Raw genomic sequence first — 71,569 nt, forward strand, 5'->3', positions numbered from 1 at the left:
CACATGGAGCTCTTCCAGGTGGCATACACGGCCTTTCACTACACATTCATAACCACCTGCACACTAAACATGATGGATTTCCAAGCAGCAAGAGGTGGAAACGACAGCATCACCTCCTTTGCTTAGATGCGTGCTGCCCTGAGACAGCGATGTAGCCTATGTCTTCCAAGAGTCACCAACCAACACTCAGGAACAAATGACTTGTGAAAGGAGGAAAATACTGGACAGAACGCTCTCCCCCCTTTATTGATTGCCACAGCTTTAAGCTGGCAGGCAGGGATTCATTTTCTCTGTAATAAAAAGCAGGAGCGTACCTTTGCCACCCGTTTCACAACCAGAAGCGCATGCAGTCCTGGAGTGTCTCAGCTGGTTTGGTAGTTTGATAGATGTTCACTCTAAAACTGAAAGCTATCAACAGCTGACGTTTAAAACCAACCAACAACCAAATACACACACACACACAGACAGAAACAACATCAACACACCTTTAAAAATAACACTCCTCTTCAGGTTTTTTTTCCCTAGACCCCTGTGCTTACACCTGGATTTCCACAGGAAACTGCTATTCCTGGTGTAAAATTACTCCACTGAACCATCCTGTTCCTTATCTTCCAGCAAGGATGTGCTTGTATCTCCATTTGTCTCTTCATTTGTATCGCCATTGTCCTCTGATTGCCCGGATTTCTGATGAGCAAAGGTGTAAGTGTCCTGGTCCATGCCTGTCAGAGGTGGAGGGTCCTCGGTGTTAGAAGAGCGTTTAATGTCTTTTCTGAAGGAGAATGGAGGTGGAGAGGGTGGCAAGCTACCAACGGGTCCATCAAAAGGCCGGTACACATCAACTTCTGGACTGACTGAGCCATTGGATTCCTTCAGCAAGTGCCCATAGACCATAGCATCATCAATAACTGCATAGACATGAGATTCGTTGTTTTTCCTCCCTTTTGTGAATAAGCCTTGTTTCCCAGGCATCTGGGTATTCACGTTAGGATTGTAGACTCCCACCATGGGGTCCTGGCTTTTCTTCTTCCTGTTAACAGAGTTGAAAGTGTTAACAGGTCACCAGCAACACATGGCTGGTGAGTTTGAACTCAGTGAATAACAACAGCTTCTGTTTACTCATCCCAGCCACCCAAGTCTACGTGGATTGAAGGCTTTACTTGCAATCGTAGGAAGAATAACTCTTGAGCCTAGATGTGCTTTTTTAACAGAGGAGAAAATAACTTTACTGTTAATAATAACTATTATTGCATTTAATAACTTATGCTCTTTGGTTACCTAACTGCTGCTTTGCTGACCCTGACAGTTGTAAGATGAACTCCCAAGCACGGGGGTCCTAGCTGTGCCATGTAAAGAGTCTCCCAGTGTCCTTAGTCAGGATCTAGAGGCCATCAGATCCTCACAAAACAAGACTGAGCATTACTGAAGATGAGTAAGACAGTGAGTCCTCTAAGAAAGTTGAATTAACTTTACTTGGTTTCACGTTCTGAACTGTCTGAAAGGCTGAAGATTCTGAAGCCTGTATTTGTGAAGTCTTTTCTGTGTGGCAGAGACGTGTCCTTATAACTGGTCTTGCCATCATACTGCCCAAATTCATTCCAGCTCCATAGCTTCAGCACCCCATCACGCTGCCAGCACTAAGCATACATGTATCAGAAACCCCAAGCTATCGATGACTTCAGGCTCTGCTTCTGTGAGTAATGATATGCATGTTTGCTTTGCACAGCCTAGCTCTCTCCCCAAGGGCTCATCTCACACAAAAACGTTCCCACTTGATGTGCAGACTCCAGGAGAAGCTGCTGGAGGTTGTGTAGATAAAAGATAGCTCCTGGTTTATTACAGCTTGTTTGAAGCCTTGTCTAAAGTCACATGTACAGCAGCCACATTCATGACAACCTCATCTCACAGGAACTGCTTATGAAGGCTAACCAATGCCTTACAGTACAGCCAGAAGCCTGTGCTAAGGCCAAGAGAGGCAATGCACTGGGAGTTGAAGTGATGCGACTCCGGGATTGCTGCTCTACTCCAAGTCAGTCATTTTAGAGCAAAGCAGCATTCCTGGAGTTGCACTGCTTCCATTGCCGTTGTCCACATCATGCTTCAGACCCTTGTTCAAGGGATCTGTGCATGGGGAACACATGGCCACCAGCAACACCAGAATGCCTTCTTGAACACGCCAAGGTATGAACTTACTTCTTCTTAACGCAGCACACAGTCAGTCCAATAGCAGTGAGAACTCCAGCCCCGGCCACCACCGCGAGTATCACTCCTAAGTCTGCAAACAGACAAGGTACAAGGACACTGAGAAAGAGAGGGAAAACATCCAGCTTTCTCCTAAAAGCTGTCTGGGTTGGAAGCTCCTCAGGGGTTCAACTGGAAGCAGAGCAGGAATCCCCCAAGCCATTTCCAAGAGGTGGGAGGCTAAGCAATGACAAAACGGCTGCAAGCAGCAGAGCACAAGTAAAAACCCCAACCAACCCATCCCAGTACAGCTTGTGTGTTGCTGAACTTACCTTCATGCCTCTGGCTGAATAAGGCAAGAGAAGACAGTGCAGAGAGACAGAGATTCAACAGAGGAAAGAGTGACATTTCACCAAGCTCCCCTCAATGCCATCCCTTCCTCTGCAATACACAAGCTGTGTTGACCTGGGGTTTTCCAGGAGTCACCAAATTGAGCAGGAAAGTCCATGTGTGAGCAAAGAAAAAAGCTGTGTGTTTTACAAGTAGTATACACTAATAAGGAGGGAAAATAATATACATTCATTTCATCCTGTTTCAGTTCTAGCCTGTGTAGCCAATACTTCTACAGACAGCGGTCTCCCATAGGCAAAGAGAAAGTACAAATGTGAAGTGAATTGATACAAGCAAAGCCTACCCTAAAAATGCACCTAACCCCTTCTTTTTTATAAAGCTATTGATGCTTCAGGGACATGAAAGACATCAAGAACGCAGATTTTGCTGATAGCAGTCAGGATACTCTCCACTGTATGGTCAGATCTGTCCCAGCGCTGGTTTCTTCCTCATGTGAACGCTGAGATTAACTGAACTGCTATCATGAAGTAAAGACCACTTGCATGAGTAAGTCTGCATAAGCAGATCTCAAGTTATTAGCCAGGTCTGTGATGCTGGGTGAGAAGAATAACACTTGATCTTACAAGTTTTGGCTGTGATCTCTCATTAAAAACGCTAAATTAAAGAAAATCAAACCTAGTTTTACTCCCCCAAGCCCTGCAATACCTAAAAACTCCTAAAAACCAAGCTGAAAACCACCCCAAATCCCACAGAAAGAATCATAGAATCACAGAATGGTTTGGGTTGGAAAGGACCTTAAGACCATCAAGTTCCAACCCCCTGCCATGGGCAGGGACACCTCACACTAAACCATGGCACCCAAGGCTCTGTCCAGCCTGGCCTTGAACACTGCCAGGGATGGAGCATTCACAACCTCCTTGGGCAACCCATTCCAGTGCCTCACCACCCTAACAGGAAAGAATTTCCTCCTTATACCCAATCTAAACTTCCGCTGTTTCAGTTTTAACCCATTACCCTTTGTCCTATCACTACAGTCCCTAACAAAGAGTCCCTAAAGAAACATAAAACTCTTCCTTCCTCCCCAGCTTCTACAAGTACCCAGCTGTAACTCAGGTTTCCAAAGGACAGCGATGTCCAAAGGCAGGGCTCTACTGAACCCCACACCCATGGAGGACCAGCACCCTTTCCCTAAGGGAAAGCCAGGAAACAAGCAGGAAGCAAACCACCACAGCCCCCCGAGGACTCACCTATCTGCTTGTCAGCAGAAGTCACCTGGAACTGCAGGGTCAGCTGCGTCCTCTCCACAGGCTTACAGTTGGAGACGTTGACCCAGAAGTTGTGATGCATATTTCGGGGCTGGGGCAGCAGCTCGTCCTCCCGGCGCACGGTCTCCTCTGCCCCTGGTGTCTCTTCCTTTATGTTGACATAGGCACGGCCCGTCTCACACACAATACCCATGCGGTCCTTGGAGAACCCCAGGCGGGCAACTTGCTTGCTGGGCACAAGGATGTACCAGGATATGGAGACGTAAGGAGGGAGACCGTAAGGCCAGTTGGGAGTCTGCAAGTAAACTTTGGCTTTTGGATCTGGATTCACAGTGAAAGTGCACTCATCTGTAGTAAAGGAAAAGGATAAAGGAATGAAAACTTAGTTCTGGTGTCCTCAACATGAGGGACATGGAGCTGTTGGAGCAAATCAGGGGCTGGAGCACCTCCTGTATGGAGACAGGCTGAGAACACTCAGGCTGTTTGGCCTGGAGAAGAGAAGCTGCGTGGAGATCTCAGAGCAGCTTCCAGTGTCTGAAGGGGGCTACAAGGATGCTGGAGAGGGACTCTTCATCAGGGACTGTAGTGACAGGACAAGGGGTGATGGGTTCAAACTGAAACAGGGGAAGTTCAGGTTAGATCTAAGGCAGAAGCTCTTCCCTGTGAGAACTGGTAAATGCCCCATCCCCGGCAGTGTTCAAGGCCAGGTTGGACAGAGCCTTAGGCAACCTGGTTTAGCGTGAGGTGTCCCTGCCCATGGCAGAGGGTTGGAACTGGATGATCTTAAGGTCCTTTCCAACCCAAACCATTCTGGGATTCTATGCAGTTAATTGCACCTCAGTACCAGCAATACAACTCTCTTATTGTCCCCTCCCACATGAGTCATTAACACAATTAGCACAGCCATATCTGCAGAATTTCCTACAACCAACCATCCATCTGTAGTACAAAGTTCCTTCCTTCTTCCAGGAATAAACCACCTCACTGATTCAGATAAAGACTGATCCCAGCAATGGCTCCAGGACTGGACTCTATTTATCCATATGTGCTCTAGTAAGTGTATCGAGACATCCAACACTGTGCAACCAAGTAGTACAAAACACTACCTTACCTTTAATATGAGGCACGAAAGACATTTTCAGATCCTGATGGTTAGACTCGTTGAGGAATCCTTTACCAAACGTTTTTAAAGACACGGTGATATTATTCCTCATCTGAATCTTTTCAATGGATCCACCAGGACAGAATACACCAACATTGAGCTCGGTCTCCGGGGTGGCACTGACAATGCTGTAACTGTAGCTCGTGTTGCACCTCTGCTCTGGGACGTGTTGCTGAAGTTTCAAGGATGGAGATGTGATTTCTATGTTGATCAGATCGGGAGCCAAGAGCTTCCAGATGAACTTGTGCAGTCGAATGGGCAGCTGGGTGATAGCGTTGGGCACTGAAAGGGAATAGATCTTCCTCTGACACCACCGGAGATCGACACAGCCTGCAATCACAAAAACAAGCCCCAGGGGTTGTATGTTTCTTGCAGAGGAAATACCTAGGAAAAGCAAGTTTCCCTGTGTACACACACACAGAAAGCACTGTCAGTTTTGTGTTAGAAATACATATAAGCATCTACCTGAGGAAACATTACCCAAACACATATCATTGGTACTAAAAAGCTTTCCTTCAAAGTGTGCAGGACACCAAAGAAATCAACAGACACAGACATACTCAAAGTCCCTCACTCAAGATGCTACTTTTGCTGACTGGGACACTGCTGCAGTCAAACCAAAGCCCAGATATCCATTGGAAAACTCTTTCCCTAATGGTAGTTGAAAGCATTCAGGAAATCCTACATAAAGTGGACATGCAAGTGGCATGAGATGCATTCCTGATGGCTGCTCGGACCTGCATTTTCATGGGCAGATTTATGGCTCTCCTGCTCTGTTTTCATATTTTACAGTTTCCTAAGAAGACTCTTAGGTGCCTTCTGTCCTTTTCCATCTAGGAATGGCCACGCAGTTCCTATTTTTAAGGTTAGAATGATGTAGTGAACAAAAAATCGCCTCCAGATTCACTATATCCATCTCCCAGCTGGCCAATGCCTGGTTGCCAGCCACACTCTATTTAAAACCCAAGTGGTAGAGGTTTGGACAACCCCTAGGGAAAAGCATGCAAAAATACTTCTATAGGAAACCATATTAAGCCCCTTCCATCGTACTTATGCCTTTTTCAGCTGTGATCCTCAGCCGGGACAAGTCCTTGCACAGAAAGGAGATCTTGTAGATGGCACCAGACACTAAAGTCAATGCACGGTCACAGTTGCGGGGGTCCTTACAGATGAGGCATATGGGTTCAGACATGAGCGGAGTGCGGATGGGCCACCCTTCAAAGTGAATCGTCACAGTCGTGTTCCACTCCTTGCTCAGGTCGACCAAATGGGTGACATCTGCATAGGAACACATCCCAGAACTATTACTGGCAAGAAGCGTGGTGCCGAGCAGGATGCCCTCCAGCTCTTCTCCCCCCGTTAGACACGCGGCTGTTTCTGTATCAGCTAAGAAAACATTCTTCACTTCTTTCCATCAGTGTCATGCGAGCTCAGGCAGCATCCTATCACACTTCAAATTTAAAGGTTTGAGCTTTTCCACACACAAACCCCATTTTCCTACGACTTTCCAGCTACAACACAGGTAACACATACGCTATCCCCTTTTGAACCATAAAATGGTTTGGGTTGGAAGGGACCTTAAAGCTCATCCAGTTCCAACCCCCTGCCATGGGCAGGGACACCTCACACCAAACCAGGTTGCTCCAAGCCCCTGTGTCCAACCTGGCCTTGAACACTGCCAGGGATGGGGCCCTGTGCCAGTGCCTCAGCACCCTCACAGGGAAGAGCTTCTGCCTTAGATCTAACCTAAATCTACCCTCTTTTGAAGAGGTTAGGCAAGAGGTCAGACTGAGTCCTCCAAGTCACTGGCACCCACAAGCACAGAGCCTAGGACTTCAAACACAACGTTTCTGATTCTTCAATACATTTCATAGCATCTAAACACAGACATGGTTAGAACAAGAAGTTATTTCGACTGGAGAGAGCTGTATCTTTCCCCCTATTTAATGCCAAGCACCACAGACAGCTGTGTAATACTCAGATGTTTGGGAAGCTTTGAGAATATGCAGATACCAATGCATTTTTAATAAGAGCCATGTTTAACTTGCACATTGCAGATGGCTTATTTTAATCAAAGTTTCAATACCATCCTGAGGGCTGAATGTGAATCTTTGATGGAACTTATATGACTACCAAATCACAGATGAAATCCTACAAAATCCCTAGAGAAACCACTGTTGTCTCTTAAATACAAGGGCTCTATTACTTGTATTTCCAATTTGTCACTTCAATAAATGACAACCTGGTTTTTATTTTTTAGGTTATTATAATCTTCTCTGCTGGTCGTAAATGTATTAAAATTCATCTTTTGCTTCCCAAAAGTAGAAGGGAGATAAAGCTGATGAACTGAATACAATGTTTTCACTCTGCCTAGTTTCCAAGCTGCAGCACACAATAAATGTGAGTGAATATGATTTGGTTAACACCAATTTTAGGAGTATCTGCTGTTCATGGATGCAGCTTGATGTGGCAGAGACAGAACTGAGGGTTACAGTGGTGAGATGCTACAGACCCTTTCTGGATCTGTGACTTCAACATACAAGCCATTTAAACCTTATTCCCTTTATAATTCCCTAGAAAGCCTCGGAGTTGCTCCTGCTGCAGTGAGGCCAGAGTGTGGGCTTTCCTCTGCCTGCTCCTCTGCAGTGAGTGTACCTTCACTACTAACCTCCACCATGAGCTGAGGTCAGAGCTAAGAAGCCAGATGATAAATCACTAACTCCATAGCCTACTGCCACTAACTCCAGTACCTAGCCAGGCCTTTTATTTCAGGTATTAGTAAGTTCTCTGGTATTACAAGTACATTGTGTTGAGCCAGTCTGAATTTGGAGCAAGAAAACAGGAAAAAAGTAAAATTCTTCATGGAAGAACAAGCAGCAAAAACCTAAAGAACAGCCATATATGTAGGAGATGTTATTAGTGGGGTATCTTACAACTTCCATGTTCAGTGTGATTTCTTCACAGTGGATAACGTTCAGGCTTCTCTGGGAAAGGGAAGGGGAGGAAAAAGGGAAGGAAAGAGGGATGGAAAGGGATGGAAAGGGATGGAAAGGGATGGAAAGGGATGGAAAGGGATGGAAAGGGATGGAAAGGGATGGAAAGGGATGGAAAGGGATGGAAAGGGATGGAAAGGAAACACATACTGATGCCATTAGCAGCATGGAGACAATCTCACATTTCTCTTTTCATGCTATGGATCTTGCTACCTACCATAACAGCAGGTTTCCCCTTGCTAAGTATGACTGCTTATATCCAGAGCAGAAACCTGGGCTCATACTGTAAGTATGGTCTTTAAAATGTTGAATCTTACATCTAAAAATAAGTGTTGAAGCTTGAATTTGGTTTCTCTACTGGAGAACAGGCAGCACGTGTGAGTCTGGGTAACTCTTGTCAAGCAGTTATGGTCCTTGCCCAAATAGCCAGATCAGGCCCTTAGAGGGAACACAATCACAAGGAAAAGCTAGCCAGTGCTTAGCTCTGTCTCTACAACATGCAAGACCTGATACCCCAGGTGTTATAGGCATTCTTCAGTTACATCTTGCATGTGCTGGAAAAGGAATCTCCTTTGCAAGCTACAGTGTAAAATCTAAAGTGGAGCTTTGTACTCCATTGCAAATCTGAGCATCACTGTTTGCCTTGCTGTAACCGCAGCTGGTGGTACCCAGGGTGGTAAAACACCTCAGTATCGCTTGGCAACCCACTTCCTGGAACTCAAGGACAGCCCAAAATTCAAGGAGAATTACCCCAAAACCCAAATATTTCTCTTTCTTGTGGTGCTCAGCCCAGCTGTCTGCAGGCAAAAGCAATGGAAGAGGCAGGCCAGGTACTTACTCTCATCGACCTGTGGGTGCTGAACGACGACTTGGAAGAGCAAGCGGAGGATGCCTGGGTTCTGGGCATCCTGATCACAGCCCTGCAGGGACAGGTTGAAGCTGCCAGCGATATTGGCAGGCTGGCTGTCGCTCAGCTTGAACACCTCTGGGTTGCTGGGGGAGCCAGGGATGTAATACTCCACCCTCTCCTCTTTCCTTTCGCAGTTGGAGAGGCTGTAGTTGTGGAAAAACACGCTTGCTCTCATGTTAGAAGGAACCACGAACTGCCACGTCATGAGCTCATCTTCTGGAAAGCCCAGCGGGTAGTTTGGGGACATCAGGGTGATTGAAGACTCCTCCTTCAAAATGGATTCAATAATGCATAACCCTGAAACGGGGTAGGGGAAACCATACAAAACAAGTTCCAGTTAATGAAAACACACTGGCATATCTAGCAGCCCAGCAGCAGAGTATTTTGACAGTGAGATCATCCACTTGAGCTGCAGGTTAGGTTATTACAAAACCTTCAGACTAAAACATACACTGCAGTCAATGCTTCTGTCTTTAATTACAGGAAAGGGAAGGGATATAGTAATGCTCTGTTTTCAGTTTAGTGGGTTCACCTTTCCAGCACATGGACAGACAAGCCTGTATTCTTTGGAAAGATCCCAGTTCCTACTTCTGCTCCTGCCTTTGCAAGATCAAACATGAACCTGACAACCTCCTCACTGGCTTTTGGGAAACAAAAGGTGTGAGCTTTCATATCAGCACAGAGCTCACTGGCCAAAAACCTCTCAGATCTAACAAGAGCACGCCAGTGAAGAGCCTCAAATACGCATGATAAAACATGAATGTGAACCATGGAGGCTGCGTAAGACACTTTATGTTTGGATGACTCTTGGCAGTGTGAAGCTGGGTACACAGAGATTATGGTCCTGCTCTAAGACCATGCGATGATGTGCAACTGTGAGCAATGCCAGGAGTTACAAAAACTCATGTTCTAGAAGCTCGAACCTGGACCAGGTTCCTTCTATAACTGATGGCAAGAACTGCATAACTCAAGCATAGAGCAAGAACACCTCCCAGAGAGGGTTTGTCATGAGATCACAAAGTAACCCAGTGATCGATTGCTATATAATATTCTAGGTATCTTAAGAAGATTATTACACAATGTTTTCTGTTCTGTGCAGGTTGAAACAGATAGCTGTGTTTAAGCAGCTTCATGTGCCTTCCAGGCACTGCTTCCCCTTTTCCTACCTTCCTCTCCTGAAGAAAGGCATTGGTTTGAAGCTCAAGAAGTTATGTAGCTTCATTTAAATATAATCAAACCCAACTACACACTGCAACCAACAGATAACTCTGTTAGCTCATTCTAATTACGCTATCTAGTCTCACCTAGCTGCAAACACAAAACCAACAGAGCAGGTACAATTAAGTTTTAGGAAGTTTAAAGAGATCAGAAATGAGTAACATGTGCCAAAAGCAGTGATGTGACAGTTTTTATACCTATCAACTGATCAAGCTAAGATATTTTGACCCCAGAAGAGCACCAGCTACTGAACTAAAACCCATACAATGACAGCTTTTAGAAACAGATGAAGTGGAAGGGAGCTATAGATAACAGGACCAAAATGTTACCTGAGAAGAAAGGCTTAAAGAACAGCGAGGAACCATTCCTCTCTACTCACGTTTTATGGAAGCCCTGTTAGCTATGTTGAAGCCCGAGGTGTTGAGAGGTGAGTTCCATGGGAGGTGCAGAGCCATGATAACTCCTCCCAGCAGCTTGACGCGAGACACCGAGCCGTTCCTGCAGAAGGTGCCGATGTTGACCGTGGCTTGATCGATACAGCTGTTGATGTTGTAGCTGAGGGAATCCGGGCACCTCTCTCCTGGCTCAATCTGCTTCAGCCACGGGGTAAATTTCAGTTCAAGTCCAGCCTTTGTGCTCGCCTTCACGTCCCAGATGAAAGTCCTGTTAAGGCGAGGTAGCCCCGGTGGGTAAAGATGAACATCTCCAAAGGGACAGGGGCCTGACACACAGTCTAAATGCAGAGAGAGAACAGCCATGATACACTCTGGAGAGCATCCAAGTAAACAGGAGTTTTAGTTTCCCTTTCATTGCTATTTTTCTAAGTTTAGGTTGCTCTTCTCTTTGACATGCACTGAAAGACATTCCTCTACTCTGTGATCCTATGGTCACATGCTGTCTCTAAACAGGACTCCTAGAGTAGACAGGATAAACCTGCTTTACTCAGGCTGACTAATAGAAGGGATTCATTGTCTCCAGTATTACTGCCTTGTTTGCTGAAGAACTTAGAAGGTATTTCATGAACAGGGCAGAGCGCTGAATGGGCAAAAGGGAGAAACACAATGTCAGGAGAGCTGGAAACCATCGATCCAGAGAAACTATTTTATCCCATCGCTCCCTGAAAATTCCTGGCAAATCATTCATCTTTAAATCTTCCACTGCTTGCCATGAGCCATATCTTCATTTCTTTGCTGCCCTGATGAACAACCTGGGCCTCAGATTTTGCAGAGGTGATGAACGACAATGGCCACTGCAGGATTCTGGGGAGAACTCAGAAACCTTGCCTCTGAAAAATCCAGATTACTGGTATTTCAAGCTGGACACTAAAAATAAGCACACTTAAACCTACGTCTAGGCTCTAACTTAAAAGAAGAAATATCACAAGTGCATCTTTCAAATATATCATGAAATACTGTGAAGATTATTATTTGCATCAATCACACAAATAAAACTCCAAAACATGAAGAGAACCATCCCTGAACACCTCCCCAGAAGTAACAAAGATGCTACCAAAGACTGAATGCCCAATGAAGTTTGGGACCTCACTGAGAAGCAGCACGTGTTCATGCTATTAAAACGCACATTAACACACATACACCAGGGATAACATTCAGTGCAAAGGAAGCTTTAGTTACACCACTTTCAGCTTTTTGGTTTCTTGACTTCAATAACATTCATTAGATACAAGGAAACACGTGCATGTCTTCAATGCTTCTGCTGCCCTTATAGGCACAACCAAGCTGTTCAACAAATAACGTGGGTAACACATCGTCAGCAGTGCTCAGAGGCTTTTGACAAGAAGAAAAAGATTCTTTGATGGGTTTACAAACTGTGGGAAAAGGGAAGGCAGCAGGAACTGATGCAAGGATCATGGAACAGTTCCCGAAACAGCCAAGTAAACATTAACACTGCCAGCTGTAAGGGTGTTTATCAGCGTTCAGAGATTTCTTCTTTCCAAGCTTATAGGGGATACCTTAATACAGTAACAGGAAACCAAGGTATATGTGGTTTTACTGGAGGAACATTATCATTGGGGGGGTGGGGGTGGGGGGTGTGTGTGGAATGAAAACCCTGTATCTTACCAATTTTCTTCTCAATTTCCATGATGAAATACTTCTCTGGAGTACTACAAGTGAAGGTAAAAGTCGTGTTGTTCCCAGGCTTTATCTTGAGCTCAGACCTGGTGCCGTTTTTAACACGAATCCGACAGCTTGGTGGAACACTGGGTCTCAGTTTAATCGTAACTGTGACACTGTCCACCGTGCGAAGGGAGATTGTAAAGGAAGCTAGGAAGGGAAACCAAACAGAGGTGTTATGTTATAGCACATATGGGTATCACCAGCCTCTCCACACATCCCCACAGATGCCACAAGGAATACCTGCATCCATGTTCTCAGAAGTCTTTGGTGTTGGACTGACACAAAACGCCTCACCTCTTCCAGCCCAGCACACTTCATGGGCCCAGAGAAGTATACATGGAATTTGTGTAGGACCAGTTCTGCTCCACGTTACCTTCACCAGGGTTATTTGTTTCACGTTTATTAAGTAGTTCAGCTATTCCTCTCAAATTGCCCTTGTCTTGATTTTGGTTTTCCGTCTATTATGCCCATCACACAGCCTGCTTCATTTCAGAAGGCACCCATGAAGTCGTGACTCAGTAAAGGAAGTTTATCAGCAGCCAAACAACAACACAGCTTCAATTGCACATGACGGTACGGGTGAATCTCTGGATATACCTCAACAATTACAGTAGACCAGATGAGGTATTCCAGCAATACCAAAAGCACATCCCAACAGACATTTATACCTGTGGTCACAGCCCTTTCCCACCTTTTATAGTTCATTCCCTGAAGGTACAATATGCAATGCCCCTAGGAAGGTATCGTATGGACCATGTGTGCTTGGATACCTCCTCTCCATCCCTGACATGACCATTGCCTTTTTGGCATTAAATCCTCAGCAATCCTCACAGATTTCAGCCCAGCCCCAAGCACTACCAAATGCATGAGAAGCTCTCACAGGAAATACTGGAGCCACAGAATGAACTGTGTGTTGAATATCCTTTTATGGGTAGTGATTTATCAACAAATGGACCAATCCTGTCTGGCTTCTGAAAATACACATGTGATATAAGGCACCAAGGAGCACTGACTGCACATTCAGGATGACTAGAAAAGTTATCAGCATCAGTTTGATGCTTAGCAAAGATTAAGCCCAGCCTTGGCTGAAGCACGAGCACACCACAGACCCTCAACCATCCCACCATCCTTCCCAGTGTGCCAATGGGAACACTGCAGCTTCAGGTTTGCAAACACCATGCATCAAAAACCTCCCTGGTAGGGGGAGTACAAAAGAAGAGAGTGCTCAAAGAGTTACTCCATCATGCTTTGAGTTGAGTTTTGCTGGTCTTGAGCCTTATTCCAGCCTTTCTGGCTTTTCTATACAATCTTGGAGTTGAGAGACGTAGCAAGTCCTTGAAACTGCCTTAACTATTTGCCTCCAGGATCAACAGCTTTAAATGAAACCCCTCACTATGAGGCTTGTGAAATTTCTACACATACTTGCTAACAACAAGTTTACTACCCCTATAACACCATTAGGGAGAACCTGATCACCAAGCAACTTGCCTCCACCTTCTAAGTGACAGACAGTCCTCTGACCACAGAGCCTGACACTGAATTCTCTTGCCTCTTCCAATGCTGGCACTATTCAGCATCTGTGTTTCTGCCTTAGGAATGTTTGAGCAGAGGTTTCCAGTATGGGGTTCCCTGAGGGAAAATAAACAACAGAAAAAGACAACCATACAGGCTAGGAACTGCCTTGTGCAATGGCCTTCTGAGCACACAGGGGATAACTGCAGGGGCAACATCTGCAGGGTGGGGAAAAGAAGAGAGGAAAGCAAAGGCAACAACCAGGGCTGCTGCTTCTCCTCCTCCTCCTCCTCCTCCTTTGGGAGGAAGTGTTCTGAACAGCAAGTGAAACAACTGCTCCCAGCCTAGCCCAGAGTTTGGTTTTCCACACTGCTGGGCATTTTGGGGGTTCTTTGGGGCTTTTTATTTATCCTACTTAGTGCACAAAACACCCTTTGATCACAATGGTCCTAATTTTTCTGATGCTTGTGTCACCCAGACATGAAATGCTCTGAAGCCTAATACCAATATTTAATAACTAGACACAAAAGAGACTTCTTTCTTGCATAAAGTAATTGTTACAGGCGTCTAGAGTTTGTAAGTCCCACTGAAAAGTCTGCTCCTTGCTTTCTGGTCAAGCAGTTATCACTGTCCCTTGCCCCATCCCTGCGATAGCACAACCATAGGGCCACACTGGCAGGACAGAGCAACACAAGTAACAGCCACCATTTCTGAACCCAATCCCAGACTGGTTTGGGTTGGAAGGGACCTTAAAGCTCACCCAGTTCCAACCTCCTACCATGGGCAGGGACACCTCACACCAGACCAGGTTGCTCCAAGCCCCTGTGTCCAACCCGGCCCTGAACACTGCCAGGGATGGGGCAGCCAAAACTGCTCGCGTATGGCCCCAAGACCATTTTTAGTCACCAGGATTAAGTTTAAGCATAACCTTAAGCACATGACTAGCTTTAGACCAAAACAAATACACACCCTGAGCTGAAGCAGAGATTTTCCATGGTTTGAATGGCATATTGAAATAAGCAAAGCCTCCCTACAGGGGTCAAAACAAGGCATCATCTTCCCCAGCCCCTGAAAGACCTGACTTCTGTTGCCTGGGTTTTTTGCTGCCCCCTCGTCCTCTCAACTTCATAAGCAGGTAGTCATTTGCTTGATCTCCCTGCAAGAATATCAAATCCTTGTCAGCTCAGTATTAATGATGACTACTGACCTCATGCCTCAGCCTTCCAAAACGGGACCTGCCCTCTCTTCATCAGGGACTTTAGTGACAGGACAAGGGGTGATGGGTTCAAACTGAAACAGGGGAAGTTCAGGTTGAATCTAAGGCAGAAGTTCTTCCCTGTGAGGGTGCTGAGGCGCTGGCACAGGGTGCCCAGAGAAGCTGTGGCTGCCCTATCCCTGGCAGTGTTCAAGGCCAGGTTGGATGGGCCTTGGAGCAACCTGGTCTGGTGTGAGGTGTCCCTGCCCATGGCAGGGGTTGGAGCTGGATGATCTTAAGGTCGTTTCCAACCCAAACCAATCTGGGATTCTAAAATCACAGAATTACTTTAATGATCAATGTACCAACATCCCAGTAGGCAATAAAGATGCACACACAAACCAAATTCAGTTCAGCAAAGCCGTCTGTTAGAAGACCTCACCAGGACAGACACCAAGCTAAATCACTGCATAAAGAAACAGCTTGCTAAGATGAAACTCATAGACAGTAATTCTGGCCAAGAAATAAAGAGCACAGTGCTGTAATGTCAACAGCAGGCAGCTGCTAGGGATGTGCTAAGCTACATTTGACTACCAAATCCCATAGTCATGGGAAAAATAGAAAAGAAGAATGCAGAAAGTATATCCAGTGATCCCAAAGTCACTAAAACTAAATGGCTAAATAGGCTAAACCCCACAACCTATAGACACAGAGTGAACTTTAAAAGCACCTCTATTGCAGAGCTTTCATAAGCATGAGCGAGTTTTTGTGACTCACACTAATGTGCTTTTGTCTGTGATTCCCACAGCATGCCTTTTTATTAGGATTACCAGTAACTGCACATGTTTCTTGTATAGGAGGAATTTCCATGCCTCATCCATGCTGCACAGGGATGACACACAGGATATCCAAACCAACAAGAGGAAGAATTGCCAACCCAGATCTAGGCTCCGTCTACACAATGGAATTGCTGGACTAGAAGATGTCAGAGGTGAAGCCCCAAGCCCTGAGCTGGTTCACAGGCTAACGCAGGCATCTCATCTCACCCTATTTCTCTTCCTCTAAGCAATTAGAGCTTTGCAGCCTCTCATGGCTGTTTCAACTCCCCTCATCTCGGGCTGCATCTTCTCTGCCGCAATTGGATTTCACTACCGCTCATTCTCATTTCAGACTGCCTTCACGACAGCTGTCTCACCACAGCATGCCTTTATCACTAGAGTAACACTCCTCTCTCTGCAAACACATGTTGGCTAGCCTTTTCTCAACTGTATGATGCTTTTCTCTATAACTTACATCAATTTTATGGCTCAGAGCTCTCCAACTTGACTTACAAACCAACCACATAGCATAAACCAAGTGGGATTACCCCAGAGAGTTTAGCCTAAACTTATCTACTGTGGTTGCACCTGACACTAATCTCCTAATATTTTTCAGTATGTATATATAAATGTCAAAAAGACATTTTCTCCTGTACAGGGGTGCAATGTAGAAGAGTAGTAGAGCCAGCGGCACTCACACAGCGTGTGCATACATACATCCAAGGGAAGGACTTGGCAGGACAGCAATTTTCATGCCTATGTACAGTGCCTAAACAGAGCAGGAGTTTGAATGGAGTCCAACTAGTTTTAGCTAGAGGGCTGTATTTTATTGCAGCAGTTTATCCATAAGGATCTATGGATTGTTTCATGTGACGCCACTGGACAGCCCGAGGAATCAAAGCCCACAAGAGCCACCAACAGGACCGTCCCAGATGTGACTTTCTCCCAAAATGACTGGTGTTTTGCTCGTTCCAGTTCAGTCGTAGGCTTGCTCCACTCGAGCCATTTTGAATGCAAACCAGTTGGATGAGGCTGACTCAGGCACCATTCACAAGCCGGCGGCAGCCAGAGGAGGCAGGTTAGATACAGAGGACGAGTAGTGGCAACACTCACTCCGGATATGAAGTACCTGGATCCAAACCCCTGCTCTGCCCGAGGGGGATCTGAACCCACACAACCAACACACCTCTCCAGAGAACAGGCTTGGCCACCACAGTGCTTCATGCCATCACCTTGATACAGGGGTAGCACCGCGGTGCTGTTTGCTCTGCAGCTTGATAGGCTCTCCTGGAAAGCTCAGCACCTCTTCTGCACCTTTTGCAGGGATGCTGGCCTGCACGCATGCTTGTAGCTTGCTGAGGTTGCTCCACCACATATCATCTACCCCAAGGGTCATGGCAAGGTGGTCGGAAGCAAGGGGTACAACCTAGCTAGAGGGGTGATGGTTTTAAACTAAAAGAGGGAGATTCAAACTGGATGTGAGGAAGAAATTCTGTACAATGAGGGTGGTAAAACACTGGCACAGGTTGCCCAGAGAGGCAGTGGATGAACCATCGCTGGAGACATCCCAGGCCAGGCTGGATGTGGTTCTGGGTGACCTGATCTGGTTGAAGATGTCCCTGCTCATTGCAGGCGGTTGGACTGGATGAGCTTTGAAGGTCCCTTCCAACCCAAACTGTTCTATGGTTCTATAACAACACAGTAACCAAGCCATAAGTTAAATGATTTCCACTTCAAGCCACACCAACTTCCCTCTCTAATTTAATGGATAGCCTAGGTACAGGAGATGTCAGCATTAGGACACATTCAGGGCAATTAATCCAAAACACCCTTTGCCTAGGGAGGAGACCTCAAGGCAGCCTCCTGCGTGATGCGAATCACGGGCTCCAGCTCCTACATCCCAGTGTCTCAGCCCCAGTGTCTCAGCTGAGAGACCTGCACCTTATCAACCATTTCCCCACCACCTCCAACACAATTCCCTGCACAGCTCACTCAAATTTGCCAACAGGTCAAAGAATACTTAAATGAGTAAACACAAACACCTCCCTGCTCTGCTGCCTCAAACTCTTTGTACCTGCCTTACTGCATTTGTATTTGCCACTTTGAGTCCAACTCCAGTTTCACTGCAGCACCTGACTGCCCAAGCATCATCCCCTCCACCAGTTCCACTCGCAAGGCTCATCCAGGTAATTGCCTTCACATTCTTCAAGCCCTTAGTAAAGTTAGGCAGGGACCTATACACCGTTCATGCTACCCACTTACTAAACAATGCTGTGAGCAGCAGAGATCCCAAGCACAACCACAAACTACAGCCAGCCCTGCTTGCTGCAAGCTGCTGAAATCCTGTTGGACCCCACAAAGCAAACATGTTTTCCATTTACATTAACATGTAAACTAACTACTCTCTACATTGCTCAATGATGTCCTTATGCTTGGACTTGGTCTTCTAGTACCACGCTTGCTCGGGATGTGAGGGCTGTATTTTGCAAAAGGACTGTTTCAGGGAATCACCTAGAAAATTAAAGCTTCAAAGCTTGTAAACACTTAGAGATGCTGCAAATGACATGATATGGCAATAATATGCCAGCGTTATCACCCACATCTCAGGACAGGGCACCTGGGGGAGAGCATCAATTCCTCAGCCACCACATCTTCACTGATGGGATAGGGGATGGGATTGTGAAGCAGGCGAGATGTCACACATCCCATCCTCCTCCTCATCAGGGCGGAAGGGGGGACGCTGCTGCGGTAGTGATGTTACAAGCACAGTTCACCAGAGGTGGTGTGTCAGTACTCGGGGCCAACAAGGATGCTCACTCAAAAGCTGTTCATTCATGAATTTGCAATGCCTGAAATGATAAAAATACCTTCAGATTTCAAAAAACTTTAGAAAAAATGAGCACTTTGGAGCCTTATTGCAAGCTTAGCTGAAATTGCAGAAAGGAGGATGTTGCCTCTGAGCTGCCTTTTCTTAATGTTTTCTTCTGTTGCTTCTGTGGCAGCGAGATGCAGAGCTCAGCGAATGCTGTCTGCAGGCTCTGTTTGCTTGCCCAGTTTATCCCTACCTTGATGTGAACCAGTGAGAAGCCAGCATCTTAGAGCATGTCTGAGCAGCTCTTCGGTCTTGGCTCTGGCTAATCAAAGTGGAAAAGCGCATTTCACAATCAGGGGTCCCTCCCATGCTAAACATCCTGCCCACAGCTCTTTATCTCTCACTCATGAGGAACTTCAGATCGTCTCTCACTTCTGAGGAGCTCCACATCATCCCTTTCCAGCCCTCAGTCTGCTGCCCCCATACACTAATCTCTCTGCACAGCTCCAAGCAGGCTCTCCCATGGCATGCTTGAGAGTGGATGGTTGTTAAAGGGTGTCCAGCAGAACAGGCAAAGGTAAGACCTTTCCCCTATTACAGGAGATACCAAAATCTGTTTTCAGACAGCACTGGCAGCCCAAGCACTCAGAAGCAAGACTGGACTGTGCCCACACATGTAAAATTCACATCTAGGCATTAAGGCACAATTCTTAAGGTGGTTCTGCCTGAAGGTCTTCCAGGAGGTCACATCAATGATGTCTGCGCTGGGCAGGTTCAGCTACAGGCAGCATAACCTCACCTCTGTCACCAGCTAATACAAACCCATCAGATTTAACTCTGGCAAAACAGCCAGCAGTCAACAGTTTACTATGCACAGCACAACCCTCATCCTTTCCTTCACAAGCCGATGTTGAGCAAAAGGAATCTGTTATATGACTGTGTTATATATGTATATACATATATATGTTATATATGTAGTTATATCACCACAGATTACAGAAGTTTTCAAGTTCAGGGATGGCGACCAGGCTCCATCACCCGAATCCTACTAAGAGAGTACCAAAAGTCACCAAGTGCCCTATGGGAACTAGTTAATGGTTTGGCTCCAACTAATCAACCCCTGCTGCAGTGGGTTGTCTGCTCTAGAGCTGAGGTTTGACACGGATACCTGAGCAGCATCAGTGAGACAGATGATGTCCCAGGAACTGCTGGAAGTGCTTTGTTAAAGTAACATCTTCAGTTGGGCAAAGGTTTATAAATGATTATAAGGTCTATAAAGGTTTATAAATGATAAAAATGAGTACAAATGTGGCCTTCACGTTACCTCTCCATCCTTTAGACTTATTAAAGGCAGAGCAACAAAAGAAAAACATGCACAAATCTCACCTGTTCCAAACAAACACCTCAAACCTGGCATTGAGGGGAAAAAAATGTGTATTTTATGGTGGAAAATGTAAGGTAGCAGCACTTTATATGGTATGGAATGTAAGGAACTGAGACAAATACATGGAATTGAGACACATGGTTAAGTAATTTACTATAAACACAGTATTTTCTAGAGAGTAAAAACTGGGCACTCCAGACTGATAATGGCATAAGGCAAGCAAAAATAAAAGCACAACCAAGTACTCATGCACATTACTTGTGGTCTTAAAAGGAGAGGTCTCCATCGAGAGAGCAAACGGCGATCCAGAATGAAAAACATCCATCTTCCACTGACTGTGAGAGGAGCACAAACAGGCCCATTATTCATCTTCTGTCAGAAGAGCAGAAAGACCCTGCTAACAGCTACGGGTTTTCTTAGTTTATTAAAAGAAGCAGCTTTACATGTGGAGAGTGACCCAAATCAGGTTAACTGGAGGGTAAAGCAAGAAGGAACGCAGCATTATGTGCAGATTCATTTATTATAACAATGACATTTTAAAGACAAACCCCCAAAATGCATATGAAGATTTTACCACATAAGGATAGTTTAAATCTGAAGTATTTATGTTTTGCAGACATTGTAAAAGTCTGACTAACTTAATTATCAGTGCTTCAACAAAACATGATTTAGCTGGAAAACACATTGGCAGAGGTCAGATATGCAATACTTTATCCACACATCCATGCACAGCTATCACACCAAAGACTTCTTTCTGTAGTTTTCCACCTATAAATTAACCAGTGTTTCATTTGATAACTTATGCACACAGTTGCATCTGAAGTAAACCCTCTGAAGACAATGTGACCAGCCGTGCTTGACCTACACATCCCTACAGGACAAAGACCACCACCATAATACTGTACCTGCTGCAAAAGGGTGAAGAGAGAAGGTAAGAGAAGAAATGACTTCATTAAGATGACAAGAGACAGCTTTAAAGATAGGATCATCAGGATTTGTACCTGTTTCACCAGATCATCACCAGAGAGGGGACATCAATGCCTCATACCCCCCTTGTGCGTGGTTCTGCACTACCCAAATGGCAGCAACAGCAGAGCCAGCACCAACGTCAGCACCGAGGCAAAGGGAACTCCTTAAAAATTACTATCTTGGGTTTTCAGGACAAACCTTTGTTCAGGGAAATGTTCCAACCACAGTTTGGTTGTGCAATAATGAAAGCAACTCCCACTGGGATGAAACACACACCAGGTACATGAGATCTGCCAGCAGATGCTCCCCGGTCCCACTAACACCATCACAACCTTCAGCCTACCAACCCGTGTCACTAAAGCAGCTGAGATTGAGCCACCTCTTTTCTAGGGAGCTACAGGTATACAAAGAGGAGGAAGGCACCAAGTTTGATAGGATGACAGAGGATCCTGGCACACAGGAGTAGTGGAGCTTGTGCAGGAGATGGACAAGTGAGCAGAAGCATGCATCTAGAAAGGAAGGGACAGAAGGAGATCATCAGAGGGAGCACCACCAGTGACAGCAAACCACTGGGTCCACCAGTGGTGCTTTGTGCAACTCGACTGTTACTAACTTTGCTTTACAAACCACTTCATGGCTCACCCCAGGGTAAGGTCAGTGGCTGGGGAGCTCCCTAGTTCCTCTAGATGAAGCTGAGAAAGCCCCAGACCACAGACATCACATCTGTTGGGAAGATTTGCACAATAAGGATAGTCCAACGTAAGTTCTTTGTCCTACTCATCATCTTCCTTCCATTTCCTGCACCTTCCCATCAAGAGCTATTACAACCACACACACAGGAGTCTTGCTCAGCTCTCAAAGGACACAACCTGCACCCACCACCACCACGCAGCTGGTACCCTGCTCACCACTGTGCCAAACAAGCCAATGGTGCGGGCTCAATCTCGCATAAAGCAGGTATAAACTTTTATTTTTAACACCAACGTGAATGTATAATTTGTTCAGATGTTTTAAGCAAGAGAGAAGGGAAAAAGACATAGGAGCAGATGATAACAACAAGCAAAAATCAAAGGTGTGGGCTCATAAGTAACAAGTTCCCAAGGAACAAGGGACAGGACAAGAGGAAACGGCCTCAAGCTGCACCAGGGCAGGTTTAGATGGAGCTGAGGAACAATTCCTTCCCCAGAGGGTGCTCAGGCATTGGAACAGGCTGCCCAGGGCAGGGCTGCAGTCACCGTCCCTGCAAGTGTTCACACAGCGTGGAGACGAGGCCTCAGTGCCATGGGTTAGTGGTGGCCTTGGAGTGCTGGGGGATGTTCGAACCTGATGACTTTAAAGGTCTGTTCCAACCTCCCTGATTCTATGTATGATAAATGATGCAGCTGAAGGTTTTTTCACACCACAGGCCCTTTGGAAAGTGTAGCTCCTCTCCTTCTAGCACCGACCCATCCAGTTGCTGGAAGCAACACACAACTAACTACAGTATAATAGTCTTTCTTCCTCCTTTGAAGTGGCTTAGAGAGGCAAATAGCTGCTGTTCACTTGCCTCACAGGCAATACATTAAAAGCAAATAAGACTACACTGCCTTAAACCTCACTGTCTAATTTTACAGTCAATGTTTAGGCTGTATTATCTACAACAACAACCGTAAGCCACGCTTCAGCATAACCAGTGCAGATAAAGGTAACAGCAGTGCTAAAAAGGCACAAGTTTCACATCAGACTCTTCAGGTTATTCATAATCACTGCTAATAACTTGGTAGTTATTTTGGATACAAGGACTCATACTTCAAGAGAGTTTAACAGGGCTAATAGCTACAGAGCCTTGGGTGCCATGGTTTAGTGTGAGGTGTCCCTGCCCATGGCAAGGGGTTGGAACTGGGTGATCTTAAGGTCCTTTCCAACCCAAACCATTCTGGGATTCTATGATTATAAACCAAACTGTTTGGATTTGAGGATGAGCTGAGGTTTATTTGCTTGGAAACCAAGGCAAACCCCACGCACCACCTCTGTGCTCAGAACTGGAATTCTTTTGGGGTCGCAGACAGGATTTAAGGAAATTATTCATGGGTTACATACACGGGATTGCATCAAGCATCCCGGAACTTCAAGAGACACAGGGCTGGCAGTGAGCAGCAGCCTCCCACTGAACTACATGACTGTGTGTCCCTGCACGTACAAAGCATCCACTGCTCTATGTAAATACAATACAAAGAATCGCATTCTATTTGCTGAACAGCTTATGTGACTGCACGGTCTGACACAGAGCACGCTCCTGCAAGCTCCCGTTCCTTACTGAGTATTAAAGCACCCAGGGAAAAGGAGTTTGCAAAGTTTACTTCCATGATTACTCCTTCACCAAGAGAGGATGCAGACACCAAACCACGCGCCCTGTTAGGAGCTATCTCACGGAGAAAGATGCTGGAATGCCCACAGAAGTGCTAACACCGGGTGTCCCTATGCCGACGCTGTTTGGGCCCCCAGCCCGACTCTTCCCAGGACCGGGACCGTCAACTTCCACCGCGGGCAGGGCACCGACTGCCCGGGCCCCCCCCTACCCAGCCGCCGGCACCGCAAAGCACGACCCGCTCCCACCGGGGGCTACGTGCGAGCATCACCGAGCCGATCCCCCCTTCCGCTCCCTTACCCCCCCCCCAAGCCCGGGCAGCCCCGGCCGCCCCATCCCTACCTTCCCGCTGGAGGAGCTGCGCCGAGGCGGCCAGGAGGGCGGCCAGGAGCGCGGCCAGCGCCCGGCCCGCAGCCATCTCCCCGCATGAGCCCGGCGCCGAAGCGGGCGCGGGTCCCTCAGGCGCGGCCGCCGCTTCCTGCTCCACCTCGCACCTGGAGCCGAGCGGGGCGGGACGGGCAGGTGAAGCCCCGCCTCTTCCTCCCGGGCGGGGGCGCTCGGCTCCTCCCATCCCGTCCCGTCCCGTCCCGTCCTCGGCCGCGCTGCCTCCGCCCCGGCGGGCTGCGGGCAGCAGGCAATGGGGGAGCCGCTGTTGCTGCTGCGGGGCGTTATTTCCGCTTTCCACCTCACTCGAACGTTTTCCCCTGCCCGTTTCCACTGCTGTGAGCTCCCACCAAAAGGGGGTTGAAGTCTTGGGTAGCGAGGTGCCCTCGCACCCCTGCTGGGTGCCCGCTCTGTTACCGATGTTGGGTAAGGCGCACCCTGCCTGCAGAAGCATCTCTGGGCTGATGTGCAGTCTCATCTACCCATGCAGAGGTGGGGGGGAGACCTGATTGTGGCCTTTCAGTACTTGAAAGGGCTTATAACAGAGATGGAGACAGGCTTTTTAGTACATCCTATAGCAGCAGGACAAGAAGTAATGGTTTAAACTAAATGAGAGGAGATTCAGACATAAGGAAAAAGCTTTAACAATTGGGGTGCTGAGGCACTGGTACAGGGTGCCCAGAGAAGCTGTGGCTGCCCCATCCCTGGCAGTGTTCAAGGCCAGGTTGGACACAGGGGCTTGGAGCAACCTGGTCTAGTGTGAGGTGTCCCTGCCCATGGCAGGGGTTGGAACTGGATGATGTTAAGGTCCTTTCCAACCCAAACCAGTCTGGGGTTCTCTGGAGGTGCCACGTTTCACACAGAAGTCGGCTCCTCCCAGCATTTTGTACCCTGCTTCTTGAATGTTTGGGAGCTTTGCAATGAAAACCTGAGCAGGAACCGTTGTGTCGTGGTCAGGAGTCGACGTTTGCCAGGTCAGTAAATGCCTTGCTAACATCAGGCAGCTCATTTCTAGTAATTCCATGCAGTTGCTTTGGAGCATCTGTTTCTTTGGCAGTATCGTTATAAACCCCAGTGCTGTTGCACCAGCCCACAACAGCACCCGGCTGCTACAGAAATGTGCACAGGAATATTCACGTTCAAAGAAGGAGAGAAGTCAAAATGGTGTCAGAAGTGCAAGACCTATTCCAGATTTAAACCCAAGCCATAAGGAAGACTGAAGACCCTTTGCTCTTGCTGGTTTAAGCTGGTGATGAGGCTACTCAGCTCTGCTGGGTGATCTTTACACCTCTTGCATAAATAAACCTGTTGTTGAGTGGTCTTCTGCATACTGCAGCTTTCAGTCTTTAGATATCTTTGTACCTTTAGATGATCTTAAGGTCATTCCCAGCCCTAACCATGCTATGATTCTATATGGCCAGTGTTCATAAGAAAGGAATGAACTGGTTATATCACTGCAGAGAAGTGAAGGGGTGGGAGTTTTACAGCCACATGAGGAGGAACAGAGTGATTTCTTAGGGGCTCAAATCAATTCTGCTGCCATTTCATTAACATAAGGAAACAAGGAAGGGTTAGGGGGGGTATTTTCTCCTATGGGAGAAATAGGAAAGCTTTTGGCCAACCCACAGCTTTTAGTTTGTGTTAGTTGTGTCTCACTGAGTTTTACCTCTCCATAAAGTTCATCACTTTCCCACTTATGTCAGCTTCATATTACTTCGTAGTTCCTTTGTTTTCCAGATCGCAGCATGGAAACAGTGTGTTAGACTTCATAAAACAGACATGGGTTTATGTCCAGTGCAATTCTTTACTCTGTTGTTTGTGATTCGATGTAGGTCTGGCTGCTCTTTGGTTCTCCCCAGTCACTCCTCTGGTCACCAGCATTTCCAAAGGAGCACAGTCATGTAATTCTCTTTGTAAGCTGTGTAAGCATTCACTAGCCAGACTGACATCTCTCTGAGACAGCTCTCTTCTGTTCCCTTTCACTTGGAGATGATGGACAGAGGGATGGGAGAGTGAGTGCCCCTCCATAGGGTTGAGGGTTGTGTACTGACAGACTGGCTAGACATGAGAGTCACTTCCTAGTGGATTTGGACATCTACTTTTGCATGAAGAGCGCAGATAGCTGGATTAAGATGCTTAAGATATTTGGCATGGGAAAGCATGCAGAAATGAGCACTTCAGGTCAAAAACATTGACTGTACACATAACTCTATGGGGAAAGAAAACCACCAACGCAAAGTGAGGGCATTTTGCATTGACTTGTTTTTAGCATAAGCCCACCAAAGCTGCTCTATCGCTCCTCAAACTGGGCAGGGGAGAGAAAACAGAAGAAAAGGCTCCTGGGTTGAGGTAAGGATGGGGAGAGATCACTCTGCAATTACCATCATGGGCAAAACAGCATTGACTTGGGGGAATCAGGTTAGTTTATTACCAATCAAATCAGAGGAGGACAATGAAAAGCAAAGCAAAATCTTAAACCCACCTCCCCTTCACCCCTCTCTTTACACATCTTCTAACCAAAATTTCCTTAGAAACAGCTATCAGCGCTCACTTCAGGGTATTTTCTTGAGAAGTTGAATATTCTTGGGATGCTGTCACTTTGTCCATGTGCCTGTTTTGGCTGATGCAGCTGCTAAAAAATTCCCAAAGTTGCTCTTTTTATTGAAGGTGAATAATTTGGTTTTAATTGTTTCATCTCCTTTTTTGTGCACTTAAGACATTTCTGGTTTTCCCCTCTTTTTGGTTATGCTTGTACATTGACAGTGATGGGAAGGGTCTTGATTTAGAATCATAGAATCAGCCAGGCTGGAAAAGCCCTTCAGGCTCATCCAGTTCAACCGTTCCCAGCACTCCAAGGCCACCACTAACCCATGGCACTGAGGCCTCGTCTCCACGCTGTGTGAACACTTGCAGGGACGGTGACTGCAGCCCTGCCCTGGGCAGCCTGTTCCAATGCCTGAGCACCCTCTGGGGAAGGAATTGTTCCTCAGCTCCATCTAAACCTGCCCTGGTGCAGCTTGAGGCCGTTTCCTCTTGTCCTGTCCCTTGTTCCTTGGGAGCAGAGACCGACCCCACCTCACTCCAACCTCCTGTCAGGCACTTGTAGGGAGCCATCAGGTCCCCCCTGAGCCTTCTCTTCTCCAGACTGATCCCCCCAGGTCCCTCAGCCATTCCCCATCACACTTGTGCTCCAGGCCCTGCACCAGCTACATTGCCCTTCTCTGGCCCCGCTCCAGCCCCTCAATGTCTCTCTTGCAGTGAGGGGCCCAGAACTGAACACAGGAATCGAGGTATTTGGTCCTAATATAGGTTAAATATGGAAGTATTTGGTCCTAACGTGGGATAAATGTGAATGTGTTTGTAAGCAGCCCCATTAAGTCAGGCTGGAGGTGAGCTAGAGCAGCAGACATCATTTTGCATTCCTCCTCCCTCTTCTACAGTAATTTTATTAGAAAAGGACAAGAATTGGGCACATCAGATTTGCAGGCCAGCCTTACTGGATCAGCTTCCTATGGTATGTGAGTCTATGGACTGAAGCTCACAGAGGTTGAGGAATAATTGCCTCTGTGGTCAATGCGCAATGAAAGCTCCATCAAACCTGACTAATTTGGCTTTTACCTCTCATTAGCTTAATGTGCAGTGCCCTGGTCCAGCTGGAAATGGTGTAGAAAATCAGAAGGCTTAATTCTTGTTAGCGTTATTTGTTGTTTTTATTGCATTCTTCTTAGGCAAGACTTTAAATGCTTTTAGCAGCCACTTCACGAGCTGGGTATCGTCCTTCAGTGGTGAGCTTCACTGACCACAGTGATGTTGATAGACTGCTGAGGGAGAATAGGCTTTAGCCATCTTGTAAAGGTGAATTTAGCAAGGAAATCCAGGGAAGAGATAAAGATGGGATAAAATGAGGAAAAACATGTACATGCTGCTTAGTCAAAAGTATTCCTCTGCTTTGCCTATAGGAGTCGTATCCTTTGCCTGGAAATGCCCTATAAATTACAGAGTGAGTTAGAAGAAAACACTGACAATCTATAAGTAGAAGCAGAAGAATTCTAAATCTCCTTATTTTTGAGGAGCAAACCTCCCACTTCAGCTTCTTTACCCCCACATTCAGTGTGTGTAACACACCTAAATGAAAACCTCAAAGACAGACCAGTGCTGTTCCTACCAATAGCTGTCAATGAGACATTCAGCTCTTGGGTTTTTTCCCCACCTAGAATGAAATCATTAAAGGGATAACCATACAGGCAGCTGTATGGGCACAGACCCCCATGGTCAGCCTGGGGACAATGTCCAGTAACCTCACACAGAGAGAGACACACATAAATGTGCTCTTTGTCCCAGGGAGATAAAGTTCACTGGAGTAATATTTAGGTTGGTTCTACCCTGTGCTGTCAATGGCAAACCAAGCTCAGCTAATCCTGAAATGATGGGGTGTGTATTTAGTGCAGATGTCCATGAGGCAGGTGGTACCAGAGCTGATGCAGGCTCAAAGAGAGTGATCAAGAGGCAGTTCATGGTGCTTGAAACACAGCTGCTGTATGAGATAGCATTTGCTCTCGCTGTGTAAACCAAAGCAGCTTTCAGCCAGCTGTGTGACACTCATCCAGCTGCCCAAAGAGCACCAGATGAGTACCTTGCTCTGGGGAGATGTAGGGCACTCACTGGGTATTCCAGCTGAATTTCCATGTATTTCATCTCTGTTATTAAACAGATCAAGTCAAGCAGCTGCTTTATATATTGTGGTCATGCCTAAGGACCATATCTAACATGGCCAGCTTCACCCTCAGCAAGCACTGACAGCCATCCTTGCTCCACAGAACTTGCAAATCCATAAGCAAAAGGTAGCAGAGACTGGAATGGAGAAGAGGATCTGTTAGAGGAAGCAGAACCCAGGGCTGTTGGTGTCTGTACACACCAGACAGGGGTGAACATAGCTGTGATATATTGGGATCTGACGTACTGGGGTAACTGGTGTGCACTGGCTCTCTGGTTCTGTTGCAGCTGAGAATACCAATCAAGGAATCATAGAATCCCAGACTGGTTTGGGTTGGAAAGGACCTTAACTCATCCAGTTCCAACCCCCTGCCATGGGCAGGGACACCTCACACCAGACCAGGTTGCTCCAAGCCCCTGTGTCCAACCTGGCCTTGAACACTGCCAGGGATGGGGCAGCCACAGCTTCTCTGGGCACCCTGTGCCAGCGCCTCAGCACCCTCACAGGGAAGAGCTTCTGCCTTAGATCTAACCTGAACTTCCCCTGTTTCAGTCTGAACCCATCACCCCTTGTCCTATCACTACAGTCCCTGATGAAGAGTCCCTCTCCAGCATCCTTGTAGCCCCCTTCAGACACTGGAAGCTGCTCTGAGGTCTCCATGCACCTTCTCTTCTCCAGGTCAAACAGCCCCAGTGTTCTCAGCCTGTCTCCATGCGGGAGGTGCTCTAGACCCCTTATGATGTACAACATCTGCTTCCCCATGCTGGAAGCTCAGCTCAGTGTGAGCTGAGTGAGGAGAATGGTAAGCGCAGTCTTGCAAGAGCACAGGAAATATGGCATTTGTCAGCCCTACCAAATCCCATGGGTATTTTCTTCACTATCTGAAGCTTATTACTGGAATACAGAGTCAGCTGCCTCCTGAGGCAGGCCTGGAAATGTGTGATAGCATAGTCATTGTTTAAGCTGGTTTCACTTACCGTGCTTTAGGAAAGTGATCTATGTCCCCTATATAGTAGTTGCATCTTGCCAGCAGACTAATTAAGACCAACTTGGTTAATACTAAGGAAAGACCAAAGAACTTTCTACGTTCCCTTGTCTCTGTCCAAGAGAACCAAACTTACTATTACCTCTGCTTCAATCCTAGCAGGAATATCCAGCTATGGCACAGGGCATTCATGGGATGAGACATCTCTCTGCTGTTTGTCTCCACTGTGTGGAGGAGAAGGAGTTGGACTCTCATAACTACCTCAACAAATATGGAAGGAGAAGGGATTTTTATTGCCTGCCAGGCATACAGCCCCACATGTTGTATTATGGAAGCGTGAGCCGTATGGGCACATTTCCCTTCCTTTGATAACTTCTTAAAGCAAGTCTTCTACTAAGGAAATTCTTCAACCTAAGTGGTTCCACAGGGTAAGTGCTGCTTGGGGGAAGTGACTAAGGAGGAGCAGGGGAAGGGAGCAAACCTAAATGCCAAGGTGCAATGAAGTCAGGCCCCTTCTGATAAATGTAGGTATATACTTAGATAACTTTGTAATCAGTGTGATCAGTGTCGCACTGACACTGGCTCTAGTCCATTAAACCCTCTGGGCACAGGATTAAGTCCGTCTCTGCAGGATAGAACAGGATTTCCTCCAACAAAATGGAATTATTTGCATGTATTTAAGTCCTGTTGCTTTCAAGTTATGCACTTGCTTAAGGCTGTTCTTGAAATTAGGGTTTCCTGACTTCAAGTGTATTTATGCTGAAAAACACCCATTTGCTTTATTTGGGAGCTACTTATTGCACTGGTTAGCATCGATACTTATGGTGCTAAGCAATCATTACAGCTCCTCATGACCTGTCATAATATATACATTATTGATCATCATAAAAGAGGAAAGAAACAGGCCCAGCTATAATAATGATCCATGGAATATTCTGGAGTCCACAAATCAGTCTTCCATAGACTGAAGTCATGCAGCACATCATTTTGGTCGAAAGCTTCATTCTTTCCAAGCTCTTCCTGGTGGTTAGATGGATTGTAGGAAGCACAGGGGCTGCTTACAGCCCTTGAATACACACCCTGGTTAGTGATAGAATATGAGAGATTTAGCAGGGCTTTGAGCAAGTTACATGTGCAGAGTCTTACCCTGCAGTCTTTGTCTGGGTCTTCACTGGTGGGGCTGGATGGAGCAGCAAAGCAGAGAGGGGATGTGGAAAGCTGCACCCAGAGCAAAGAAGGTGATGGGGACCCTGCCCACTGCTCATTATGTACAGGTTACGGAGTCACCTAAAGGTGAAGAGTGGGATTTGGTTCCAGAAACAGTCATCTTGGAGTTGTTTTCCTGTGAAACTGGGTGTGCAGAATGCAGTGCTCTTACGAGTCGCACAGGGGAGAGGTCGCTGCTCCCGGTACATATTGTTTGGTATAAAGTTATTGTTTTCTTCTTGCTTGCATTTTAAAGGGAGTTTTCCCAGGAAAAGAAATAGAAGCAGGACTTCATGAGGGGCTGCTATGCAAAATGCAGGGGAAGAAAAAACATTATCCGCAAGCCAAACTGGCTGGATTGTGTCCATCTGCTCCCAAATGTGAGATGTTGTGGCCCGAAAGGAATAACCTGCTTGCGTAGGAAGGGAATGCTCATCATATATCACACAGACAGGCAGAGGAGACAGCAGGGACAGTCTAGAGGCTTGGGCACTTCTGAGCCTCTGGGAAGAAACCCAAGTTTTTTGTCAGGGAGAAGTCATATTCCATCATCTTTATCTGTTGCTGAGCGAAATCATAACAAACCAGCTTAACAGCAGGAACATTCCTCAGTGGGTAAGGACTGGTTATTTATTGCATACATATCCTTTGTCACTTTATACAGACATCTCTGGTACAGATGTTCAAGCTCTGATAAAAGATATAAATAGTATGTGTGGTAAACAGCTTGTAGAACAGGACAGCACTACGGATTAACACAAATGCCTGTATGGATGCTTAGCAGAGACAGCGTGAGTCACATAAGGGAATCCATGGGGAGACCAGCACTTCCCCATGGCTCTCACACTGGCATGTATGTAATGGGTCCTTTCTGTAAGGGAGATATTAGTGATGTGCCTGCACTGTTAACTGTCCTGATGCAAACATAGTGAAGTTGGAAAGAGCTTGAGACAGTGAGGTTTCCCCCTTGAGCTGCACTACAGCTTCATTAGGAAAGTGAATTCCGTGCCTTCTGCATAATATTCTGCCTTTAAATGGGTTGTGTTAGGTACTGAAATGAGCCAATTGACTCAGACACCAAATGTGCCTGGCACTGACAGTCCTTTCATCATGGATTTATAAAGCTCCCAAGCAGGGATTTTATATTGTCAGTCATACCCAGTCCCACTCTGGCAACATATTTGTCATCTAAGGTGGACAAGGGTAGTCCCTGTCCACTGATCACTAATGATGAGTGATTAAAGACCATTGTGGGCTTTAACAAGACTTTGTGGTGATGTTGTAGGTGCAGCTGCAGCAGATGGTCCAGAAAAACCGCAGCTAAAGTTCTTATTCCACGTATAAAACTGCTAAGGCTTTCCTGGAATGTTGAATGAGGAAGAAATGAGCATTTGCTGAAGCTATTTTAACTTATGTAGAATGTATCCAAAAAGTGAGATTCTGCCCTACAGGATAACATGAAGCGTTAACATTTGGTTTCAACTGAAAAGTGTGCAGTTAGATCCAGTTGTCACCAAAGCCTTGGAGAGCTGGACATGATGCTCTGATGATGTTGCATTTACACTTTGATTGTTCAAGTGGCTCCTAATGCTGCTGTGATGATTTGTGCAGGTTTCAGGGCACTAAGCTAAGAGGCTGTCATCTAGATTTGAATTTGGTTCTCTAGGAATCCAGGGTGTGCATCCTAACTCGGGTTTGTAGGAACAAAGCAGGGTATTTAACAGCCTGCTCAGGAATGGGAGAAGAGCAGTCAGGCCTTAGACTTGGCAGTAATAAGACATCTTCCCATCACTTCCCACCCATCCTCACCATGCCCCTCTATAGCCCTGCTCTTCGGTGGGGTGAATTAACTTAGTGGAGAACTTACTGGGCTGTACTGGGTTTTGTGTCACCCTCTTTAGATCCTTGTATCTTAGATCCTGCTGGCTGAGAGCTGCGTTGCGTTGTGCAGATGCAATCTCAGCCTTTCTGTGCCTCAGTTGCCAAATGCTCAACAAGGAAAAATAGCAACACCTTTTTCATCAGTGATGAAAGACATTGAAAACTGGGGGTGTGGGGCTGGTTCTCTGATGCTGTGGCAATAGAGATTGTGTAAGCGTGAGAAACTGCGCTGTCGGTTGAAGCTATTGACTTCAGTATGGCTCTTGTTCTCAAAAGCAGATGAAGAGGCTGGTTTACCCTCTGGGGAATGGAGCTGGGTTTTGGAAGAGCTGAACTCCTCCCAGAAGACAGATATCCTGGGTGCTGAAAGGGCACAGATCAGCAGAAACTTTCTGTAGAACCTGTTCTTACTGAGAACATACAGTCCTGGGGCTAGCTTAAGCTCTAGTTTTGTGTCCATAGATCATCCGCTGCTCTTTTGGGTACTAACTTCATAATACATACTGCTGTCCTTCTGCCACAGAGATGAGACATTCATGAATCCCCAAGCTTGTACTTTAAAGACCAAACCTCAGGTGCAAGGCAAAGCTGTACAGAAAACAGGAGGAGAGAGAACATACTCTCTAGAGCACTGCATCCATACCAGGTTGGGTACTAAGAGCAGCACAAGGAGGTGTGACATCCTCGAGTCCCCAGGGAGAACAATGGGGTGGACAGGTATGTTCACATCAATCCAGGAAAGACTTCTGGTGGGGACAAACAAGGAGGTGAAACACTTTTGCTGTCCCCTCCTTACTAGCAGGCAGTAAAAACTCCCTGGCTTTGAGCTGGGAAGCAAACCCAGCTGAAAATCCTAGTGAGTGTTCCTACAGCTTTGCCACTTGGAAGCGTTCGGTACACAGATGGTAATTGCCTCCTGAAATATTACTGAAGATCTCTGTGCTGTCAGATGGCTTTTTCTGTGAGCTACACGAGATGTCGCAGCTCAGAGCATCCTTTTGTACCTCCTGATCATGCAGTGAATCCTTATCCAGTGTCCCCAGGCAATCGGTGAGGCCAGCAGCTTTCCTGGAGGGGCACAGAGAGGTGATGGTGTTGGTGTGATTCAGACTGATTGCTTTGCTCGGTGCCATGTTCTCTGTGTGGAGGCTGAATGCCCCTCGGGTTATTTCAGCAGTGGTAAGTTACATAAAGTGATGGCCTATGGTAAATGGAAAACCAGTTCCTCATTTCTCACTAGAGAGCAGCTCCAAGTAGAAGAAATTATTAGTGCTCAGCAGTTCACTGGGACAAACGTCCCTCTGCAGAAGTCAAAAGTCTTATACAGATAGAGTGAATTAATGCTGGATCTGCCAAGGGCATATGTATTGCATGCAGGGATAGTGTTTCTTTAATAAAAGTCCAAGCTGAATACCTGACAATATAACTGTACAGCAAGGAAATCACCATCATCATCACCGTCATTCAAGGAAACAGCGCTGTACCACAGGAGGTACCCATGATCTAAGGCAGAAGCTCTTCCCTGTGAGGGTGCTGAGGCGCTGGCACAGGGTGCCCGGAGAAGCTGTGGCTGCCCCATCCCTGGCAGTGTTCAAGGCCAGGTTGGACACAGGGGCTTGGAGCAACCTGGTCTGGTGTGAGGTGTCCCTGCCCATGGCAGGGGTTGGAACTGGATGAGCCTTAAGGTCCTTTTCCAACCTAAACCAGTCTGGGATTCTATGATTTTCATCAGTCAAGTTTTCAAAAGCTTTGTCCATGAGACAGGGTCACCAGTGCTGTGTGGAGAGGCAAAGAGAAGAAAACCCAGTGAACAACAAGATCTCCCCAATAAACTTAGAAATGCTCCCAGACTTTTCCCTTTGTTCCCCAGTTTTATTTCCTTTGCCATAGTAAGGATAATGACCATCATCATTCTTCCCTCCCTGAGACAGAAAGCTATTATTGCTACTCACCACCACTGAGCAAATACAAGGATGAATAATTTATACAATTAATGCAGTCTTTTCTCCATTTATACAGTAATTGATGGAGGATCACACTTGTCTTCTGGATTCATTCCTTAGTTAAGTCTTGCATCTTAATGATCCTATGGCTCTGTAGATGGAATGTTCATTTTAAGTAATCACTCACATTCCTTAATATGCACATTGTTTTCTAGCGGCTGCTCAAATAAATCAAGTGATGTCATTTTTATTCCCTGACTAAATAAATCTGCAGTCACTTCCAGTGCGAACATCCATAAACATGAAGGAAATGCTTATTTTTTAAATGGGCAGAGATACAAACTTTGAAAACACTCTTCTGGGTTTATTTGAATGTGGAAACCACGATTTCCCCCATACCTGCGAGCAAATGGACATCAAAGGTGTGACAGCACATCTGAAGTGGATGTATTTAAAATTCAAACAGATATTGGCTTAAGGCTTGTTTGTTTGTACGTGTTTTTCCAGTCCTTCAAGCGCAGCTGATGCACACAGTCAGAATGCTGTACAAAAGACATTATTCCCTCCAAATTCTGGCATCTCCCTTTCTGTAACGCATTCCCAGCAGATAAACAGCATCCTTTTTGTCCTGCTGATAGGCATTTAAGAGCTTCTTTAGCCAGTCCGCAGCAGTAAAGAGAAATAAAAAGGGCTTTCCTGATGCAGTGTGCCCAGACCACAAGACCTACCTTCCTAAGGTCTCTGCTGGCTTCCAGAGACAGTATCTTTTTAGTGTTGCATCATCCCTCAGTAAAATCCCTGCTCATTGTGGCCTAAAGCTCCTGGGAATGTCATAGCAGCAGCACTGCCTTGAAACCGAACATTTAGGGCTTCCTGAAAGCTGAAGGACAATTATTACCATCAACCACCATGAGAATTTCAAGGGTGATGATAAACCAGTTAGAGGCTTGCTGATCTTGAAATCATGAAGATGCTTTAAAAAAACAACCCAAAACACCCCCATATAATGATCATAGAATCATGGAGCGATTTGGGTTGGAAAGGACCTTAAATCTCATCCAGTTCTACAGGTAGGGACACCTTCCACTAGACCAGGTTGCTCCAAGTCCCATCCAACCCAGCCTTGAGCACTGCCAGCCATAATAATACAACCAATATAGTATAACCCCCAAACTACACCATCAAAACCTTATTTTGGTGTGAAATGTACTGTGGATGAGGAAAGGCCTCCCTCTGCATGCTGAAAACCTCTTTCCTGGCCGATTTTCCCTGGAAAAGCATACCACATATAGCTCTGTTGTGAACACTGGGTGTTATTGATGTGGTGGGAGGCTTTGCTAACATGAAAGAGCCAGGACAGATATGAAATCGTTTTGATTTCATTGATTTACAGGTGCAGGCTTGAGGGCAGTTGGAACAGGCTCTGGCAGAAGAGCAGGACACCAGGAGGTGCCACACTGCCAGGCAGCAATGTGAAGAGTGATGATTTTAGCTCCAGTTCGTGGGTTGCCATGGTTAATGTAATCTACTGCCCAGAATGACCAGCTCAAGGGCATGCAGGCACTTTGTGTTCCAGACAGGATTTAAACAAGGGCTGCAGGTTGCTGAGCTCTGGCCCTGACTTCAGGTTCTCATTCCCCATCAGCACAGGGCTCTCTCCTGGCTTCATCCCTATCTTTCATCCTCCACAGGCTTTTGCTTTGCCACAGGTATTACTCACCCGCCCAGCCTTTGTTTTCCCTCCTATTGCTAACACACTCAAATATCCGCTTGATAAAGCATTTCTCCTCTGATTCCACCTCCTCCAACTGTTGCTCATTGCTCACCGTCTTCCCAAGGGTATCCAGTTGAACTGAGGTGCCTCCTGGGATTAACCATGGGAGATATGCAGGACAACCTTACAAAGCATCATCTCCTTTGCAAGCCTGATTGTCCTGTTATTTGTCCATTTATTTGCATTTTTGGCTCATTATTATCGTTTTGCTCTAGTTGTAAGTGCCAAAGCTCTATCAAGAAAGGTTTGATGCTTGTTGAAATAGATAAACTAAAAGAGGTTTCTGTGATAATATTCAGCTGTCAATTGTTTTAACAGCCCATTCGGTGGCTGAGACAGACCAGGAGTGACCTCCCTGGTAACTTAGGTAGGCTGAGACCAAGGCAGAGCCTCCAACCAGTTGGAGGCAAAGACAGGGCTGAGTCCCAACCCTGCAGATACCAAGCTATGCCTACTCCTAGGCTGAGCTACCCTGCACATGACAAGAGCCATAGCAGCAAGTTTGGGAGGAAGTTTGAAGACAAAGTGTGGTGACATAAAGTATTCTCCAAGTATTGAGACTAAAAATAAAAGTTATAAACATTATAAAAGTCATTATAAGGGAATTATTTGATAGGAAAAATACACTTGAAATACCAGAGATATGTTCTGTCCATGTATAAAATGAGAAGAAGGCAAGCAGCTTTTCACAAACAGATACCAGTGATTTGTCCCTGCCCATGGCAGAGGGCTTGGAGTTACTTTATCTTTAGGGTCATCTATAAATCATAGGGTCATAGACTCATAGAATGGTTTGGGTTGGAAGGGACCTTTAAAGCTCATCCAGTCCAACCCCCTGCAATGAGCAGGGACATCTTCAACCAGATCAGGTTGCCCAGAACCACATCCAGCCTGGCCTGGGATGTCTCCAGGGATGGTTCATCCACCGCCTCTATGGGCAACCTGTGCCAGTGTTTTACCACCCTCATTGTACAGAATTCCTTCCTCACATCCAGCCTAAATCTCCCTCTTTTAGTTTCAAACCATCACCCCTTGTCCTGTCACAACAAGTCCTGCTAATAAGTCTATCCTTATCATTCTTATAGGTCCCTTTTAGGAACTGAAAGGCCACAATACATAGGCAATTACACAGACATCAGTCTCACTCTTTGGTAACGTACATCTGGGATTGATTTAGATGAAACTCTTCTGTTAGTTAAAAAGAAATATAAGAGGCTATTGGACACAGAGGTACCCTTTCCCCCAATGTTATTAAATAAGAAGGATGCACATTAGTAAGGAAATCCAGTTGCAAAGCTGTCAGGATACATTTTCTCATGTAGGGAAGGCATTCACATGGGGAGCTGCATGCATCAGAGCAGCAGCCAGCCAGGCTGCTCAGACTCAGAAGCAAACCACTATGGTCTTTATTTTTCTCTGAAGAGGATGCTTGTGCTGAGGGAACAATTACAGGGTTAGCAGGTCTCTAGATAATGATCCTAAAGGAAGCTTTTAGCAGAATAGATTTCCCGTTACTGTAAGGCATCTATTCCATGGCTCTAATTGTTCTGGATAGATCTAGTGCTTTCCATTAGGCATCGCTCAGATTGCTTTGATAAACAAAGCATTTGCTCACGTTGACTGTAAAGTGAGAAGGAAATTCACACCCTAATCCAATCTGAAATGTAGCCAGGAGGTGGATGTTGATTACAGTGTGAATATAGGCACCAGCACATCACTGTAAAACCAGTCACCAGATTAGGCAATAGGCAGCTTGGTACCTGCAGGGCAGGAAAGGAGTGGTACCCTCTCCCAGTACCCCTGTGAATCTCATCGCTGTTAATTATCCTTTATCTCCCTCCCTTACCCATTAGAAATGTGCTCCTCAGTGTCTTCAGGCATTCTGCTTATTTCAACCACCTAGAGGTGAGATGGGAAAACAACATGTGGGTTAGAATGAGCACAGAGCAGGAGTCGCTGTGTGTGGAAGCAGGCTGTGACTGTAACGGTTAGCCTTGCTTTGAAAAACCTCTGAGAAATGAAGGAAGGAAGAAAAGAAAAGCAGGAGACGAGGAGGAGAAATAGGGAATTGAAGGGGAAAGGGGGGAAAGGAGACAAGCAAAAGGCAAAGGAATGCTCTTGGGGTGCAGTATGAATATTAATGTGAAGAGATAATCGTCACCCCCGAGAGAATCAGGGCTCCTGTTCGCAGATCAAACCTGTTAGAAATAAAAAGGCCCTGTTCTCTGTTCAGTTCCATTGTTAAGGCAAGCAAGCAGGTGGTCTCAGTTCATTTCAGGTCTCATTGCAGTCTCCACATCAAAAAGCCACCTACACCAGTGGCCTTTTTGTTACCAGAGTAGGCACAGATGTCAGGAGCTGCAAGATCAGAGAGCCTTCATCTTGTTACAGCTCTCACTTGGTCCCCATCCCTGTAGTGCCTGAGCAGAGCGATAAACCCATCTGACAGAGGGGGAATGGAAGCGATGCTCGAGTTTGGCCAGGCAGCCAGTGTGAGAGCAGGGGTTGAATCCTCCCAGCCTGAGCCCAACCTTCAGCCATCCCTTCTTGGGAGTTATACATGAACTGGAGCCTCCTGAAGAAACTGGGGCTGGTCCTTCCCGTAGTGCAGCAAGGCACAAGGAAAAGGCTCTTGAATGTGGCTTTTCTAATGGAGTTTTACCTAGGGGGAGTAGTGGTGGTTTGGGGTATCTGGATTAATACAAATATTATGAAGTTCAGATTAAGACAACTGCCTTTGTTTTCCTTAAAATGATAATGTTTAAAACCAGTGTCAATAAGATGCTATGGATCTATTGGTTTGACTGCAAGCCAGATTCAACTCTCTGTTGGTATAAATGAAGATAAGCCCAATTGCTGTCTGTAGGGTCGCTGTGAACTCCCTCTCAGGCATCAGAGAACAAAATCCACTCCTGTTTCTGCTTCAGAATAAAGCCAAAAGGAGCATGCTTCTGAAAACATGCAATTTCCCCTGAAATCTTATAGCCAGCTACTCCAGATTTGAGCTCGAGATGACCGAAAGCCATGTTTCTGTAAGAGACTTGGATGAACAAACCAGCAATAAGATTACATGCTTTTTCTGCAGGGAAATGTTGTCTTGCCTTGGTAGTGCTCTGAGCCAGGCAGAAACAACACAGCCAGGTTAAGGCAGTGTTAGATCTGCAATAGCTACAGCCCCTCATAGGACAGCGCTTCTGCATTGGACTCAGCTCCGTGCTGATTGCACCTCTCCATCTTCCACCTTAGAGCTGACCCTCAGAGCATGGGCTAACTTCAGACATGTGAGGATGCAAAAGCCCATGGAGATACATTCCTGGACAAAAGCACAGGGAAGAAAAGCAGAAGAAGCAGAGAAAGTTACTGCACAGCAGAGAGTAAGATGTGTACAGCAGTCTATGCCTTTCCCTTTCAGGCTGTTACCAACACCAAAGCATGACTCCGCCAGGACACTGAATACAAACCAGGAGACTGATACCTTCCCCTAGCTTCACATGGATCAGGATACAGCCACAGAGCAAGACAGTAGAGACTTAGGGGTTCATTTTTCCCCGTAGGGTTGTTCTGGTCTGAGACTGTTGTGGTTTAACCCCAGCTGGTAACAAAGTACCAGCAGTCCTACACATATAATATATATATATTAGTATAATATAATATGCACATATATTAGTATAATACACATGTATATTAGTATAATATGTACATGTATTAGTATAATATAATTGTGATAAGGTAATCAATATAGCAAGGTACATAACAGAGAGAGAGATAAACTGGCAGAACATGAGACACTGCAAAGTCCTTGATCAAGGTAAGCTCTACTGAGCACCAACTAAACCCTTGGTGTGTTTTCAGCTTCCTTCTCAGACTGAAGCCCAAACCCAGCACTGCACCATCTTCTAGGAACAAAATTAACCCCATCCCAGCTGAAACCATGGTAGAGATACCACAAAACAAGATGTACTGGAGCTTAACAAAGCCCCACTGACCAACACCAGTCAGATTCAGCAAGCCGTGAGTCAGGACTCCTCAAAAGACAAGGCCAGTTTGCAGCACATCTCCCTGTTCTTAGGGGTGGCAGCTTCAGCTCTAAAACAGACGCTCAGTATGGTTATTCTGCTGGTAACATATTGCAGGCATGAAGGGTGCTTGGCTAACATGAAGCAGGTCTTGGCCATGAAGACATTTATAGTCCAAGACTTTGATGGTGCAAGGAAGAAATGGGCACATTTCTGGCCTAAACAGATGTCACGGCAAGGTGGAAAAGAGCAAGGGAGGCTAACAGAGTCTAAGTGAGATTCTTCAGCACTTGGGAGAGGACATTCTGGTTTTATCACTCTCCATTCAAATATTCCTCTTTTCCCCTGTTTAGTCCACCCCAAAAGATCATTTCAGCCCTTATGGCTGTGGATCTGCATCCCGTCCTCTCAAGCAGCAGCAGCAGCAGCTAGCAAGGCTTGGCTATACTTACCTCTCACATAGCATCGCCTTGTGTGGCTGTGGATGCTGATGCTCAGAAAAGCAAGAGAAAGGAGGACTAGGAGCAGCTATCAGATTTTCTTCTTTCCTCTAGCTATGCTGTTTGGTATCATGGCTGGCTTGAGGATTACAGCAAGAAAAGCAACAGATCTGGGGGAAGAAAATGTTATAGGAGGATTAGACTGCAAAGTCCATCCAAATGGGTTATGAGCTATATACACATACAGGCACAAGCACACACACATATATATGATATAAAACTCCCAAGCAGTCAAAAATGAGTAATAAAAGACTACTGAAAATCAGCAGAAAGGCATTTCTGAGAGCAGAAAGGCAAATGTAGGATATGCTCAGTTATTAGCAATACATGGAGATTCTTTGCAGCGTATTTCTTTACAAATCCCAAACATAAATCTGTACCTGGAATGGGGACAAATGGACATATTGATTATTCTCTTTGTCAGCTTCATTTCCCAAATATTTAAAAGACAAAGGACTTGATCCCAGTGTTGGCTTAGTAGAATGAACCTTGTCTCCTTGCTGGCTTTGGAAATCCTCTCTTTTGTGAGGAACTGAAAGATGCAGAGAAAAGCTCTTTTTCAAGAGAGTTTGGATGCACTTAATTTAAGTGCCAGTCCCTTTTTCCCATGTTTTTTGCTTTGGTTGTTCTATCACTTAACATACATTATAGCATTAAATGAACCCTGGCCAGGTAACTGTTGCTTATTTACAAAGAGGCACAGTTCTGGTCACCACCTGCAATGTCAAGCTTCCACGTAGTTCTCTATGCAAGCCTTTTGGGAAAAGCAGTCCTACAAGCTGTCTATGCAATACTGGAAGCCACAACACCTGTACCATATTCCTCAGAGAGCCAAGGAGCCCAAGCAGTGTCTCAGTGCTGAAGGATGCCTACCTTATCCTTGGGTTTATCCTCACAGCTTGCAGCATTGGGCATGCCATTAGATCCAGGGGAAACCTATTGATGCCTACAGCAACCCTCCATCCCACAGTGCACCAATGCTTGGGTAGCCAGCAAAACGCAAGGAACCATGACCTAAAAGCCAGCTTTCCTGGCTTAAGGTTGTGTTAGTGGAGCCAGCCTGCAGTGATGGCTCGCTTCTGGGCTTCTCAGAAGCAACCACGGCTGCACAATAGCATTGTCTGGTTCCTAAATCCCAGCAGTTATTAAAGCTTCTCTACCTGGAGGTCGTTGCTAGGCAAGAGGTACCCTGCAAGTGCTCCATCACTGAGGTCAATTAAATGCTATCCTCAAGCAAACTGCTTTGAACTGAAGCCTGTGTGAAAACAAAGAGACAAGATCCTTGTTCTCTTCATTAAAGAATGACTCGAGATGTTGATAGAGATGAGACTGAGTCACAGCTTTTAATTTCCTCAAAGTAAAAAGCAGGTTTGGACAATGATTGTTAGGACTAAGCAAGGACATTTAATTCTTAAAGAGAAAGAAAATGCTTCCAATGTAATGTACACTATTTTGCATAGTAATGCAGAAAGGTCTGCCCACCCCCTCATTCTTTTCATCACTTTTCCATCTGATTTGGGTGTCGATGTTGAATGTCACCGCTGTTCCTGCCCATGTAAATGGGAGGGTCCCTAGTTGTAGCAACAGAACGAGGCACATTGCTGTTCAGATTTGGATTGACTTCAAGAGGAGGAAGATAGGAGGGTTGCTAAGGCTCAAAAGAGACAGTGAAGCAGAGAAAGCAAAAAACTGGAAGGAAAAGACCGTGGGTAGGCTTAAAGGTACAGATGTTTTCTCACTGATAGTAAATGTGCCAGGGGCTGAATTCATTTGAAAAGGTCATTGGAGAAAAGTCACATCAAGCACATTTTGATAATAGAAATCCAAAGTTTTGTGCATGTTCTTTCATCTTGGGTTTCTGTTGGCTCCGTCAACCAGCTTCTGGGCAAGCAGCACTGTAAAGGACCCTGGCCCCCTTCTGCATGCAGCTCTGCACATCTCCATCAGGCAGATACAGGGGGGGAAGAGACTTGCAGTGGCCAAAAGACATCAATAACCTGGGGACCTGCTTACCCTGGGATTGGGGAAACACACAGGGCTCAGCTAAACCAGCTGCAAGTGGGGCTGTGGTAGAGGTTTCCCTCATTTCAAGGCCCTGCATTCCCTTTAGCCAAGCAGACCCAATTGTATTTAAAAAAACCCTAACATTATTCCTTATTTCTGGGACATTCCAAATCCAGGATATCAATGCAACAGATTTTCCTGCCTCCTTCAATCCTAGGGGTACCTAAAATAATTGTTGTAGCCAATAGCATTTTGTGTCACTGAGACAGAGTTTGGAGCCACTGTTATGTATCTTATTCACGTTTCATATTGAATTTATTGAACAATTTGGGCAGAAACAGGTATTTAGAAAATGAAGGATCATTTTACTTTGGTTTTTTGGAGTTTCATTCTGCTGCAGCACTGTAAAGCTGAAGAAAACAGAGGAAAAACGTTGGTGGTGTCAATTCCTTCCCCAGATTGGGTGACAGGGTGGGAAAATTCACATCTTACTACTGAGTGAAGTGGAAAGTAGAACCCACATGCCCCCTCACTGCTGAGCCTCTCACCACCAGGTTATGGGGTTACTGGCTCAGTGTAGCTTCAAGTGTTTTAGAGTATATTCATATAAAAGTACTTTGGAGCTACAGCATTCGCCTCAGAGATGAGGAAGTCCAACTTTGTCCTCCCACATCGAGGGTGCATCCCTAAATGCTAGGCTTCTGTGGGAAGGGGGGAAAAATACCATGACCACGTCAGTCTTCAGTAGTATAGAATCATAAAATCATTGAATCATAGACTCACAGACAGGTTTGGGTTGGAAAGGACCTTAAGATCATCCAGTTCCAACCCCCTGCCATGGGCAGGGACACCTCACACCAGACCAGGTTGCTCCAAGCCCCGGTGTCCAGCCTGGCCTTGAACACTGCCAGGGATGGGGCAGCCACAGCTTCTCTGGGCATCCCGTGTCAGTGCCTCAGCACCCTCACAGGGAAGAGCTTCTGCCTTAGATCTAACCTGAACTTCCCCTGTTTCAGTCTGAACCCATCACCCCTTGTCCTAGCACTACAGTCCCTGATGAAGAGTCCCTCTCCAGCATCCTTGTAGCCCCCTTCAGACACTGGAAGCTGCTCTGAGGTCTCCATGCAGCTTCTCTTCTCCAGGCTGAACAGCCCCAATGTTCTCAGCCTGTCTCCATACAGGAGGTGCTCCAGCCCCTGAGCATCCTCGTGGCCTCCTCTGGACTTGCTCCAACAGCTCCATGTCCTTCTTACACTGCACCCGAGCTGCACACAGTGCTGCAAGTGGGGTCTCATCCAGAACAAATACTGTGATGCTGTACCTGGATATAAATAGTTCTTGGAACTTTTTAAAGAAAAAGGAATGTCACATTTCCTCCCAGCTGCTTCCACCACCTCCTGCTCAGGCTGCAGCAGACATGAAATGCTTTATAGTTTTTTCCATTTAACCTGAAACACAGTTTCTCAGCCTTTTTTTCTGTGTGAAATAAATACTTGACTTTGGGGTCAGTCCAAAAAGGATATATCTTCATTGCATTATAATCCTATGTCAATACAGCGCCTTATTTCATTCCCCCTCAAACAGCTTTCCACAAGGAAAGGAATAAAGCCTTATCCTTCTTTTGGCTCCCGAGCAGACATCCTGCTGGAGATAGGAGGCAATTAGCTATTTGTCGTAGGATGGCAGCATCCTGAGGCCGTATCTCAACCGGTGAACCGTTTGCCTTTTGAAACCTACAGTCTGCACTTTCTGGATATAGACGACTTCCCAGCCTAACACGCTGGAGTAACAGGCTGCCTCCAGTCATCGCTGCAAATATCAAATCTGCATATCAAAATGTAAAGTATTTGGATCTGTGGGCTTGGTTCTGACCCAAAAAAAGCACATTTCCCCCCCTCCCCAGTCCTCCTCCTCCTCTTCCCAGCTTGCTGTGACCATCATAGAGAGGAGAAGGCATTCACAAGTTCTTTCAACCAGTCCCAGTGCATGGAAACCCACAGCAGCATTGCCACAGGGTGCTTCTTCCTGCTTCCTTTCTCAGCAGGACTTCTCCTCAGTGCTGTGGAAGTTCCCACCGGTGACATGCCATAGGAGACCTTTAGGCTGTGGAAAAGCCTTATGTAAAAGCCACAATTTTAGAGCCAGAAGTGTGATTTTAGAGCCAGAGTCAAGACACGGTTTGCTCCCAGTGCTGCCTTAGCAGAAGTGACAACTGTTGCCCACGAGAGGCGATGGCAGTACACACTAAGTCATTGGGCAAGAAAACACATGTTCATTACGTAAGCTAAACGACTGGCAGTGCTGAATTGTCCTGCCACTGCATCTCACTCTGTTTTACTGTTGCATCTTCCTGTAGGAAGAGTTAATCTACTCACATATATTGAGATTTGCTGGGTTGTTTCAGGTTTGCTGCTGTGCCAGAGGGGCAGGTGGCAAAGACAGTGATTTTATCCAGCTTTAGCATGAAGTGGAACAATAGCGCTCTGTCAAGGATGCTAACTGGGGGAATCAAGTCATCACAACACGTAATTTCTCACCCAACATCCTCATGCTTCCCTTTTTTCCCTCTCTGGACAAGCTACTTAACTGCAGTCATCTTAAGTTGCCTTATTTTCTGTGGTAGAGACAGAAATATCTGTGCCACGTTTCCATGCCTACTCGTATTTACAGAGTTTGTTCTGAAATCCCGAGCTGAAAAATCCAAGGAAAGGGTTGCTAATAATGTGACAGCAAAGCAGGACACCTCGTGCATCCCTTGTTTTGTCCTGAGTTTTATCCCCCAGGAGAACAGTTGTGCAGAAAGGGAGGTCAATAAAACCCTGAAGACAAGCTAAGTGAATACTTCGTATTTCTTATAGTCCTTAATGATGTTCAATGACATGAAATTGTTACCATGGAAACTAGTTTTACAAAGGTGTTCTATGTGCTATTTCCAAGGTTTGGACAAGGCTTCTGCCTCTACCAGTGAAGTTTGACTTCAGGGTTGACTTTTCTATGTCTTCATGGGTCAAAAACCAGCTATCTGAAAATCCACACTACAGTAATGGGATGTTTGCCTGACTTCACTCAGAGATGACATCCATTGTCCTCAGCTCCTTCTTTTTTTAAGTAATCATTATGAATTTAAGATGCTATTTGCTGAAGAGTCTTCAGGTAGGATTGAGTATAGCGTGAAACTGGACCTACTGCTTTCTATTGCTCTGCTTCAGGTTACTTTAGAACAGAAAAGATATTATTTGGATATTCAAGATAGAGTTCATCACTTCTGTTAGATGCTGAGAAAACAGAGTATTCTGTGTCTTTAGGGGTTTGCTGGTGGATCTGTTCTCATTATCAAAAGATGTATTTCCACAAGGAGTGCTTCTGAATTTCATCCAGAGTTCATAGCAGACTATTTAATCTTCATAGAATATAATTCCTGTTATAGTTTATTCCTATTCAATCCTTCATAGAACTATATCAAATAGCATTAAGAGAGAGAGAGGAAGCCTTTGGCTGTCAATAGTGTGAGATTTGCCCAAGCACTCCAAAACCAGCAGTGGCTATGAGGCAGGAACAATGGCAAGTTCATCTGTTGTACATGTTCCAGCCTTGCAGGAAGCCTACAGAGCAGAGGTCTGATAAATGGAAGTTCTCTAGATCCCCTCTCTATTGTACCGAAGGATGGGCTGCCTCGGGAAAGCCAGCCTGCAGAAGAGACCCCCAATGACACAAATCTGAAAGTCTAGAAAACAAGATCTGCAAGGAGCAACGGAAGGATGTGCAGTTTTCAGCCAAAGAGAGCACAGAGCGATGTAGGAAGGTCTTTGAATACTTCAAGGGTATCTAAGCAAATGTAGACATCTGCTAAGTAACTATCTCACCTAGGCTTTTTCCATAACATGGAAAGAAATAGTCTCTTAGAGAATCATAGAATGAGCCAGGTTGGAAAAGCCCTTTAAGCTCACCCAGTCCAACCGTTCCCAGCACTGCCAAGGCCACCACTAACCCATGGCACTGAGGCCTCGTCTCCACGCTGTGTGAACACTTGCAGGGACGGTGACTGCAGCCCTGCCCTGGGCAGCCTGTTCCAATGCCTGAGCACCCTCTGGGGAAGGAATTGTTCCTCAGCTCCACCTAAACCTGCCCTGGTGCAGCTTGAGGCCGTTTCCTCTTGTCCTGTCCCTTGTTCCTTGGGAGCAGAGACCGACCCCACCTCACTCCAACCTCCTGTCAGGCACTTGTAGGGAGCCATCAGGTCCCCCCTGCGCCTTCTCTTCTCCAGACTGAACCCCCCAGGTCCCTCAGCCGTTCCCCATCACACTTGTGCTCCAGGCCCTGCACCAGCTCCGTTGCCCTTCTCTGGCCCCGCTCCAGCCCCTCAATGTCTCTCTTGCAGTGAGGGGCCAGAACTGAACACAGGATTTGAGGTGCAGCCTCACCAGTGCCCAGCACAGGGGCACAATCCCTGCCCTGGCCCTGCTGCCGCACTGGTGCTGATCCAGGCCAGGATGCTGGGGGCTTCTTGGCTGCCTGGTTAACAGAGCACGGATCACCTCATCCTAAAATATCCATCTAACACGGTGCTCTGACAACACCTTGTGCCTTTCATCTATAACAGTGCAAACGTGTTTCTTCCTCTCAGCAATTCCAAACTGGTTCCTGCTCCCCCAGCCCTAAACATTGAAGTTTGTGATCATTCTGTGTATGCAGGACTGGGTGCCAGGGGCTGCTAACCCTGATAGTTTGCTAAGGTAAAGAGCAGACCCAGGAGCAGGCTGAACTGCTACATCCAATTAGTGCTAGTGCCCATGTGAGAAAGACTGCATGTTTATGCAGAATATAAATGTCCCTGTTTCCTGCTGCCAAGTGCTGGCTCTAGGTTGTGCTTCCTATGAATCCTTTCAGGGGGAATAAGTGAGGAAAGGAAGAGGGAACGTCACCTTGATGAAGGGCAGGTTTTCTCTCACAGTTGTCTGTGCAGCATCCTGGGTTTGGAGATGGGGAGAATGAGTGCGTGATGACCAAGTTTTGTATAATCAGAGAAAAAACTACAGCTTAGCTTGTCAGAGGGTAATAAATTAAATGGCTGCATCTCTCAAAATAACATCTTCTCTTCAACACATTGAGATCTGTGCCAGAGACGCTCCTTCTCCTTCTCATGTAATTCTTTATTCCAATATTAATGATGTGAAAGGCCAGCAGCAAAACTGCCTTCCGTGCAGTGAGCTGACACACACACACATATCTCCTCCTTCTTTCTTTTCCTTTGATAATGCCTGTAATGAAAACACAGGGATGCCTGTAAGGGCTGATGACAAACAGTAATAAGGGTGCAGGCTGGAACATTATTATTGCCTCTAAAGAAAAAAGCAAATGGCAACAGCTGTATCATGAGGAAAGGAAAAAACCTCTCCAGCCAGAGCAAATGGAAATGATTGCACTTTGCCCATCTCTGTTCTAAACCACAGAACTCAAAAGGGATAAAGGTTGGGTTTAAAGATCTCTTGGTGCAGTGTAATGAAGGATACTTCTACTGCCCAGGAACTCCAACCCCACAGCACATTTTACTTACAGAAACACTCAGAGCCATGGCTGAGCCCCGCTGCCTGTGAGACCCTGGATATTTTGGCAGATACAATAGAAAAATACCAACCAAAAGAACAAAGAAGCAGGCAGGATCAGTACGCAGAAATCAGGTCAGCAAAGGGGTGCTTGTAAGACACAGCCAACGTATGTTACACCGCCAGCACAGGCGTTAAATCAATACATGAGACGATGAGGTGTTAGCAGAGGGCAAGCAGCTATAGGTATCGTCTGGTTTAATTGCATTTCTGCACCTCTGGAAGCTGTTAGAGGTGAGTAAATATGCCAGTGTAAAGGCTTAATGATGACTTACTCTGTAACGCATTCCATCTTCAGCACACCACCCGCCTGAGACATGTAGGTAAATATTAACCCTAGTCTGCAGCTGACTTCCTTACTTACAAGCTACCAGCAGGCAGGTGATGCTGGCAGGCTGCAGAGCCTAATTTATAGCTCAGCTGTGGGGAGTCACTTGGTTTGTCTGCACCTCAAGGTAGTCTCATGCTGTCACGAGTCCTTCTCCAGCCTGTGGATAGAGATGTGGGTAGTCAGGCAGCTCCTGTGGTGGGAGGATAATGGGTAGCTGGCTGCAGGAGCACTTCCATCCTCCTTAGCTCTGGATTTGATGGCCAGTCAGTTTGCCTCCCTGTTTGTTAGCAATTGCTAGGGACAGCCAGGGAAAAGCTTCCTCTTATTTGCCAGAGAAAAAAGGGTCCTGACCTCATTTTCCCAGTGTAAATGAGGAGAAATGATGCTGAAACCACCGGGGTTGCAGCATTAGGGACCGAGTGGTTACAGGGGAATCAGTTCCTCATTATTTATTGATCACACAGAGGATATGATTGTTGCTGTTACAAAGAGTTGACCAGAGAAGAAAGGACTTTTCATTAAAGAAATAAATGTTGCAGATTGTTCAAGAGGCTAAGGGACTGAATAACAAATGATTTATGGCTCTTTTAACATCTAATAGCATTGCAACACACAACATCTATCACTTCCTAATTCACTATAAATAGTTAAAAAGCAGGTCTTTAAAGACAAATAAGTGATACTTTCTTGACACCGGCTTATTGAAGAAACTGCTCTTGCTGTCTTGGAAAGGGGATGCCCCTGGTGGTCATGGATAGGTACACAAGGGCTGTGGGGTGGATGGCAGCCAGCACAACCACATGGGAGGCAGGTAGCAGGGCACGGCAGGACCAGCACCAGGGTTTGGTTTGCAGGCTAAAGCACACACACACTGAGGTCATAACACTGTTTTGGGTAAGTCTGTTTAGCCTGTGTGTACTGAGATATTAATAGTGCCCTAACCACTGTGCACTAATGGGATGGCTGGCGTTTTCATTCCCTTTCTTTTGTTTAACTTGCCAGTGAGTCACTTTGGCTTATTGCACAGGCCAGTATTTGGTAGCATCGTTAGACAGTGTGATTACATCATAAATCACACTGCTATTAAAGCAGATCCCCAGCTCTGTAGAACACAGATGTGCCCTGTGAATACACAAGTATCTATGAGTCTCTACTTTCTCTGAGAGTGCAGGTTATATTCATAGAACCATAGACTGGTTTGGGTTGGAAAGGACCTTAAAATCATCCAGTTCCAACCCCCTGCCATGGGCAGGGACACTTCATACTAGACCATTTGGTCCCATTTTTCTCTGATGTACTGCAAAGAAATCACTCATGTTACTTATGGTGGCTACCTAAACTTTTTGTTTGCTCCTTTCAACTTTGTGAATTACATCCAAAATGAATCATGAGTCATGACGAGGTGGAGAAAAGCTATCTGCACTAAAGGAACAAGTCCTTCCACATTCCAAGTCTCCCATCTGAAGAACCTGAGTCCCAAAAGTCAGGTCAGGGGTAGTGAGGGATGCAGTTGGAGATTAAATAAGGTGAGATGAAGCGGTCAAGAACAGAGAAGCAGTGCAAGAGGTGCAGTGGCCATAAGCTAACACACAACAAGTCTCACCTCAACGTAAGGAAGAGCTTCTTTACACTGAGGGTGTCAGAGCACTGAACAGGCTGCACGGGGGGGTGTGGAGTCTCCCTCTCTGTATACGTCCCAAACCCTCCTGGACACGTTCCTGTGTGACCTGCTCTGGGTGGCCCTGCCTTGGCATGGGGTTGGACTGGGTGATCTACAGAGGTCATTTCCAACCATAATCGTTCTGTGATCCTGTGGAAAGCAGCATTGCAGAAGTGGCACTGCACCTCTTCTGCTGCACTGTGGCTAAGCTGGAAAGGTGCAGTAGAGCTGGAAATCCAATGGGGTTCCTGTGAGCAAGCAGGATGAGTCCATGTGCTGAGTATGCTGCTGGGCCGTGGCCTTAGGTGTTGACTTGTGCTTGCAGCACGGCAGGATGGGCTGGCTGAAGCTCATAATACAAGGAGGTACTCATTTGCATATCATTTGCAAAGTCTGTAGTAAAGTCACACACTACCAACGCCTTCTCACGAACATGGTCAATTCTGTGTGCTCCATGTTACCGTTCAGATACTGTGTCACTCACCATAGAAGCGCAGTTTTCATTAATACTGCCTCCAATTGCTACCATCCATCTCATATGTTTTTGCACTCATTTTCTGCATTTCTTAATATGCAGGAGGTAATCTGAGTATAACTTTGACCTCTCAGACAAGGGATAGCTTGCTTTTTAAATGCCATTTTCTGGGTAATGTACACAGAAGCATAACCTTATTAGACACAGTTTCTGGTTATTAAAGACGTGAAGCATTAATATCCATGCACAGAGACTCTAACTAAGCACACTGCTGAATTAAAATACCAGTCGTGTTAGCACTAATCATTCAGACCTTTGGGCATCAGCAGCACTCACCTAACAGCGTTAGAGCCAGGAATGAATTCGTCTGTGAGAACAGCAGTACTTGGTTTATCTTGCCTTCATCTTCCACAGAAAATGCAGGATATGCAATTAAATACACAATTAAGAATATATCTGATTCAAAACCATCACGCACCGAGCATTCTGATGAATGGGTAAGTGAAAACAGGAAACCCTCCAAGTTGTTGTGGGGTCTAGAAGCCAGAACATCAACAGGGGAAGACAACAGGGGGAAGGAAGTGTGAAACCTTGAAAATGCATGGAGTACAGGAATACTGGCGCAGGCAGTGTCAACATTAATGCCCTTCAGCCATGACACTTGGATTCCATTTGCTCAGCACCTTAAGGTGCAAACAACTGCAAACATCTTACTTGATTGAAAAGCTTTGTAAAAATGCTGGCTGCCACGAGTAGATACCAACCTGAAGGCTTTATTTTAGTGATTAATACGTGTTAAACACCCAGGGCATTCCCTGAGCAGCCACCTTTAAGAGTGGAGAAGAGCAAAAGCCAAGGAAGGATGACTGAGCACACGGAAATGGGAGTTAGAGCAGCTCTAAGTGCCTCTTCACACCACCCTAAACACATGGTGGGTTTGCCACTGTTTCTGAAGCAGCTCTCAGACCATCAGCCATGCTAACACAAGGTGGTAACTCTCACCAAGCAGCCACAAGAGGAAAGCAGCTTCTCAGGTTTGCCCTAGCTATTTGCGTCATGCTAACAGCTCATGGGCCTGTGCCCATGGCTATAGGGTTCTGCCTCCAAAGAGTTTACCTGACACTGGTGATGGTGACTGCTGCCTTCAACCCTTGCCTTACCCTTTCTTATGGGTTTCACTCTCCTGCCCACCGAGGAGAAGGTTCAGCTGTTTCAGCTTAGTGTGGTGAACCGGCATGTAATGAGGGAGCTGGGTCTCTATAGTTTGGAGAAGAGGAGATTAAGGGGTGACCTTATTAGTGTATATAAATATATAAAGGGGGAGTGTCACGAGGATGGAGCCAGGCTCTTCTCAGTGGCAAACAATGATAGGACAAGGGGAAATGGGTACAAACTGGAACACAAGAGGTTCCACTTAAACCTGAGAAGAAACTTCTTCTCAGTGAGGGTGACGGAACACTGGAACAGGCTGCCCAGGGAGGTTGTGGAGTCTCCTTCTTTGGAGACATTCAAAACCCACCTGGACACGTTCCTGTGTAACCTTATCTAGGTGTTCCTGCTCCGGCAGGGGGATTGGACTAGATGATCTTTTGAGGTCCCTTCCAATCTCTAACATACTGTGATACTGTGATACTGTAATGATGCTGTGGGATGGCTCTATATGTGGTGCTTATGGGAAGCTGTGCTGCTGTGCAGTGCTTTCCATCAGTAATGCTCCTCATGTGATCTATTCCTTTAGCATATGTCTATTTTCTTTCTTTTTTTCTGAAGTAACTCAAACCTCTACATTTCAGTTCTCTGAAGTGACTCAAAATCCCACAGTAATGTATAAACTTGCACCCCTCAACACACCTACTTATTAAATTCATCGAAACCACCAAAGCTTAAACTAAGAGCAGAGGAGCTGATACATCCTCCTTTCCTTATTCTTCATCCAGACTGGCTGCTCAATGCTCTGAACTGATGAATAAAGATCCATTTCTTAAAATCACTGCAATGAGCATTGATTTAATTCTTTTCTGAAGCCATACTCCTCACTTTACGGCAGGCAGTGCAAGGAAGCCTCCAGCACTCTCTGTTCCTGTGCTAAGTCCAAGCCTAGAAGTATTAGTATTGCCTGCAGCAAGTCTTAGCTGAATTGCTCACATATTCCATTGCTTGCTAAATAACCGCAGCTAGAAACATGCTGAGCAAAAGCAGACAGCGCAGCAGCTGTAGGAAATAAAGGCAAGAAAATGAAGATGGTCAAAGGGAAAGAACATTTTGGACCTTTTAAACCCTAATATACAAGACAGGGTAATAGAGAGGAGAAGTATGCTTGTGCCATTGAGGGAGTCAGAGTGGGAGTTTGAAAATGGTTTATGTGCATTGTCACGAGAAATTGGTTTTGCCATGAATGTGGGATTGGAATATAAAAAGAAGCAGATAAAGCATAACAATTATTTGTCAAGTAATAGCACACAACATGTGCTTGGGCACTTGCTGCGAATGCTTTCTGTTGCTGTAGTCCTCAGCACTGAGGCTTCTGATATTTTGAATATATTAAAGAAATGTATTAACTCTTTGATGGTTTCCAGTTTAAGAGCGCTCTGAATATCATTGTTAGAAGGATTTAACTGGGATTTTAAGTAGGGGTTTTTGTCAGAATTGTCATCCATATTCGTCTTTTCATATGTAATAGAAGAAAGATATCAATAGAGACAACTTGATAGCCATGGAGGTACTGAAGATAGTGAATTATCATCTGAATCATGCAGTTTGATGAAATTAATTGGGAGATTTTCACAAAGTGACCCTATTCCAGTCACACAGTTACACTGGGGCTATCCTCATGGCCATCAGCAGGAGTTACATGCACAGATAATGGTTCGTGGGTTAGTTTTTGAAGAACTGGATCATTCAGCATCAGGGTGTTTGTTTTTCTTACACAGGTAAAGCCACTGGTTTCTGCTTCACTGTGCTCTGCACATGTAAGAAAACAGATTAGCAAATGCTGTTTTCTTCTGTACTTTATGTGGGAGTAAATCTCTGACCCATTCCACCCACACCACTTCAGTTAGCATTGGGCAGCACCGTTATCCATCTTACCGGCTGAATTCAGGGAACTCAAAATCGTCACAGGCATGAAACATTCCACATGTAGGAGGAAAATAAGAGCTGTCTTCTTCTGTCTTAACCCAGCATGGGCTGGTGCTTGTAAGTGGTATGATGGCAGTGTCATGGGGAGAGGATATGAGTCTCTTTCAGAACTGGAGATAAGTGGCATTTTGGAGGGTGAGTTTCGTCATGGGCAATCCACTTTCCCATCAGGGCAGCTAAGGCAAACTCTATGGAATTACACATATGCAGGGCAAAGGAGCATTTCCAGGTTATCTACAACAATTCCTAGTCAAACTCTGAAAAAAGATAATAAAACAACCCAAAAAGGCCTCCAAAACGCTGAGTATGAGTTAAAGACATCACGACATGGCTCATACAGAATTTCAGAAGGGTTTGGGTTGGAAGGGACCTTAAAGCCCATATAGATCCATGCGCCTGCCTCTGGCAGGGACACCTTCCACTAGACCAGGTTGCTCCAAGCCGTGTCCAACCTGGCCTTGAACAGTGCCAAAGATGGGGCATTTACCACTTCTCTGGGCACCCTGTGCCAGCACCTCAGCACCCTCACAGGGAAGAACTCCTGCCTTAGATCTAACCTATACACAGGCATTCCTGAATACCTCACTTAAAGTTCTTTTCTGCTCAAAAAGGCTTTCAGGCTGAAACCTCATTTATTTCCTAAATTGTGAATGTGGTTTTCCTAAGCTGCCCTACAAGGAAGTCTTGTGGTATCCTGTGGAGCTGTGGAGCACTCCATAGGCATGGATTGTAGTCAAACGAGGGCAAGAGGAACATGAGGTCTGCTGGTGGTGCTCCACTCCAGAAGCTGCCACCAGTCCAGCTTTTGTGAGAAGCTGCTGCTTCTGTGAACCTGATGTAAATTTGCTCACAGTAATATCCACCATAGGTGTGCTTCCAGGGCAGAGGGAAAGGCCATGTGTGGCCAGGGTAGAGCACAAAGGCGTAAAACATCTGTCTTCATGCTCCTAACACCATACGAATAGATAGTGGGGATTGGGGTGCCATGGGAAATCACCATCTCGGGGAAGGGATGGGGTGTTGCATGCAAACATCATGCCTCAAAGTGGGTTTCTCTGGGTTAAGAAAATGATGTGACCCTGCATCATTAAGCGCTTTACTTGTCCTGGAGGAAATGAAGAAATCTCAGGATTTCACAGTATAAGTATTGCCTGAAGCAAGTAGTTTCCAGTATCTGTTTAGAAGCAACTACATTTCTGGCATAATTAGGCACAGCTCATATTCCCCAGAGAAAATGTGCTAAAACACGCAGTGCAAGAAAATAAATGAAGTAGCCCTATGATTAAACCTGTGCCGGCTCCCTCCGCAGCGATTTCTTCATATATTCACCTTCTAGAAAGTATTTCTTACACCCTGGGGAATTCTTTTGGATTAATGAGAATCTCTTCCAAGAACATTCATCATTTAGTAATGATTTGTTTTTAATACACCAGCTCACAGCAGCACCTTTCTATGGGAAAAGCAGTTCCAGAGTACAGATATTGCCTGGTTAAATCGTGGACAAAATTGCACGGAATACCTTAATTTAACAACACAAGGCTCAAACCATACCCTTAAGTGCAAAAAAGAACCAATAATGAATAAAATAATGTTCATGTTCTGCATTTTTATTGTGCTTCACGTGCTTAAAATGCCATATGGGATTTAGCTCATGAATCCTTTCCCTACCAGTGTGGGAAGAGTAAATATTATTTCCTCCACAGATAGACACAGACGTGTTTTCAGAGGGCTTGAGCCTCATAAACTGTGACCTGTACACATTTATCAGCTTATAAAAGCAGGGCTGCAGCAAGTTGGCCTGGCCACTCAGCCATTTACTACTAAAGCCAGGTTGCTACTAGACCAGCACTTGAAACATCTTCTAGGGTCCTCTGCTTGCACAGCCTTTCCATGTGCCATCATCCAGGGCCTTCCGTTTTTGCATTACTTTAACTGAAAAGTAATGTTTCGGAGCCAGTAGTTGCATACCTTAGCTGAGTGTAACTTTAAACACTGATTCCTAAATGAGATCATTGCTCCTCTGACTGTGCAGAGGTTGCCAAGGTGTGAGACATCTACCTGGTTAGCAAAGGCAGGGTGGAGACGCATCCCAGCATTTTGATCAAGGATACGTGGGAAAGGAGGCATGTGAGGGCTCCCATGATCCATGAGATAGGGTTTTGGGCAGGCGCATGAGTAGAGGATTATTCAGATACAGGAATTTAAGGAATTAAGGAGTAAGGAAGCTTTTCAAATGAATCCATTTCTTATTTAGCAGGTGAAGAAGACACAGTAGCTTAGGGCCCCTGCTCTATGCCTGGGACAGAGTGTGGAAGAAGTCCTGACCACAGGACACACGTTAAGCGTCCTATAGGGTGAGAAAGAGACAACTTTGCTCTTGGGTTTTGCCATTAACACAAGGTTTCCTTTGTCTTATAAGTGCCACAGACTTGAAAGGTACAGTCTGAATGGGTGGAAAGCAGAGTGGAAAAGCAGAAGAAACTGATAGCGCAGTTTCCTGGAATACTTCTTTATAGGTTGATTATAAAGATGTACTTGTGGGAAAGAGAAGTGAGAAATCTACAGACAGAAAATGTCAAGATAAAAACATGCTATGGAAAGAGAGAAGAGGGAGATAGTAAGAAAGAACAAAGCTTAAAATGATTGATTTTCAGTGACAGAAGACAAACGGCGTGAAGCTTTAGAGACAATGAAGATAGGGACTAAAAAGGAAAATGATGTAGGTAGTCTTTAAAATGTATGAGTGAGAGAGTACTGGCAAGACAGATAAGAATGCTACAGGCAGCATACCAGCATGTAGTCTTGTTAACAGCAGTGGCCCAGCCTGGGAAATACAGTCATACCAGCATTACTTCAGTTCAGCTGAAAAGCTTTAATGCGGTTCTGATGAACATTCCTGTGCTGGACAATGAGAAACGTGCATTTGACACAGATCACAGAAAGGTATGATGGAAGAACCATATCCATCCCATAAAAACAACTTTTAGCATGCTTTCCTTACAACCTTAGAGAACATCTGAAGCAAAATTAGAGTACACAGTGTATGCAGGAGAGTGCCTTGCCGTGTCATTGCTTGGTTTCCAGCAACATGTAGAATGATTCCTTTTCTCTTTTTGGTTATGGTATAGAGGTTCCACTTTAATTTTTCCCAAGCCTCCCATGTCTTCCCATGCTCTCATTCTCTTTCGCCATCACTTTTGCCATTTGGGACCAAAACTGCAATCAACTATTCAAGCAAAGCACTAAAAAATTTGATTGAATGTGAAGTACGGAATCAAGTCCCTAATTCATCTCGTGTCAGCTTTCTTTTTTCTCTATGATCTTAATCACTGCCTTTTTCCCAGTTGATACTTAGCAACTTCATCGCAGAATATGCTGCCACATTTCATCTCTTTTATGCTTTTTCTATGTCTTTTGTTGCCTTTATTCCTCCGTGCTCTTCTTCTGTAGCTCCGTTTTAACCACTTCATGTTGCTTAGCAACACCCAGAATGACACCAACAAGGTAAGGTCCCACTGCTTCTAGCGAGTCTCACCAAAAAAGGGACAAAAATACAGTTTAACTTCACACTCCCAGTGAATTCACTTCCTCGTAATGGCATCAATCTCAAATCCATGTCTTATTAATCAGATGTTTTCCTCTGACAGCTAGGAGCAAGACAAATACACAGCAACACGGTGTTTCATAGGATATTTGGATCTTCCCGTTCTGCTCTGACATTGTTAACTGGTGGAGATAATAAGCAAGCTAAAATAAGAGATAAGGTTTTGGATCCTGGCTTTCCCAACATGCAGATCCAGAGACTCTGATTGTCATATAAATGATCAAACTTCGTATGAGTTTGGATCCATATCTTGGAAGGCATTTGTATTGTGACAGTCTGGCCACAAATCTAATGAAACAGCATCCCGATATATCCAATCAATAACTTTAATAGCCCAAATTTTAGACCACTCTGCTTTCTCCCTTGGCATAAGAGAATAGGAACAAAAACAACAAAAAAAAAAGGGCTAAGCTACTTCTTTAGTTATTTGGGGTTTTTTTAATTTACAATTATTTGGGACAACTTGCTGGATGAGAATCACTACGAAGGTGGGACAAGAAACACAGAACCTCATCCGTGACGAGCTGTTATCAATTCTAAATCATGGAAGAGATTTGTTTTCCCCACAAAATCACTTTTGCAAGACGAAACACTCAAACACACTTCTGACCTTGATTGATATGTTCTGCTTTTGAGGGGAGAAGTGGAAAGTGATGGTTTTAAAATGTGTTTTTATGAATCAGTTACTGGCTAAAAAGATGTTTTATGTTTGGAAGTCTGACTATGTTTGAGATTTGATATTTACACAGTTACTAAAAATGTTTTTTGAAAAATCAAGACCTTTCTCTGAACTCTGTTTTAAAAAATCACATTTATTCAGTAAAATCCAATAAAAATAAGTGGCATTTTCACACTCGTGTCAGAACAAAGCAAATTCCCAAACTAGCAAGGCCTTACATTGGAGTGAGAAATCCTGGCTTTGGCTTTATAATCTGCGTGTATAAATACCAGAAAGGAATAAGAATGGGATACCTGCTCTTATATCTACATAGAGATTCTTTGATCTTCAGTCATACAAAACTTCAATTACCTATTTGATTTCATTGGGTTTTTGTTCAGCCCCTGGGATCACGTAATGTCAGCCCTCGGGGTACCTTATTCAGCAAGCGAAGGTCACAATGAGTAATAATTACTCAGCCAACTAAGTCTTTTAATAAGGTTTTTCTAGGGCCTGGTTCAGTAGCCCTTACTCATATTGAGTGTTATTCACTGCACAAACATCGCTGCTGTTGCAGTCGTATTAATCATCGAAAGCACTAAATGAACTAAGTCCTGAATAAGTAACAACTCTCACATTAATCCAAGTATGGCAATTTTGCCCTAGATATTTGTACTTTCTGACATATGAAACTGCTCTTGGTTACTGATAACCTATTGAACAACAGTGTGCTGATGTAATATGCAGTTATTATCATATAGTGCTACCTTTTAATATATTTATTATGGGAAGCAATGTGGCACCAAGTAACAGCAACACTGTTTGCATGCTAAAACTACGTATTTGTCTGTATACTTTTGCTTCTAATACATCTATAAATCATAACAAAGAAAGTACGTGAAGGAGATTCAATTCTGAGGTCTGAATATACAGAAAGGATATATGCTGATTTAACTAGCACTTTATAACTGGAAAAAGCTCCTGGTTTCTGGAATGAAATGAAAGAAGTAAAAATCTGTAATATAGCTGCACTACATAAAAAGGGAATCAAGCAAGTCCCCCTGTTTCTAGGTACCCCTTGCTTTCCAACAATGTACATAAATAAAGTCAGGATCACTTACCAGGGAACACGATCCACCAAACAGTGAAGGAAGTGTTATTCAGTATGACTTGTTTATCACCATCCTCTTTCTCCCTTTTGTTTTGATATAGTTCTACACAATAAGTCCTCATGTACAGATGTACACACATATAAGCATAAATGTACATATATATAAGCATAAATATGCTCTCCCTAATAATATGAAGTGTTATATATGGTGACTAACCTGCTCTCGCACTGACCCTGCTACCAACTGGTCTTAGGAGTAAATCCAAATGAGTAAAACAGGCTTAGAATCATCCCCAGCAAAGCAAGCTCCACCGCCAGTCAAAAAGCAAAGCAAGAAGACACTTTGGTGTCTGAAGTTGGCATCTAAAACCAGCTGGGGTACAGACACATCGCTCCACATCGCTCTGGGCTTGACTCTCCTGGCTTTGATTCAGATGCAGTCCCCATGGATGTGGGCGAAAGCTGTGTGCACCTTTTGTTACTCAAAATTATCAGTTACTTAAAGTCATAGTAGCAGCCACAGCTATGGGAGAAGGTTTACTGACGTTAGGTATTATAGCAACTCACAGTCTGCATAACACATTTCCACTCTCTGTTATTTACAGGAGAAAGAAACCCTGCTGCCTCCTCACTGAAACCAGAGGGTTCAGGGAGTTGGGTCCAAGCTCACCCCTGTACATCAGGCAACATCTGTGCCCTTCACTGAACCTTAGATTCCTCTTTAAAGCACAGAAACATGGACCATCCTCTCCCTGCAATGGGAACATCCCTAGGCCAATGGTTACTGTGATCTAAGGAAGCACCTTCCCTAGCTTAGGAGAGCTCTTTGAACATTGTGTGTCAGCTCAGCACACCCTGAAAATGTTGCAGTTTGTTGTACTCTGGATGGGATTTGCCTTTTGGGTTTGTCGCTTGTTTGTTGAATGCCATCCCTGTGTTTTAAACGTTCCACATTTTAGCAGATATTTAATAGCTCCACTTACAAGGGTATTTATAGGAGACCTACAAGCAAACCTCTCTATCTGTCCCTTCTATCACGCTGTTTAAGTGAAGTAGCAAACTATTCTGAGCGTGGCACTGCCCATTTGCAAGGTTTGTATTCAAGCTGGTATCGTTAGAAGACACAAGCCGTGTTGTACCAGCTTTGGTGTGCCAGCTGGGAGGTGTCTGCAAGGACTGCGAGTAATAACCCTTTAATAACTGAAGCTGCCTGTTTCAGATAGCAACACCACTCTCTTGACCAGATGACCTTTGAAGGTTCCTTTCAATCCAAACTATTCTGTGGTCCTTCCTTAAGTCAATGCAATTCAGAAAACCAACAGCACGTCACTAGTGAAACTAGGAGAAGCAAAACAGAGATTCCAACCTTGAGTTTAAGCCCAGGCTCCCTGCTTACAATGCACTGAAAAGGCAGCAAAACAATTGTTAACCCTCTGTCTAAATGTATCTCATCCAAAAAAGGAAGCTCTGTCCTTAAGTACATCTTCATTTAAAAGATCAAATTCTTCCCTAGCATGGCAGCTCCTCTGAGGTTTATTCCACACGTACAGCAATTCTCTTAGCATGTCTGTGCATAGAAGGACTTGCCCGAGGTGGAAATGATGCTATGTTCTTCACATCATGGAAAGAAAAACAGGGCTCTGTAAACTAAGGGTATGAGGGAAGGTCCCCTTTGGATCAACAGGTCAGATGGACACTGCTCATGGTGACTGGATCCTCTACTTTCTGATAGCAACACTACTGCAGTGTTCTCTCAAACACAAAAACAGTGGGTGCAGAGCTAGGTAGCCCGGTAACATGGATCATTTTATCATCTTGATTATTTATTTTTGCTGTTTGTCCATCTTTTTCTCTCTGCATTCTTTTTTTTTTTTTTTTCAGATAGCATACACATAAAACATGCATTTATTTTATTTTATCAATTAAAAAAATAGGAATCCTAAGAATTTAATCCTTGGGGACGCTTCATCCAGTCATTTCCACCAGTCCATAGGGAAGAAAACATTACAAATACATCGAATTAGCCTCATGTGAGCTTGTCTATTCCTAACAAATTAAATACATTGATGTTGACAAAGGAATGAGCATTCCTATTGCAAATCTTTCTCATTTAGCTCACGTTTTGGTTTGAAACTTCAGCTGGACTAACGATATCTAAGGCAAATAGAACAGCTTCTCTTCAGGCTAAACAGTTGGAGGTATACAATAAATGGCATTTCAGGCTGTGCAGCTGTCTGCTCGAACAAGAGAGAAGAAACCTTGCACATCCTTCTTCCTTGCACACTTACATAGTTCTCAATCAACACCTCCTGCCTTCTCTCCACCCTACAGGCTTTTTGTGAGCAACCCCATGGACTGGTAGATGAAAGAGAGGTATGATATTGCCATGCCTCCAACAGATACACTGCATCCGAGTTGTTTTTCATAGAATCCCAGACTGGTTTGGTTTGGAAGGGACCTTAAGATCATCCAGTTCCAACCCCCTGCCATGGGCAGGGACACCTCACACCAGACCAGGTTGCTCCAAGCCCCTGTGTCCAACCTGGCCACAAACACTGCCAGGGATGGGGCAGCCACAGCTTCTCTGGGCACCCTGTGCCAGCGCCTCAACACCCTCACAGGGAAGAGCTTCTGCCTTAGATCTAACCTGAACTTCCCCTGTTTCAGTTTGAACCCATCACCCCTTGTCCTATCACTACAGTCCCTGATGAAGAGTCCCTCTCCAGCATCCTTGTAGCCCCCTTCAGACGCTGGAAGCTGCTCTGAGGTCTCCACGCAGCTTCCCTTCTCCAGGCTGAACAGCCCCAGTATTCTCTCCTGTATTTTCAAGGGACACACTCTGTGGAAATCAATGACTTTCCCCCACACTGAAGCCACCCCACCAAGGAGAAAGCCATACTCTGTGGAGCTCTGTGATGTAAATCACCTTGGAAGGTGTCTGCACGGACATGCTCCCTATTCCACCCCACACAACGGATAAGGTAAACACCATTCAGACAGTGGTTGGGATTCCCTTTTTCCACCATCAACACTGGTAACCCCCATAGGAGTTTTGTAGCCCATTTTTAGCCAAACCCTCCATCCCACCCTGGCAGAAACAGACCAACAAAAGGCCACGGTGACTCCAGAAAGAAAACCTCTGTATTAAAAGCCAAATAACGCAGAGCTACAATAATACACACTATCTCAACTGGGAAATACAGTGTAGAAGGTTCATTAAAGTTCAGCTTCAGCAATAACAATACATAATACTGCTCCAGTTCTCCATCCTGCCCTAAAGAGACTTCCCTTTCTGTAAATTAAGAAAAACCCCACTCAAACTGTATCCATACACAAAAAGCTACCCCGATTACAACAAAGGTGGTTGGGTAGGAAGGTCTTTTATTTCCTGCGTTGATTTTTTTTTTTTTTTGGCAGCTTTTAATCTCTTTTTTTCTTCTTTTTTTTTTTTTTTGGTTGGGTTTTTTTGTTGTTTTTCTTTTTTTTTTACCAAAAGGTTCGTTTAAAACGGGTATTAAAGATACAAAACGAGCACACAGGAGCAGGCTCTGCTCCCCTCAGGGAAACAAGAAAAACACGACAGAGTCCGGCCCGTCGGGACACGACGAAGAGAAGGGGAGTCACCAGGAGAGGCTACTTGGAGGTGGCGGTGGTGGTACCGGCGGAGGTGCTGCGGCGCTGCTCCATGCCGTTGGGCAAGAAGCCGGCGATGATGGGCACGGGCCAGATGAGGGCGGCCACGCTCCACACGATGATGACCAGAGTCATGAAACAAGCCACCAAGGTACTCTCGATGGGCTTGCGGTTCATCCGCCAGCCCGGCTCCCCCTTTAGCTCCTCCAGGCTGAAATCCAGGCAGCAGAAATTCAGTGGCTCCCCTTGCAGCCAGTACTGGCCGGGCTCTGCCGCCGGCGGGTAGGTCAGCGAGGAGGAGGACGAGGAGGAGGAGGAAGAGGAGGAGGAGGAAGAGGATGCGGCGGGGGCTTGGGGCGCGGAGCCCCGCAAGCGCCCTCCTCGCCGTCCCCGCACCCAGCTGCATCCGACGCAGAGGCGCAAGTCCTGGGGGGCTCCTCCGGCCGCCAGCCCGAGGTGCTCGATGAGCAGCGGCGGCCCAACGCGGTGGAAGGCGGCGGAGAAGAAGGCCCGCCCGTGGCTGTTGGTGGAGAAGAGCAGCAGGTCGCACTGGATGCCCAGCGGGCGGCTCCAGCGCACCAGCAGCGAGCTCAGCATCTGCCGCTGCACGCTGATATTGCAGTGCGGGTCCTCGGAGGGCTGCGGATGGGGACGCTGCTGCTGGTGTTGCTGTTGCTGCCCGGAGGAGGTGGGAGAGGAAGGGAAAGGCTCTTGGCTAGGGGTAGCCGCTGTGCCAGGGTTGGAGGTGCTGCCTTCCTCCTTGCTTGTTGCCCCGTCGAGGTCCATCTCGAGGCTGGCCAAGGAGCTGGAGGAGGAGTTGACAGCGGGCAAGAAGAGCTCTTGCTCCGGCTCCTCCTGCCCGCTGGCGGTCGGTGAGGGGCTCCAGCCCTGGCAGGGCGGCAGGCAGGCGGCCAGCAGCGCCGGGAGGAGCAGCGGCAGCATGGCATTAACTTCGAGCCGGAGAGGAGGGAGAGGAGGAAGGAGGAGCGGGAGGCTGCATCGCGCTGCCGGCTGCCATCTGGGAAGGGAGGCACCAGTGCTCTCGCCGAGAGAGCGAGAGAAAGGGAAGGAGGGTGGGGGCAGGCGAAGGGGTGGGAGCGGGGCTGGGGCTGCCGCGGCGGAGAGCAGGGAGCCTCGGTGACGGCAGCGGCTCCCCCTTTCCCTTCCCCGCCTCCCCCGACCCGGCCCCGCTGCACCGCCCGGCTCGGGGAGAGCATCCAGGAACCGACCTCATTCACTTGACTTTATAGGGAGGGAAAATGACGGGGGGAGAGGCGGAGGAAGGAGTTTGAGCTGTCAGAGAGGGTGCAGTGGAGGGGCTCTTCCAGCGGTGCTCTGCAAGTCCCGACTCAGCGCCGGGATCTGCTCCTGGGCTGAGGCACAAGGCATCCCGCAACCAGTCCCCGTAGCAAAGATGTAAATGTGGAAGCTTATCACAAATACCACTATGAGATTTGGCTGCTTTTCCCGGAAGGCTGCTTTATAAGCATGGCGGTTTATAATCAAGCTACGTACTCCAGCTTGATTCATGACCTTGTGCTATAGACACAGGTTGAGGCTTGTGGTCTTGTAACACGTGGAGCCTCGGGGAGGGACAGAAGTGCATGAGACAAATGATAAACGTTCCTTAGCCTTTACCTTGGGCAGAGGGTGGGGTAGAGTTACATTTTCCTGACAAGCATCCATAACTGAGACGCTCTTCTTTGCTTTTGCAGCTCATTTTTGACAAATACAGATGCAAAAGGGAGATGTGAATGCAAAACCTAAGCTTTCACAAGTACACGTGGGACAATCGATGTAAAGAACTCCATAAGGTGCTCCTCTGAGGCTGGCATTGGTCCCACATCATACATGGTCCCACGTCAAGCAACACATGGACGAGTTCTCACTTGGAGAATGAGTTCCTGTAGTATCACTCAAGTCTTTCAGGTAAATGAGGGTAGACAGTAAGCTTTAGACTTGCTATAATTCAACAAAAATGAAGCTAGAGAGTCAGTTTTCTTCCAAAACCCACGCCACAACAAAAGTCAAGAGTTGTTTGCCTTCTATTTGAGAGATCTGAGCACCAAAATGGACTTGTGTTTGGTCCCAAGTTAGACCAAAGGGTATTGTCTACTAGATGCCCATAGTTTGGCTAGTGTTTTAGTTGGGCACAGAGAAACGAAACGTTCAAAGCAAGTTGCCCAGTTCCCATTCTGGGTTTTTGCTTAGATGTTACAATACAGTTTTTGCATCTTTCAGTGCTGTTTCAATGTCTCTTATTTAAGAGTCCCCTAATACTTTTTACTGTCCTTTGAATGTGTCTCTACATGCATCTCCTAATGCCCTTTGTCACACCTGCAGACTCATGCATTAGTGTGGCTGTTTTTCCATTGTATTGTGTCTACAGACCCCAAACCAGATTAAGAGAGGGCCAGTGTGTAGCAAATCAAGCCAAAACCGTGCGAGCACTCATGGGCACAAATAACATTGCATTGGGCTTTTGGCACAAAGAACCTGGAAATGAAGCTAAGCCTCATAAATAAGATTTAGCTCCTGAACACTGTTGCAGTACGTGGGTGGCAAATGTTCTCAGGCAGAGCTTCAGTTCTTCTGGTCTCAGCTCCCAGCACCCAGTTGAATGCAATCAGGGGGATCTGTGAAGAAGTCTGGGGAGGGAGAGTGGAGCTAGGAAAAATAACCGGCCATAGGAAGGTTCAATGCATTTAGCATTATTGAGACTACCCTAGGAAAGAACTAAAAGAGGGCAACTTATTTGAGGCTGGAGAGGCATGGGTGCTTCATATCTATTCCTCTTCAGCAAGGAGTAATTGAGCAAGTGGGTAGAAGAAGTGGAAAGTATGTTGGGTTATTGGTTGATAGCCACTGTCCAGCAGGGCCCTTTGGAGAGATTTCATTTTTAGGTCTATCAGATATAATTAATCTCTGCGTGGATTCAGTCATTCAAAGAGGTTGCAGCACACTTGAAAACTCTTTAGAAGCAGTATTAATAGATAGCTCTGTTCTGTGGTTTCCAGCCATACATCTCAAAGAACAAAGTAGTTTCATGGCTGGGGAAGCTGAAGCATAAAGCAAGCATGGGCCAGCCAAAGGTGACCTACAAGTCACAGGCAGATCAGGGCATAGGCTTTGTAGGCTTGATTCTATAGCTATAACTGGAACTTTAATATGCACTGTAGGTCACAGCAGCATTTTTCAGTGTGGTAGAGGAGGTGTGAAGTGGGCTATGATGATAACATTTTAGAAGGGAATAATGAGGTATCAAGACAGTAGGAGTTTCATGAGACAGACTGCAGAGCTTTGGGGAGGATGAAGACTAATGATAAGGGGCAATCAGAGTCTGTGAGAGTTGTTTTAATGTCATTTGAGCTAAACCTTTTTATTAAAGTATAGCTTGGAGAACTACTTCAAGTCAGATGAAATCAAGAATAAGTATTTCTGCCCAAGTGCCATTAAAACTGCTTCTCATGAGGGTGCTGGTTTAGATCATGAAGCCTCACTGCAGCTTATAGAAACTGACCCTAAGCAGCTATAGATTCCAGAAGGAAATCTGTAACTGCATTCAAGTCAAAAGCTTGTGGTATTCAAGCAGTGTTTCTCAATTCAGCAAACTTAAGCCAGTCTGCACTGAGGAAAGGGAGTAACTGGAACCTTTTTTGACAGAGGGTGTGCTTCTGAGATTGTCATTTCTGAAGGGAGTTGCATGTAGGAGAGAAGATGGGCGAGTAGTAAAGAATTGGATACCCAGCTCTAACATCACAGGGATATTTTCCTGTGGAAAGACATGTACTGACAACTACAGGAAAAAAGATGTTAGGAACAAATAGGTAGAGTGATGCTTTGATGATCTCTGTGGAAGTGCCAGGTAAATAAGGAGGATTTGACAGCCAGCAGCTGAAAAGGGAGGCAGGGTCAGGAGAAAGAAGTTGGTATTTGAGTCCTCTCAGAAAAGAGCAGTTTCAGTTCTGTGAAAGCACTAGGATCCGATCATGCTGGGGGTTGTTCTAAGAGACAGATTTACTCCCAGCCAAGGTAAAATGTTTCTGTCATATAATTTAGAAGGCCTGTTTGGGTAATGGTTTCACAGCTAATGTGTGGGGAGAAGCTCAGAGTAATGTGAGGGGGTAAGCTGATCGTATGATGGCTGTAGAGTATGCTCTTTGAAGAGTCATTAATACTCACTGGGTTGCTGGTTGAGGAAGGAGCTATGGGATGTTTCATACTGCCCACTGATGTGTTGCTTTGATTATGAACTCAATGATCAGAACCTTCTCTCTCCTTTTTAACCAGAGACTCACAGAATGGTTTGTGTTGGAAGGGACCTTCAAAGCTCATCCAGTCCAAACCCCTGCAATGAGCAGGGACATCTTCAACCAGATCAGGTTGCCCAGAACCACATCCAGCCTGGCCTGGGATGTCTCCAGGGATGGTTCATCCACCGCCTCTCTGGGCAACCTGTGCCAGTGTTTTACCACCCTCATTGTAGAGAATTCCTTCCTCACATCCAGCCTGAATCTTTTAGGTTAAAACCATCACCCCTCATCCTATCCCTAAAAAGTCTCTCCCCATCTTTCTTATAGGCCCCTTTTGGTATCCTTCCATATTTGCCAGAAATTATTTATGATGAAACACTTACAGGCTACTGATGCATCTGCAATGAATAATAGAAGCTGGTTGGACTAAGTGGCTTGCTACTGCTACATCATGTCAGAAAGATTTATCCACATAGAACAGAGATCATGTGCTGTACAGAACAAGTCAGGGTTTTCCACCACCCTTTGTATGAATAGCAGGAGCCCAGACAAAGGGAACAGCCAGTTGGCAAGCAGGCTGACAACAGGGGCATAGTCCCTCCAGAGAAGTCAGCACATTTATCTCAGCAAAGACACTAAGCTTGTCATTTTACATGCATTTCTATGTGCAGCAGATACTGCTTCCACACCACCCTCTCAGTTATACAAACAGACATACCTGAAGCCATAAAACAGCCCATGTCAAAGAGCTGGGACACATGACTGCTATTTTAAAATGCCTTTGCTATGCATGCCCTTTTTCATTAACTTATCAAAGACATTTCCAGCCCAGCCTTAACCCCAGTCTTTAACCCTTTATCCAGATCACCTGCAAAAAGCTGTATCTGTGTAGCTGAGGGCACGAGGCAAGGCAGCAGGGAAGGGGAGAGGGTTTGATCAGCAGGGCTCTTTAGCCACTGCATGTCAAGATGAGCTCTAGTGATGTTTCTACAGTCTGCAAACCATACGGCTGATAGAGCAAGGACCAAGAGAAAGCCACTGCCATCAGGAATCCAACAGCAGTACTGAAGGAGTTATCCATGGCAATTACTACAGAGTCCAGTCCAGCTGCAAATATGGTTGCTAGAAATCAGGAGACCATTGTTCTCTACACCTGCCTGACAGGAGGTTGGAGTGAGGTGGGGTCGGTCTCTGCTCCCAAGGAACAAAGGACAGGACAAGAGGAAACGGCCTCAAGCTGCCCCAGGGCAGGTTTAGATGGAGCTGAGGAACAATTCCTTCCCCAGAGGGTGCTCAGGCATTGGAACAGGCTGCCCAGGGCAGGGCTGCAGTCACCGTCCCTGCAAGTGTTCACACAGCGTGGAGACGAGGCCTCAGTGCCATGGGTTAGTGGTGGCCTTGGAGTGCTGGGAACGGTTGGACTGGGTGAGCTTAAAGGGCTTTTCCAGCCTGGTTCATTCTATGATTCTAAATCAAGACCCTTCCCATCACTGTCAATGTACAAGCATAACCAAAAGGAGGGGATAACCAGAAATGTCTTACGTACACAAAAAAAGAGATGGAACAATTAATACCAAATTATTCATCTTCAATAAAAAGAGCAACTTAGAGAATTGTTCAGCAGCTGCATCAGCCAAAACAGGCACATGGACAAAGTGACAGCATCCCAAGAATATTCACCTTCTCAAGAAAATACCCTAAAATGAATGCTGATAGCTGTTTCCAAGGAAATTTTGGTTAGAAGATGTGTAAAGAGAGGGGTGAAGGGGAGGTGGGTTTAAGATTTTACTTTGTTTTTCATTGTCCTCCAGAAGAGAGCTGTCTCAGAGAGATGTCAGTCTGGTTAGTGAATGCTTACACAGCTTACAAAGAGAATTACATGACTGTGCTCCTTTGGAAATGGTGGTAACCAGAGGAGTGACTGGGGAGAACCAAATTGCAGCCAGACCTACATCGAATTACAAACAACAGAGTAAAGGATTGCACTGGACATAAACCCATGTCTGTTTTAGGAAGTCTAACACACTGTTTCCATGCTGCAATCTGGAAAACAAAGGAACTACGAAGTAATTAATATGAAGCTGACATAAGTGGGAAAATGCTGAACTTTATGGAGAGGTAAAACTCAGTGAGACACAACTAACACAAACTAAAAGCTGTGGGTTGGCCAAAAGCTTTCCTATTTCTCCCATAGGAGAAAATACCCCCCCTAACCCTTCCTTGTTTCCTTATGTTAATGAAATGGCAGCAGAATTGATTTGAGCCCCTAAGAAATCACTCTGTTCCTCCTCATGTGGCTGTAAAACTCCCACCCCTTCACTTCTCCGCAGTGATATAACCAGTTCATTACTTTCTTATGAACACTGGCCATATAGAATCATAGCATGGTTAGGGCTGGGAATGACCTTAAGATCATCTAAAGGTACAAAGATATCTAAAGACTGAAAGCTGCAGTATGCAGAAGACCACTCAGCAACAGGTTTATTTATGCAAGAGGTGTAAAGATCACCCAGCAGAGCTGAGTAGCCTCATCACCAGCTTAAACCAGCAAGAGCAAAGGGTCTTCAGTCTTCCTTATGGCTTGGGTTTAAATCTGGAATAGGTCTTGCACTTCTGACACCCATTTTGACTTCTGTCCTTCTTTGAATGTGAATATTCCTGTGCACATTTCTGTAGCAGCCGGGTGCTGTTGTGGGCTGGTGTAACAGCACTGGGGTTTATAACGATACTGCCAAAGAAACAGATGCTCCAAAGCAACTGCATGGAATTACTAGAAATGAGCTGCCTGATGTTAGCAAGGCATTTACTGACCTGGCAAACATCGACTCCTGACCACGACACAACGGTTCCTGCTCAGGTTTTCATTGCAAAGCTCCCAAACACTCAAGAAGCAGGGTACAAAATGCTGGGAGGAGCCAACTTCTGTGTGAAACGTGGCACCTCCAGAGAACCCCAGACTGGTTTGGGTTGGAAAGGACCTTAAAGCTCACCCAGTTCCAACCCCTGCCATGGGCAGGGACACCTCACTCTAGACCAGGTTGCTCCAAGCCCCTGTGTCCAACCTGGCCTTGAACACTGCCAGGGATGGGGCAGCCACAGCTTCTCTGGGCACCCTGTACCAGTGCCTCAGCACCCCAATTGTTAAGGCTTTCTCCTTATGTCTGAATCTCCTCTCATTTAGTTTAAACCATTACTTCTTGTCCTGCTGCTATAGGATGTACTAAAAAGCCTGTCTCCATCTTTGTTATAAGCCCTTTCAAGTACTGAAAGGCCACAGTCAGGTCTCCCCCCCACCTCTGCATGGGTAGATGAGACTGCACATCAGCCCAGAGATGCTTCTGCAGGCAGGGTGCGCCTTACCCAACATCGGTAACAAAGCGGGCACCCAGCAGGGGTGCGAGGGCACCTCGCTACCCAAGACTTCAACTCCCTTTTGGTGGGAGCTCACAGCAGTGGAAACGGGCAGGGGAAAACGTTCAAGTGAGGTGGAAAGCGGAAATAACGCCCCGCAGCAGCAACAGCGGCTCCCCCATTGCCTGCTGCCTGCAGCCCGCCGAGCCGGGTCCATCCTCCCTGCTGGGGCCATGGTAGAGGCAACAGCCGAATGCGGCACGGGAGGGGATGGGACTGAATGGGATGGGATGAGCCAAACTGAGCCAGGAACCGGGAGCCGAACCCAGGTGGGTCGAACCGTGCAGAGCCGTGCAGTTCTGTGCCGAGCCGTGCTGATCCGAGCCAGTTGATTTTATGATGCTGTTATTGTGCAGAGCATCAGGTGATGTCAGTCAGATAAAACACCTTCAGGATGAGGGCTGTGCAAGCTTTGAGCAGTACTCAGAAGCTGGCATCCAGAACTCCATTAGGCTGTGTGTTATGCTGGAACAGACTAAAAAGACTGCTTCAAATCTAAAGATAAGTGTGAAATATATGCAGAGAATGCTAAAGGGAATGTATTAATAGACTTTCAGAGCTTTTTCTGTAGGATGCTTTTTGTAAGTTGAAGCTTTTAGGCAAAGATCAAAAGGAAACAGGAAACGAAGAATCTGTAGGAATGGGTGTAAGAGAGAAGTAATCCAAAGAACAAAGTGTGCCTCCACAGCTGAAGGTGATCTTAGAACAAAGCCAGACTAGCTTAAGGTAATCACAGAACATTAAACCCCCCCTGTAACGTAGGTTGGTGAGATCTAATTAGCCTAAAAAGAGTGATGAATGCAGTATTTTCATGTATTCTATATATACAATGAAGTCTTTAAAATGGGTTTTGTCCTGAAGCAGTGTTCTAGAAAGACTGGATTCATGTTCTTGGCTAGGTTCCCACTTGCAGGTTGAATAAGACTCTCACTCATGTGAGACTTCCAGCTGAACTTGTAAAGCTCAGACAGGATTCAGCTTTGGACTGTATTTATTTTCTCTTGTAACTACCACACTGTAACTATAACCTACT

General features: G+C 45.8%; 2 protein-coding genes and 1 long non-coding RNA gene across 3 annotated transcripts; all 3 read right to left on the reverse strand.

Moving 5' to 3' along the window:
• Window positions 1-201: 201 nt before the first annotated feature.
• Window positions 202-23,746, reverse strand: CDCP1 (CUB domain containing protein 1). The gene is made up of 9 exons (XM_061351853.1): window positions 23,595-23,746; window positions 12,159-12,362; window positions 10,457-10,810; window positions 8,788-9,156; window positions 6,007-6,234; window positions 4,906-5,286; window positions 3,777-4,142; window positions 2,191-2,272; window positions 202-1,027 (listed from the first exon to the last, which is right to left on the reverse strand). The coding sequence occupies exons 1-9, from the start codon at window positions 23,668-23,670 to the stop codon at window positions 580-582; spliced, it is 2,508 nt and encodes an 835-aa protein (XP_061207837.1). The 5' UTR covers window positions 23,671-23,746; the 3' UTR covers window positions 202-579.
• A 3,778-nt stretch (window positions 23,747-27,524) lies between these two features.
• Window positions 27,525-54,072, reverse strand: LOC133211452 (uncharacterized). The gene is made up of 3 exons (XR_009725206.1): window positions 53,536-54,072; window positions 37,986-38,038; window positions 27,525-27,622 (listed from the first exon to the last, which is right to left on the reverse strand). It is a non-coding gene; the product is annotated as an uncharacterized LOC133211452 (long non-coding RNA).
• An 8,290-nt stretch (window positions 54,073-62,362) lies between these two features.
• Window positions 62,363-63,987, reverse strand: TMEM158 (transmembrane protein 158). Its single transcript, XM_061351854.1, has one exon. The coding sequence runs from the start codon at window positions 63,812-63,814 to the stop codon at window positions 62,873-62,875; it is 942 nt and encodes a 313-aa protein (XP_061207838.1). The 5' UTR covers window positions 63,815-63,987; the 3' UTR covers window positions 62,363-62,872.
• Between the last annotated feature and the right edge of the window lie 7,582 nt (window positions 63,988-71,569).

The sequence above is a fragment of the Neopsephotus bourkii genome, unplaced genomic scaffold (assembly GCF_033783945.1).
Source record: "Neopsephotus bourkii isolate Nb327-2 ecotype Australia unplaced genomic scaffold, CSIRO-AGI_Nbou_v1 NB_611, whole genome shotgun sequence".
Lineage (NCBI taxonomy): Eukaryota > Metazoa > Chordata > Aves > Psittaciformes > Psittacidae > Neopsephotus > Neopsephotus bourkii.

What these genes read in the sequence shown, in the direction of transcription:
- CDCP1 (XM_061351853.1), bottom strand. Translation starts at nt 23,670, where the DNA reads ATGGCTGCGGGCCGGGCGCTGGCCGCGCTCCTGGCCGCCCTCCTGGCC. An exon ending in GCAGCTCCTCCAGCGGGAAG is followed by an intron (nt 12,363 to 23,594) that starts GTAGGGATGGGG and finishes TTCCCTTCCTAG; the next exon opens with CTTCCTTTACAATCTCCCTT. An exon ending in GTGTGCTGCGTTAAGAAGAA is followed by an intron (nt 1,028 to 2,190) that starts GTAAGTTCATAC and finishes CTCTGTTAACAG; the next exon opens with GAAGAAGAAAAGCCAGGACC.
- TMEM158 (XM_061351854.1), bottom strand. Translation starts at nt 63,814, where the DNA reads ATGCTGCCGCTGCTCCTCCCGGCGCTGCTGGCCGCCTGCCTGCCGCCC.